General features: G+C 43.7%; 1 protein-coding gene across 1 annotated transcript; it reads right to left on the reverse strand.

Moving 5' to 3' along the window:
* Positions 1–12,732: 12,732 nt before the first annotated feature.
* On the reverse strand, positions 12,733–37,897 carry LOC139266857 (heparan sulfate glucosamine 3-O-sulfotransferase 5). Its single transcript, XM_070884464.1, has 2 exons — positions 37,791–37,897; positions 12,733–13,657 (listed from the first exon to the last, which is right to left on the reverse strand). Exons 1-2 carry the CDS (start codon positions 37,895–37,897, stop codon positions 12,733–12,735), a joined length of 1,032 nt encoding a protein of 343 aa, XP_070740565.1.
* Between the last annotated feature and the right edge of the window lie 34,192 nt (positions 37,898–72,089).

A 72,089-nucleotide genomic window follows, 5' to 3' on the forward strand; every position in this document is an offset into this window, starting at 1 on the left:
TGGGCCCTGACATTGGATTTAAGCTGCAGCTACATTATAATTGTAGTGTCAATGCGAAGCAAAAACTACTTTGCACCACCACCCGAGTTGTATTGCAAATGTATCCTAAAATTTACTCTTAAAACTCACTAACTCTGGAATAGTTTACTCAAAGAATAACTTCATCCAGAACTTAAAGAAGGGTAACTTTGAAGGTATGAGGCGTGAATTGGCTAGGATAGATTGGCGAATGTTACTTAGGGGGTTGACTGTGGATGGGCAATGGCAGACATTTAGAGACCGCATGGATGAATTACAACAATTGTACATTCCTGTCTGGCGTAAAAATAAAAAAGGGAAGGTGGCTCAACCGTGGCTATCTAGGGAAATCAGGGATAGTATTAAAGCCAAGGAAGTGGCATACAAATTGGCCAGAAATAGCAGCGAACCCGGGGACTGGGAGAAATTTAGAACTCAGCAGAGGAGGACAAAGGGTTTGATTAGGGCAGGGAAAATGGAGTACGAGAAGAAGCTTGCAGGGAACATTAAGGCGGATTGCAAAAGTTTCTATAGGTATGTAAAGAGAAAAAGGTTAGTAAAGACAAACGTAGGTCCCCTGCAGTCAGAATCAGGGGAAGTCATAACGGGGAACAAAGAAATGGCAGACCAATTGAACAAGTACTTTGGTTCGGTATTCACGAAGGAGGATACAAACAACCTTCCGGATATAAAAGGGGTCAGAGGGTCTAGTAAGGAGGGGGAACTGAGGGAAATCTTTATTAGTCGGGAAATTGTGTTGGGGAAATTGATGGGATTGAAGGCCGATAAATCCCCAGGGCCTGATGGACTGCATCCCAGAGTACTTAAGGAAGTGGTCTTGGAAATAGCGGATGCATTGACAGTCATTTTCCAAAATTCCATTGACTCTGGATCAGTTCCTATGGAGTGGAGGGTAGCCAATGTAACCCCACTTTTTAAAAAAGGAGGGAGAGAGAAAACAGGGAATTATAGACCGGTCAGCCTGACCTCAGTAGTGGGTAAAATGATGGAATCAATTATTAAGGATGTCATAGCAGTGCATCTGGAAAATGGTGACATGATAGGTCCAAGTCAGCATGGATTTGTGAAAGGGAAATCATGCTTGACAAATCTTCTGGAATTTTTTGAGGATGTTTCCAGTAAAGTGGACAAAGGAGAACCAGTTGATGTGGTATATTTGGACTTTCAGAAGGCTTTCGACAAGGTCCCACACAAGAGATTAATGTGCAAAGTTAAAGCACATGGGATTGGGGGTAGTGTGCTGACGTGGATTGAGAACTGGTTGTCAGACAGGAAGCAAAGAGTAGGAGTAAACAGGCACTTTTCAGAATGGCAGGCAGTGACTAGTGGGGTGCCGCAAGGTTCTGTGCTGGGGCCCCAGCTGTTTACATTGTACATTAATGATTTAGACGAGGGGATTAAATGCAGTATCTCCAAATTTGCAGATGACACTAAGCTGGGTAGCAGTGTGAGCTGCGAGGAGGATGCTATTAGGCTGCAGAGTGACTTGGATAGGTTAGGTGAGTGGGCAAATGCATGGCAGATGAAGTATAATGTGGATAAATGTGAGGTTATCCACTTTGGTGGTAAAAACAGAGAGACAGACTATTATCTGAATGGTGACAGATTAGGAAAAGGGAAGGTGCAACGAGACCTGGGTGTCATGGTACATCAGTCATTGAAGGTTGGCATGCAGGTACAGCAGGCGGTTAAGAAAGCAAATGGCATGTTGGCCTTCATAGCGAGGGGATTTGAATACAGGGGCAGGGAGGTGTTGCTACAGTTGTACAGGGCCTTGGTGAGGCCACACCTGGAGTATTGTGTACAGTTTTGGTCTCCTAACTTGAGGAAGGACATTCTTGCTATTGAGGGAGTGCAGCGAAGGTTCACCAGACTGATTCCCGGGATGGCGGGACTGACCTATCAAGAAAGATTGGATCAATTGGGATTGTATTCACTGGAGTTCAGAAGAATGAGAGGGGACCTCATGGAAACGTTTAAAATTCTGACGGGTTTAGACAGGTTAGATGCAGGAAGAATTTTCCCAATGTTGGGGAAGTCCAGAACCAGGGGTCACAGTCTGAGGATAAGGGGTAAGCCATTTAGGACCGAGATGAGGAGAAACTTCTTCACCCAGAGAGTGGTGAACCTGTGGAATTCTCTACCACAGAAAGTAGTTGAGGCCAATTCACTAAATATATTCAAAAGGGAGTTAGATGAAGTCCTTACTACTCGGGGGATCAAGGGTTATGGCGAGAAAGCAGGAAGGGGGTACTGAAGTTTCATGTTCAGCCATGAACTCATTGAATGGCGGTGCAGGCTAGAAGGGCTGAATGGCCTGCTCCTGCACCTATTTTCTATGTTTCTATGTTTCATAAGTCACATCATCTTTTACAATTCTAGCCTTGCTTTAGAGTTGAAACCAGTATTGACTCCTCTGCAGAATAAAACTACCATTGTTAAGATTTTGGCAAGAAACCAGCACACAAGTTCACCTTAAGACTGGTATTTGTCAAGTCTACTTCCTTCTGTAATACTCCCTTTCAATTGTGAATGAATACACAATAGATTTATACCACTTTTATAGTGGATTCTGAGTAGCATATAGATTCGCAATATGACACCAGAATTGATATCTTGTCAGTCTTTGCTGCTCCATGGGTAGCGCAGATGTTAAGAGTATCAAGATGTGCAAATTTATACTATTTCAGCAATCAGAGTCACCCTGTTTCAAGTGTGGTGTAAATGCGAGCAAATATCTGATGTTAACTCAGCATTATTCAGAGTGAAGATGACAGAATAATGCCAGGTAAGCAATATCACAGCTAATTTGTGAGAACAGATTGGCACTTCTCAGGAATTCAAAGTCAAGTATCAGTAACATTTTCCTGCTGTGCGATTCCTTTCGTTGTTCCTAATTGTACAAGAATATAACTGAACTGTGAACTATTTGGAATTTGCAGTGTTTTGATGCACCATATAAATAATAAAAATGTAATTGTGAGAGGTAGTGACTTTGGGACCAAATTTGGCCCTCCGGTTTTATCGGCACACCTCCGAGCCCTCCGCCGACATTTTAGATCAGAAGCAGCGCCAAAAGAAATACTTGCGATCATGGCTGATTCTCAGGCCGTCTGTGGAGCTGGCATGGTGAAGAACAAAGAGAGGGGAGCGGAGCTAGGTCCTGGCGCTGAAAACAGTGCCGGGACCGCTGCACATGCGCACTAGAGTCTGCGCGCATGTGCAGTAGCTCCTGGCAGGCTGTTTCTGCAAACGCGCTGTAGACTGTGTAGGAGGGGCCGAAGCAGCCATCCCTAGTCCTGGCTGAATGGGCTCCCTCATTGGCGGCCCGCTGCGTTCCCGAAGGTAGGACTTCTATATTTTATTTGTTATTTACTGATTGCTTATTACTTTGGTCTTGGTGCTTTAGGGGCAGGGTTCCTTCTATTTTATGTGTTACTTAATTGCTTATTACTTTTTGTGCTTTATTTGGTGCTTGGTGGTGCTTTAAATGTAGTTACTTGCGCCGATTCCTTAACTGTAAGTAAGGTCCTTCTGTGTGGGCAAAAGTGGACACATACGCTGCCCTAAGTTAGTTTTGTACAACTTTTATTCTGGCCAAATTGGCATAAATGGTGTAAGTGGCTGGGAATGCCCCCTTTTGAAAAAAAAATGACCGAACAAAAAATTTAACTAACTCACTTGCACTGACGCAAATTAAATGGCCATATTTGCAACTTAAAAGATACTCCAGAAAAATCAAGTTACACCAAAAAAATGGTGCAACTCTTGGGGAAATTTGGGCCCTATGTAATTTAACTCATTCAACCGGGTAAGAGCTGTAATTTGGACAAAGTATTGGGCATATACAACAAAAATAATTAATTTAACAGGGACAGCATCAAACAAGAAATTAGGGATGCATGCAATAAAGGTACAGCAGTTATCCTGGGCGACTTTAATGTATATATAGATTGGGCTAACCAAACTGGTAGCAATACGATGGAGGAGGATTTCCTGGAGTGTATCAGGGATGGTTTTCTAGACCAATATGTTGAGGAACCAACTAGAGGGTTGGCCATTCTAGACTGGGTGATGTGTAATGAGAAAGGACTAATTAGCAATCTTGTTGTGCGAGGCCCCTTGGGGAAGATTGACCATAATATGGTAGAATTCTTCATTAAGATGGAGAGTGACACAGTTAATTCAGAGACTAAGGTGTTGAACTTAAGGAAAGGTAACTTCGATGGTATGAGACGTAAATTGGCTAGAATAGACTGGCATATGATACATAAAGGGTGGACAGTGGATAGGCAATGGCAAACATTTAAAGATTAAAGGGATGAACTTCAACAATTGTACATCCCTGTCTGAAGTAAAAATAAAATGGGGAAGGTGACTCAACCGTGGCTAACAAGAGAAATTAAGGATTGTGTTAAATCCAAGGAAGAGACATATAAATTGGCCAAAAAAAGCAGCAAACCTGAGGACTTGGAGAAATTTAGAATTCAGCAGAGGAGGACAAAGGGTTTAATTAGGAGGGGGAAAATAGAGTATGAGAGGAAGTTTGCCGGGAACATAAAAACTGACTGCAAAAGCTTCTATAGATATGTGAAGAGAAAAAGGTTAGTGAAGACAAACATAGGTCCCTTGCAATCAGATTCAGGTGAATTTATAACGGGGAACAAAGAAATGGCAGATCAGTTGAACAAATACTTTGGTTCTGTCTTCACGAAGATACAAATAGCCTTCCGTAAATACTAGGAGATCGAGGGTCTAGTGATAAGGAGGAACTGAAGGAAATCCTTATTTGGCAGGACATTGTGTTAGGGAAATTGATGGAATTGATGGCCGATAAATCCCCAGGGCTGATAGTCTGCATCCCAGAGTACTTAGAGAAGTGGCCTTAGAAATAGTGGTGATCATTTTCCAACAGTCTATCGACTCTGGATCAGTTCCTATGGACTGGAGGGTAGCTAATGTAACACCACTTTTTAACAAAGGAGGGAGAGAGAAAACGGGAATTATATACCAGTTAGCCTGACATCAGTAGTGGGGAAAATGCTGGAATCAATTATTAAAGGTGAAATAGCAGCACATTTAGAAAACAGTGACAGGATCAGTCCAAGTCAGCATGGATTTATGAAAGGGAAATCATGCTTGAAAAATATTCTGCAATTTTTTGAGGATGTAACTAGTAGAGTGGACAAGGGAGAACCAGTGGATGTGGTGTATTTGGACTTTCAAAAGGCTTTTGACAAGGTCCCACACAAGAGATTAGTGTGCAAAATTAAAGCACATGGTGTTGAGGGTAATGTATTGACGTGGATAGAGAACTGGTTGGCAGACAGGAAGCAAAGAGTCGGGATAAACGAGTCCTTTTCAGAATGGCAGGCAGTGACTAGTGGGGTGCCGCAGGGCTCAGTGCTGGGACTCTAGCTATTTACAATATACATTAATGATTTAGATGAAGGAATTGAATGTAATATCTCCAAGTTTGCAGATGACACTAAGCTGGGTGGCGGTGTGAGCTGTGAAGAGGATGCTAAGAGGTTGAAGGGTGACTTGGACAGGTTAGGTGAGTGGGCAAATGCATGGCAGATGCAGTATAATGTGGATAAATGTGAGGTTATCCACTTTGGGGGAAAAAACACAAAGGCAGAATATTATCTGAATGGCGGCAGATTAGGAAAAAGGGAGGTGCAATGAGGCCTGTGTGTCATGGTACATCAGTCATTTAAAGTTGGCATGCAGGTACAGCAAGCGGTGAAGAAGGTAAATGGTATGTTGGCCTTCATAGCTTGAAGATTTGAGTATAGGAGCAGAGAGGTCTTACTGCAGTTGTACAGGGCCTTGGTGAGGCCTCACCTGGAATATTGTGTTCAGTTTTGGTCTCCTAATCTGAGGAAGGACGTTCTTGCTTTTGAGGGAGTACTGCGAAGGTTCACCAGATTGATTCCCGGGATGGCAGGACTGCCATATGAGGAGAGACTGGATCGTCTAGGCCTGTATTCACTGCAGTTTAGAAGGATGAGAGGGGATCTCATAGAAACATGTAAAATTCTGACGGGACTGGACAGGTTAGATGCAGGAAGAATGTTCCCAATGTTGGGGAAGTCCAGAACCAGGGGTCACAGTCTAAGGATAAGGGGTAAGCCATTTAGGACTGAGATGAGGAGAAACTTCTTCACTCAGAGAGTTGTTAACCTGTGGAATTCCCTACTGCAGAGAGTTGTTGATGCCAGTTCATTGGATATATTCAAGAGGGAGTTAGATATGGCCTTTATGCTAAAGGGATCAAGGGGTATGGAGAGAAAGCTGGAAAGGGATACTGAGGTGAATGATCAGCCATGATCTTATTGAATGGTGGTGCAGGCTCAAAGGGCTGAATGGCCTACTCCTGCACCTATTTTCTATGTTTCTATGTTTCTATAATAGAACCAAAAATGTTTGTATCAGGCAGAAATGATTGTTTATATTTTAGATGTGTTCTCATGACATTCCTTTGTCTATTATTTCAAATTAGATATTAACCTATTTATTATAAGCTTCATGCACTTACAATACAAACAGTAATTTCTAAGCAACATAGATCTTATAAAATAATTTAAATTTATCCTGAAAGTCAACCATCAAATATAAGACAATTTAAAAATTGCGAATGGTGAATATTACATAAGCATTTATTATTGGAATGCAATCTCAGTACATACATTACTTACATATAAACAAATAATGTGTACAGTGAAAATATACAGAAGTTATGACGCTTACAAATTCCACAGTGCGGTTTGAAACATTTGATGCTGTTCCCAGTTACAATAGTATACCTCTTATAACAGATTAGGAAAAACAGATTGTGTTTATTTTGTCATTTGCGTCTGATTTTCCATCGCCATATTGGGCCTGATTTCATATTTTTGTGATGTGGCATTAAAATATTTTAGACTTTATTTTTAAATGCAATTTTAATGACCAGACTAAGATTGTACACACAGGTGCTTCGGAGAAGACTCGGTCACAAGGCATTCTAGCCTGGCTCAACAGTTAGCTGCAGTTTGAAATGAGTGACTAAAACTGTCTAGGGATAATGTAGTCCCTGTGCTACAGAGTGGAGTTAACATTTGAAAGAAAAAGAAAACAAAGAAGAAAAAGGTTTGTGTTGCATGAACGAAAAACTTCCGAAAAGAAAACTGCCACGGATAGTTTTTCTTGTGCATCATATTTTTATATAAAATATTTAGAGAATAGTTATGGCTGCCTCACTTTGAGTGGGTGTTCTTTTCAGGTTCATAGGTGAAAATGGCAACCTTGGCATATGAGAAGCCATATTAATCAATAAGTTAAATATTTTGTGATATGGCTCAATGGCACTTGACTGTATAAACACCCTAATGGTATCACTATATTATGGCCAACTTAAATCCAGTACTTGATGCTTGAGTTCAAGCTCTTGCCATTTTGTACCTAAAATATGTTAAATTGCTTGATATGCAATACAGCCTACCACAGCATGACCCACAGCAAATCTGTGGCAAGAGGTACACCAGGAATTACACTAATATTACAATTCAACAAAAAACTCTCTCTGTGTGCTTAATGTAACATTGTATGGAAGAACATATAAACTAACAGGCAAATTTTTGATTTTAAAAGCTTTCATAGAAAGCATGACTAGTGCTCTCCAGTCACATGATGTAATGTTTAGAGTACTGTATACTCAACTTATGCAAGACATTGGATTTTTCGTGTTTTGATAACAGAGTTGATCTGGCACGTTTTTTGCCTTTTACAATGGAAGCACGATGCATGAACTGTGCTGTATGAAACTCTGTAATGAAAATGAACCATATGCTAAGTAAAAACCATTTGCTAGTGGTACCTGTGACATCCATTTTGCTTAGTCAATGAAGAAAACTGCTCCAGGGACACCTTTGCTTTGCGGCTGTCCTAGAAAATAAAAATTGCCTGAAAGATATTTTGACTTTCAATGAAGAATTGTGATTATGGGTCCTAACTATGGTTAACATTACATTATCTCAACTAATTTTCTCTGCCCAAACTCAGTTTACAGCAATTTAACCATTAGAATCATTAAGTGCACAGAGAAGAAGTACTTGCAAATGCATACAATAAAGTGTAATTATTTTTAGAGATACCTTTAGTGTATCATTGCTTTTTTTGCTAGTCCCCTATAAATATACATAAATAATTTCTGTATTATGAGTTATGATTTAGGTCTATCAATCCTTAACATTTACTATATATAGAAATATGCAGCAATAATCTATCTCATACTGGGAATAATGTACTTGTAGCCAGGCATTCACGACTAATTACTTAAGGGCCGATATTAACTTTTTCATCCAGCGTTTGCAGTGCTGGCGGGAAGATAAGATGATGGGGGAGGTTTGCACCCTTTTCCTGACATGTTCCCAAGCCCCCGGCAATTTTACTTGCCTGAATTATGGCACGAAAAGGCCGCTCACCCCAGAGGAGCAGGGCCTAATTTAAATGACAGTGTTGTGTCCTGATGACATCATTGGGCCTAACAAAGACCTGTACAGTCTCTGGCGACAGTAAAAATTCAGACAACAGGAAAACCGGGCAAGTCTTTTTTTTAAATTTTTAAAGGTTCCTTGTTGGGCAGGTGGAGCAGGAGTGCTCCTCTTGGTCCCACACGAATACCTTGGGCCTCCCCTTCTGCAGGTTTTTCCCTAATGCTCGTGGGCATGACGACCGCCCCTCTCCCCCGCCCCCCACTCCCATCCGTACTTACTTTGCCGGGGACCATTTCTGTGGGTCCCCAGTGGTGGCCTGACTGTCCATCAGTTTTGACTCTCGCCCACCGATGATGACATCATTCCAGCAGGCTTCAGGTAGGAGTCAGTGACAGGACACGTAAATGAGGCCCAAGAGTTACAATCCGCCGGGCGTCACTATCAGGACGGAGCCGGATAGTTTGCTGCCCAGTTTGGTCTCCGCACCCCTGAATCACACCCCATTAAAATCAGCTTTTCGGTTTCATATTTATCCCAAACTTCACTCAACTAGGAAGCCATAACTACAAAATCTAAATTGCCTAAATGAAAATGGCCAAAGCTTATTCATTGAATGGTTGTAAATTAATGTTTCTGTAGTTTACTGTACTTTGTTCATTTATACTCTCCGCTTTCTTTCTTCCTTGCTAACATCTATACAAATTACACAATGCCAATAAAACACTGTAGCAAAATGTATAAAAATTGTTTTTGAAACGCATGTAGGATTTTTGTATGTTTGAAGTTAAATTATTCCGCAATAATGCAGCCGATTGGAGGTGCTGTACTGAGATAATGCATTAAAGCTGATTATCTCTTGCAGTTTCACAGATAGACCATATTAAGAAGGAATAATTAGAATCTGATCACATAGGCCAAGAAAGAACAGTAATGCACAGCTGCTGCATCAAGCTTGAAAAGGTTAAAGACCCAGAATTCCAACAGTGGTTTCTGTCTTACTGTATTAGTACACATGATGTGCCATTAAAATGTCAGATATTAAGTGGGGCAAACTACAATAGTGAGATTATAATTTCAACTAAATGTCAGGCACTGTAAGTAGACCAAATTGTAACATATACAGGTTGCAATATACAAATATGGATCAGAAATTATTTTTAGTTTTTATGGTAAATTATGACATATGTCAATATAATAAGAGGGTATATAAAAGGTCCTGATAGCTAATACAAAATGAATTATTTTACAGTCTAGTAACAGAAGTTGTTTTATTGTTGAGAGATCACATAGATATTTGCAATATGCTGTGAAATAGTGTACTTCCTTTTACTGCTTGGCAGATAATGGTGTTAGCAGCAGCTTGCCAAGTTTTTAACTACTGTTCAAGAACAAGCGAGTCTCATTTGCAAGAAATTGTAGCAGGTGTTAACGTTTTTGAGATCCTCGTGTGTATGGAGAATGAATCAGGGACCAATTTAGAAAGATATGCATGAAAATAGAGAGCAAAGTGTGCAAAAGCAAGTTAGACAGAACTGAAAATCTATTCCCAGCTTAAACACCCAATTCACAATCAGTAATATACAAAATAGAACTGCTCAGTGTCAAACTAGTATTTACAAAAGTATGTTACATATGTACAATTCTGTCCTGTGGTTGTGTATTTGTTGTTGAAAAAAAAGACAAAGTAGAGTTTCCATCTAATCAACAGTAAATGTTATATTGAAAGACAATTAGTCAAGATATTTGAACAAAAATGGCCACACATATCTACGTACTCTAGAAACATCACATTTGAAAAATTAAGCTGTTGATTTCTTGGAGTTGCTGACAGATTTTAATAACACAGAAATGATGCAGTCTGAAAATAAAAGAAAATGTATGTGCAGTGTGAGAAATTCCATTTAAAGCTGCAGTACCCCAAACATTGACATTAAAATTATAATTTTTCAAAGTAATAATAACATACAGCTACAAATAAAGCACTTTCATCTAACCAGATCTATTTAACAAAAAAAAATTCAGCTGAAAATCTTTTTTGGGGAGCTTTGCCAAAGTAATCCACACTGACATCTCCATTTCTTGACGTTTCCATTTCTAAAAAAATGTCAGCATCTTTCATACACATCAATGTTGTCATTTTCATTTTTAGTAACTAAAGAATGCTAGACTGGATGGTGCATAGCTATGATTAGCCAAGTTCCTAATCTCAACTGGACTATGAGAGGGAACCTGAGCGCTGTAGGTTCCCAGTAGGGAACGTTACAGAATGAGTCAACCTGAACAGTAACTGTCTACACGTAAGCATTGTTAAAGAGTGACAGCAGGGTGCGCTCTCAGCCAAGGAATCCTAGAAGAAGAAAGAAAAAAATTCTTTAAAAAAACTTCTTCATCAACTTCCTGCCTTTCATTTGTGAAGTTGCTGATTGGTGCTATTATATGGCAGTGCTCCAGTACCTTAGCCAAATATCCATTCTTCATGTGAGAGGCAGGTTAATTAATTATTAAGCGTATCATAACTGAGTCCAATTCTGTTCCCACTTAATGACCGCACACACACACAAACATTCCAACTGGGGCTCACTAAATAATGATCGTGGAGAGGAACCCTGCCTAATATTTCCTCCCAATACATGGGGTCCTTAACTTTTTTTTGAAATGCAGATAACTTTTTTTAAAGTAATAAAATAATGAAAAGGTAATTTGCTAATTGAACATTTTTCTGTGACTGAAACATACACCTTCCTCTAAAAAAATCTTAATGTTAATATTTGAAGCACTCCACCTGACCAATGCCTAATGCCAATGGTGAGAGTCACTGGTAATGTTTGGCAGCTGAAATTGTGCTGGAGCCATTTGAGCTACAGAGTAAAACTGCTATATAGCATGTCACAATATTCATTCCCCCATATCCCTCATCCTATATATTTTTTAATGAATTTATTGACAACTGTAAGATGAATTTTCCATTTTCTAACTGGTAGCTGTGGTGATGCTAAAAAAACTGGAAGATCAAAATGTTGCTGCATTCTCTAGGGAGTCAGTAGTAATAGCCGCTTCCCTCATTTTGCTTAGTAGAGCTAATAGGGTGCGAGTAAACTAAAACGTTTTACTTGGGAAAATATTTTTTTTAAACCTAGAAAACATGATGATAGTTTGGAGCCTGGCAGGACTAATTCATCTCGTTATTTAAATATATTTACGTATTTTATGGCAACACTTTTCCCAGAATTTTTTTTCAGAGAGAAAAAGGCTGTGCATTTACTTCAGTGTTGAGTCAAATTGTGTGATAGCTGTACAGTAAGCCTGTAGCAGCTTCAAAATGACAGCAGTTCACTACAATCTGTTAAAATTGAGGAATAAATGTAATCAAAACCTTCACAACATGCACTAGTGATTGTACTATACAAACAAAAGCTACATGAAGAGCCATTTCCCCATTGAAACACACACAGGCCAAATCAAAAAAACAAGTAGCCTATCAGATTCTGCAAAGAGGTTGAGCAATTTCACCCTCTGGTATGAACAAGGTTGTCACCTTCTGCCAACCCCAAACCAGACAGGGGACAGAATAGGGGCAGGAATTTTGGTACAATCATGACCTAAAGGTTCCAATGTTTGCTTTGTTGTTGAAGATTCAGTGAAAATCTAAGCAACCTTGATGACTAATGTCTTCACACCATAAGACACGGGAAGTGTTAAAATCTGGCTTTTAGTGGTAGATTTATGTTTAATAAATATCCAGGCATCTCAGTTAAAAACTGGACTGTGCGGTCCCAAATTGGACAGAGTGACAGCCATACATGTGAGGACTGAAGGAAGTGGTAATGGTTGATCTCTGTTTAAGGTAAGCCATGTTCTATTTACTATTGCCTGCTTGATTTGGCGATAGATTTCTTTAAAAAAATCTAATAGCATATTTTGCTCCTTTTGCCAAGTTTATAAGAAACCGTAGATATGATTGTATAGCAGTAATCTCTGCTTTACACTCACATCGACCTTTTTACTAAAATGACCAAATAGAAGAAAATATAGCACCCTAAAACATATTGTTATAAGTATGTAATATTGATAATAAACTCTTATATAGTCAGCTGCACGCCATCCCATTTGCTGGAAAGTATGACTACTGTTATACGTCAACCATTGAAAGTATTGGATATCACTCTCGAGAATGTTTTCTTTACATCAACACACAGTGTTGCAAGGATCACTTCTATGGCCAGCTAAATGTCCTTCCAGTGATCTGATAAAACTTCTGATTGAAAGGATGAAAAAACTTGTGCAATTTGTTAATGACCAGGGGATCCACTTCCGGGTGTATCCGTCCCTTGCTGCCTGCCAGACACTTGTTAAATACAATGTTAAACCGCAGACAGTAGAACCCCCTTGTGGCATTAAAGTATAAATTATACTGGCTTATTCTGGGAGGCAGATTCAGAAACTTCTCCACTAGCTGGAGTTCAGGTAACGGCTCAGTTATGAGACGATCGCCATCCACAATGTGAAATTGTTCAATGGGGAAGTACTTGAGCCATCTCTCCAGGTGTTTTGTGTATATACTAGTTCTCACAGCCTTGTATTTGGTGTTTACCTCGCAGGTAGTGGGGTCAACTGCTAGCTTCTCAAATTTGTAGTAGGTTTTGTTCTTCCTTTCCTTTCCCTCCAGCACCTGAGTGTAATCTGAAATGGCTCGAGTTGTTGGCTCTCTCACAATGATCAGCAGTTTGATGGACGAGTTCATTTTGTAAATTCTTTCGGGGACTTCCTCAGTGATGAAGTATGCTGGGCTTTTCTCAATAGTGATCTGATAAGGGTAAGAAAACGGCATTTTTTTCCTGTACCATTCAATACCCTTAGCATAGTTTTCATCATTGTCAAAAAAATGGATTTCCTGTGAGGCTTTGACTACAGCTGGGTGTAAGTTCAGCATTTCGAGCAGGGCACGTGTTCCACCCTTGCGAACACCAATAATAATGGCCTGGGGAAGCTGTTGCACCATGTTGTGTAGTCTGATTTGTTCCTTTGTTGCATTGCCTCTGCGTAAGTCATGTGAGAAGCCTCGCTTGTACTGTAAAGCACGAAGCATGATTTGCTCTTGGTCCCCAAATTGACCTTCTATGGGACATGTGGGCTGGAGTCTGTAATAAAACAAGCATAGTCAGTGAAGCTCTATTGGTTATCAATACATTCACAATGGATTCTACAATGGCCGTGCAATCCACTCCTACACATTACTGCCCAGCGGCAAAAGTGAAAATGACCCCAATGGTACTTCAGGCAGGCCGGTGGGCCAATTGGGTCAAACTGCCTTCAAGAAAAAGATGGCCTTCATGTCTCATAATAAGCATGTTATTTTTAATAAGGGAACACTAGTAACATCATAATCATAATAGGGCTATAGCCCATTCACCGGCCTTCCTGCCTGAATGAAAGATGTGCAGAATTAAACAGCAATGATGGGAGAGATAAAGCAGAGAAAATAGAGAGAAAATCTAATATGTAATACAGTAGTATTAAATAATTTATGCTCAATTTTCCAAAAGCTGTTTAGCATGCATACCTCATAATCTCTTGAGTATTAATTTGAATTTATCACAAGTAGGTTTGCTGTGAATTTTCTGAAAGTGGATTAAATTGGTACATAAAGGGAGCAGAATTTTATTATTGTCAAGTGCCAACATATTTTTGCTGCAGCACAATTAGAATTCAGCCCACATTTGTTTCTCTTCCATTGCTCCTAATGAGAATTATTTATACATCGATTGAACTCCAAGGGGCAAACAGGATTATTTCAACTTTAAGATCATGTCAGCACTATCATTCCTTAGTTGCTATCTCCCAATACCTGTAAACAAGGAATATAAGTTTACAGAAGAGTGGAGACTGAACTCAGTGTGATAAAGAATTGGTACAGAATATTGACTTATTGACTGAGGCAGGTAAATATGTTTTGCAGGGTTACTATTTTATCTGTGTATATATCCATAAAACACCATATGGTTGATTTTAACTCACTGCGTTTGGCGTAAACGGGACAAAAATAGAATTGGATCACTTACTACCCCATTTACACTGGTCCATTGGTTCCACCATCTTGGCTAGGGTCCTGAGATGGAACACCAGCCTGTTTCAAGCTGGAGGCCACTTCTAATATGCAAATCAGAATCCTCTAATGTACAAAGGAGTCAAATTGCAATTTTGACATACAAATGGGTGGAACATGCACTGCAGACAGTCCGTTTCTTTCTACCAGGCACAAACTGCCTAACCAGCAGTTGTTAAAGGGATCACTGGAGGCCACTCAAATAAATGGCCCAGGCAATGTTTATTTATTTTTTTGGTGGGCCAGGAGGGACAGAAGTGCTCCATATGGGTCTATAAATGTTTTTTTGGCTTATTTACACCTGTCGGAGTCTCCTCCCATGATCACCTTTTCTCTCCTGGGTTCTGTCTCTCGGTTGGCTCAGTATGTGATCTGGTCAATTTCGCGCCCTCCCACAACCAGTGAACTGCAGCAGACCACCCACTTGAATCCCACAGCTTGCAAATGAGGCCCAGGCCTCAGAATGGCATGGACTTCACGCTGTCAACAGCTGACACATCTCTCCCACCACCTGTCCCTTATCTACCTGAAGTTAAAATCAGCCCTCGTATATTCCATAACAATAGCTGATACATTGTAGTATGGATATTAATAGCTGGCTTTAGGTAGAGCGAATGGCTCTGAAATTCCAGTCAGAAGCTTCTTTTGGACGAACGCCTCCGACCTGAGAATTTTTTACGAAAGTACCTGGTGGTCCCGGTGACGCCTTAGATTCCGGTCAGAGGCCTTCTCTTCCCGCGTGTCCACGTCTTCCAGGTACATATGGAGAAGCTGGAGTCATGTGGGTCTGGACAACCAATCACGGTACAGTATTCTCATTGATAGTAATGGGAACTCCATAACTCCAAGTTCTCATTGCTATCAATGAGAACAAAAACACCCAAACACAACACAACAAACAAAAAAACACCTCACAATTCCAAAACCAATTGAAATTAAAGTTAATCAAATGTTTTATAAAAAAAAAATATTTGGGGGATTTCTTCTTTATGTCTTTTAATAGGGTCCAAAATAAACTTACCGCAATGGACAGGGCCCCCACTCTAAAAATGTGTGATTACATTTTATTTTTATGTGTTTTAAAACTCTTACGTTGGTAGAAATAGGCTATACGCTTGCTTTTATCAGGCATAAAAGTTTTAAGGACCAAATTTCCCAATTTCGCCCGTGTGACTGTCCTTGCTGCGGGGATGCGGAGGATCTGTCAAGAGAAATCTTGACAGATCGGAAAAGCTTTTTTTCGGCGCGTGTGCATTGCGCCCCGAAAACCGGCTTTTGTGAGGCCTCGCCAGGTCCTTACACACTCCGTACGGACCCGGCGAGGCCAGAATTTTAGCCCCAATGTAATCAGTCTGGTGAGAAAAGAAAGTTGTGAGCAAGGGCACGTGCCTTAAGGTGGGACATTAACTGTCAGTTAAAGGAGTGGGACATGCTGGAACCAGAGCCAGCAGGTACTGAAGGATTGAAAGGACATGAAGGAAAATTCTTCAGTTTAGTTCTGCTGATGATCAATTCTGTTACTGTAGTTTGTTTTCAACTACAAAAATGACACTATATTGGTTTGTAGACACAAATTTAAATTAATTAATTAAACAAATCAATGTTAAAGTAAGTACTCAGGATGAACTTGTATGGAAGTTATCAAATCATGTTCAATTACTTACCATAATTCACTACTGGTCACTGGCACATCCGCCATTTATTTCCACCACTGGTTTGGCGACACATGTTATATATGCAGACTATAGATATACTCTCTGTGTAGTCACTGTTTGGTTGCATAAGATGGAGACTTGTTAATTGATGTAGTATCAATAAGGTTTACACTGTGTGTATACTATGCTGGCACCATTAGAGGGTGCAATTGATATAGACCAGGAGTTCCTGCCCCTGTGGCAGAGGCTGTCCACCAGAGGGCACTGCAGTGGGAGACCTGAGGGTTACCTGCATAGGTGTGCAAGGCCCAGTATAAAAGGCTGCCCACCATTCTTGTGCCTCACTCTGGAGTTACGAATAAAGGACCAAGGTCATTACAGTTTGAGTACAACATATTGCCTCGTGGAGTCAGTCATAAGTGCATTACAGACGTAACAACTGGCGACGAGAATACGGACTTTCACGCGATTATGGCTATCTTTGGTACACTAAAAGACCGCAGAGGGTGATGATTGGGATGCATTCATGGAAAGGCTCGAGCAATATTTTGTGGCAAACGATCTGGCAGGGGAGACAAACACATTGGTGGAGAAGCGCAGGGCTATACTGCTGACCAGTTATGGGCCCGAGGTTTATCGCCTCATCAGGGAATTGCTGCCACCCACGAAGGCCAAGGATAAGACATACGGTGAGCTGACTGAACTAATTCGCGACCAACTAAAACCAAAAGAGAGCATCCTCACGGCCAGGCTCAGATTCTACACTCACCGCAGACCTGAGGGCCAGGAGATTGCAAAACATACTGCCGACCTCAGGAGACTTGCGGCATCATGTGATTTCGGCACGCACCTCAACGAAGCATTGCGAGACTTCTTCTTTATGGGAATTGGTCACGAGGGCCTCCTTCACAAGTTATTATCTGCCGACACCACTGTCAACCTGCAGAAGGCCATCACCATCAGTCAGGCGTTCATGACCTTGACCTGCAGCACCAAGCAAATTATTCATCCTGTGGACTCAAACCCGGCAAGTACTGTACACAGAATGGTGCCTTTCACAGGCAAGGCTGTAGAACGTGGCTTTGCCCAGGGCAGAGAGCACAGACCTCAGGTTTCCAGAACTCAGAGTCCGCCGAGGGGTGCTAATAGAGTAGCACCATGCTGGTGTTGCGGAGGAAACCATAGTGCTCACCAGTGTCAGTTTGCTGAGTATATATGCAAAGCCTGTAATACGAAGGGCCACCTCCAGCATATGTGTAAAAGAAATATGACTCACTGTCTAGCAGAGGAGTTGGTAGATGACTTTAAATCCAGCAAGAAGTATGATGATTTGGCCAGAGAGACAGCTCAGCCCCAAGAAAATGTGTATGGAGTGTATACCTGCACCACCGATTGTCCTCCAATGAAGATGGAAGTCGAGATAAACGGTGTTCTAGTCTTCATGGAAGTGGACACGGGAGCGAGCCAGTCGATGATGAGCCAGGATGCCTTTGAGAGGCTATGGAACGAAAAATGACCTAAGCTGGTTCCAGTACAGGAAAAGTTGTGCACCTACACCAAGGAGCTGATCCCAGTGTAATCCATAATGGCGTGGTGCACAAGTTACCTCTGTGGATTGTTGCAGGTGATGGTCCAACGCTACTCGGAAGAAGGTGGATGGGGAAGATCCAGTGGAAATGGGAAGACCTCTTCACTCCAGCAATTGATGTCCCCTGTGCTCAGAGGCAGAGCAAAATCTCACTTTCGCTTTGGCCAGGCACCAGAGAACAGACCAGCACAGCACCTGAGGCACGGACCATCCATCACGACTGCGTGGCAATGATCCGACCGGAACAACCTAAAAGTACCTTCCTGGCTCCAGTGGCAGAACTCCTGGGGAGGAAGATCGAATTATGTCGCCGGTATGCCAGCGGTCTGCATTGGACAGTATGTTACCGAGTAGTCGATTTAGATCAACTTTCGCTTCGATGGACTGAACTGCGCATGATGTTTTTTCCTGTGTTTTTCACAGAACTGTTTTACCCGCAATTTCGGGAGTCAGGGGTCACCAGTGCATAGAAACATAGAAACATAGAAAATAGGTGCAGGAGTAGGCCATTCGGCCATTCTAGCCTGCACCGCCATTCAATGAGTTCATGGCTGAACATGCAACTTCAGTACCCCATTCCTGCTTTCTCGCCATACCCCTTGATTCCCCCTAGTAGTAAGGACTACATCTAACTCCTTTTTGAATATATTTAGTGAATTGGCCTCAACAACTTTCTGTGGTAGAGAATTCCACAGATTCACCACTCTCTGGGTGAAGAAGTTTCTCCTCATCTCGGTCCTAAATGGCTTACCCCTTCTCCTTAGACTGTGACCCCTGGTTCTGGACTTCCCCGACATTGGGAACATTCTTCCTGCATCTAACCTGTCTGAACCCATCAGAATTTTAAACGTTTCTATGAGATTCCCTCTCATTCTTCTGAACTCCAGTGAATACAAGCCCAGTTGATCCAATCTTTCTTGATATGTCAGTCCCGCCATCCCGGGAATCAGTCTGGTGAACCTTCACTGCTCTCCCTCAATAGCAAGAATGTCTTTCCTCAAGTTAGGAGACCAAAACTGTACACAATACTCCAGATGTGGCCTCACCAAGGCCCTGTACAACTGTAGCAACACCTCTCTGCCCCTGTACTCAAATCCCCTCGCTATGAAGGCCAACATGCCATTTGCTTTCTTAACCGCCTGCTGTACCTGAATGCCAACCTTCAATGACTGATGTACCATGACACCCAGGTCTCATTCCCCTTTTCCTAATCTGTCACCATTCAGATAATAGTCTGTCTCTCTGTTTTTAACCACCAAAGTGGATAACCTCACATTTTCCAACATTCCATTGACTCTGGATCAGTTCCTATGGAGTGGAAGGTAGCCAATGTAACCCCACTTTTTAAAAAAGGAGGGAGAGAGAAAACAGGGAATTATAGACCGGTCAGCCTGACCTCAGTAGTGGGTAAAATGATGGAATCAATTATTAAGGATGTCATAGCAGTGCATCTGGAAAATGGTGACATGATAGGTCCGAGTCAGCATGGATTTGTGAAAGGGAAATCATGCTTGACAAATCTTCTGGAATTTTTTGAGGATGTTTCCAGTAAAGTGGACAAAGGAGAACCAGTTGATGTGGTATATTTGGACTTTCAGAAGGCTTTCGACAAGGTCGCACACCAGAGATTAATGTGCAAAGTTAAAGCACATGGGATTGGGGGTAGTGTGCTGACGTGGATTGAGAACTGGTTGTCAGACAGGAAGCAAAAAGTAGGAGTAAACGGGTACTTTTCAGAATGGCAGGCAGTGACTAGTGGGGTGCCGCAAGGTTCTGTGCTGGGGCCCCAGCTGTTTACATTGTACATTAATGATTTAGACGAGGGGATTAAATGTAGTATCTCCAAATTTGCGGATGACACTAAGTTGGGTGGCAGTGTGAGCTGCGAGGAGGATGCTATGAGGCTGCAGAGTGACTTGGATAGGTTAGGTGAGTGGGCAAATGCATGGCAGATGAAGTATAATGTGGATAAATGTGAGGTTATCCACTTTGGTGGTAAAAACAGAGAGACAGACTATTATCTGAATGGTGACAGATTAGGAAAAGGGAAGGTGCAACGAGACCTGGGTGTCATGGTACATCAGTCATTGAAGGTTAGCATGCAGGTACAGCAGACGGTTAAGAAAGCAAATGGCATGTTGGCCTTCATAGCAAGGGGATTTGAATACAGGGGCAGGGAGGTGTTGCTACAGTTGTACAGGGCCTTGGTGAGGCCACACCTGGAGTATTGTGTACAGTTTTGGTCTCCTAACTTGAGGAAGGACATTCTTGCTATTGAGGGAGTGCAGTGAAGATTCACCAGACTGATTCCCGGGATGGCGGGACTGACATATCAAGAAAGACTGGATCAACTGGGCTTGTATTCACTGGAGTTCAGAAGAATGAGAGGGGACCTCATGGAAACGTTTAAAATTCTGATGGGTTTCGACAGGTTAGATGCAGGAAGAATGTTCCCAATGTTGGGGAAGTCCAGAACCAGGGGTCACAGTCTGAGGATAAGGGGTAAGCCATTTAGGACCGAGATGAGGAGAAACTTCTTCACCCAGAGAGTGGTGAACCTGTGGAATTCTCTACCACAGAAAGTAGTTGAGGCCAATTCACTAAATATATTCAAAAGGGAGTTAGATGAAGTCCTTACTACTCGGGGGATCAAGGGTTATGGCGAGAAAGCAGGAAGGGGGTACTGAAGTTTCATGTTCAGCCATGAACTCATTGAATGGCGGTGCAGGCTAGAAGGGCTGAATGGCCTGCTCCTGCACCTATTTTCTATGTTTCTATGTTTCTATGTTTATCCACATTATACTTCATCTGCCATGCATTTGCCCACTCACCTAACCTATCCAAGTCACTCTGCAGCCTCATAGCATCCTACTCGCAGCTCACACTGCCACCCAACTTAGTGTCATCCGCAAATTTGGAGATACTACATTTAATCCCCTTGTCTAAATCATTAATGTACAATGTAAAAAGCTGGGGCCCCAGCACAGAACCTTGCGGTACCCCACTAGTCACTGGCTGCCATTTTGAAAAGTACCCATTTACTCCTACTCTTTGCTTCCTGTCTGCCAACCAGTTCTCAATTCACGTCAGCACATTACCCCCAATCCCATGTGCTTTAACTTTGCACATTAATCTCTCATGTTTAACTTTGCGCATTAATCGCATGCGCAGTGACTTGAAGAGGAAGGAGAAGCAAGCTAATCGAAGGGCAGTTACGTTAAAAACACATTGCATCGTTATAAAATATTCATAACAACAAATAATTCTACAATTTGAAGAATAAGACATTTTTAAAAATCATAACAACAGAAATATTATGGAAATGTTAAAAAAAAAATCAAAGCGCAGGAACATCGAGGAGGATGGGAGGTTGAGGAGCCTGCCTTCGACGAGACGGAGTTACCTGCCTTTCTTGAGCATATAACAGAGAGGTACACCGAGCCAATGAAAGGTGGTTGTGGAAAGCCCCCCGGCAAAGGAGTACAACAGGATATGGGACGAGATCGGGGAGGCTGTGTCCTTCAAAAGTACCATGATACGCACCGGGGAAAGGTGCCGTAAGAGGTGAATGACCTGGTGAGGGTAGCAAGAGTAAGTAAAAATATTATTTATGCATCCCACAAGTGCCATGTGCCATGTAAATGTAGGTTCAGTGTCACACGGATTATGTTATTTATCTTAAGGTTATAGCGATGTATTTGTGCTTTTAGACAATGACAAGAGGATCAACGCAGTGTTTTTTAATGTGTTTGTGTGTGTGACCCCTGTGTGTTTGCGATGTTAAATGGATTGAACATTTTTACTTTGATTTACTTTATATTCTGCAGAAGAAGGCATCTGCAATAGCAGCTGATCAGTGGCGTACGACGGGGGAGGACCCACAACCCACGAGCCTCTGACTGACATCGATATCTGTGCCCTGTCCATGATTGGGGATAGCAACCTTGCCACCACCGGCATTGGAGCTGACTCACTCACACAAGATGGTCAGTTGAATAAAATACTGTGTGTGTTGCGGTCCTCTCATGTCATGTAATCTAACTGTAACTGTAATGTTGGCCTGATGTAATGTAATGTAAGTTTATTGCATTGTAATGTTGGCCTCATGTGATGTACTGCAATGTTGGGGGCATGTAATGCAATGCATATATGTATTGTCTGTCTGTGATATGTAATGCAGTACTGCAGCAGTGCTGGACATTTAAGTAAGCCTGCGCTATGTCACTGTACTATGTACTTATGTAACCCTGACCCCCTCCCCTGGTGCCAAACTTTAAAAAAATGTTGTTTTGTACTTCCAGACTTGGACGATTCAGACCACACCAACACAGAGGGACCCACTGCCTCCACCTCTGGCACCACCCAGCCCTCTCCCAACTTTAACACTGGCAGAGATGAGGAAGACGAAGAGGAAGAGGAAGAGCCGCTGATCCTGGAGCCAATGGAGGTGGAAGTGGTGGTGGAGACGGAGGAGGATACACCAGCTCCATGTTGGCCAGCTGGAACATCCTCCACCACTGAGTCTGTATTCAGGGCATTCCCCCATGACTCCTCTGATTTTGCGGGACCAAGCCGTGCGCAGCAAAGCACCCCCAGTGTTGCAGCGTCTTTGCCGCAGTGACAGAGGTTGGTGCAGGAAAGGTTGGTTGCTGTTGGCGTGTACCAGGACATGGTGTGTCTGTCCGCCAATGTTGACATAGGTTGAGAGCTGCTCAAGGCCATGACTATGATAGACGCAAACGTCGCGGCTCTATCAGAGCGGCAGTCGAGGTATATGTCGCGTATGATCACCGCGATGGAGTGAACCGCCGATGCCATCGAAGCCATGCGGCAATCGACGGGATTGGGACATGGCGCAGAACCCCCCCCCCATGCCATAGTAGTCAGGTCGACAACACCTGAGGGTGATGAGCTGACATCATCTTCCAGCCCTGAAGCCGTGTCTTCTTTTGAGGCCCCATTTATTGCACCTGCAACATCTGACCTCCAACGACAGCAACAGCCCTCGGTGTATGGTGCTGCACGCCAGCTTGGTACCATCACGGGGAGGTCCGAGCTCAGGGGCAGTGGAAAAGGGAAGGGCGGGAGTAAGAAAGGGGGGCATAGTTCCCAGGGTGGTGGAGCACGCGGTCGAGGTCGAGGGCAGTAAAGGGTCTTTTGTTGTACTTGTTCATTGAATAATTGAAGTTTGATTTGTAAAGGTATATTAAAGTTGTAAAAGCTTTGTTAAAATTGTTATTAAAGTTGTAAAAGCTTTGTTAAAGTTGTTATTATAGTTGTTAAAATTGTTACAGTTGTTTTATAGTTATAAGTTTTACCAAGTTTTAAAATTGTTGTATATTTTTGAGATTTTTACATAAACATTTAAATTGAATTTAAGCACTCTTATATAGTGTCAAACGTTTGGGGTAACAATCATCAGGGTCCTAAACGCAGCTCTTCACATTCAAGCAAAGCATTCATTTATGAGCTGCTGACGTAACAATTTTGCAGTGACATATGCTCCGTGTGCCCTCCGCTGTGGTGTTGGGATGGGTGGTGCCATGGGTTCATCTGGAAGCTCCTCGTCATCCTCCTGCCCCTCATTTTCCTCTTCTTCCTCCTCTGTCTCCTGCACTCTCTCCTCAGGTGGTCCTGGAATTCCTGACCCCGCATGATCGCTAAATTATGCAACACGCAGCACACCAGTGTGAACTGAGCAACCTGCTCAGGGTGGTATTACAGCCTGTCTCCCGAGTGGTCCAAACATCAAAAGCGCTGCTTCAGCACTCCAATTGACTTTTCGATAATATTACGTGTGGCTATATGGCTCTTATTATATCATTGTTCGGCTTCTGTGTGAGGGTTCCGCAGGGGAGTCAAGAGCCAGGTGGCGAGGCCATACCCTTTGTCCCCCAGCATCCAGCATTCAGCTTGTGGCTCAGGTCAGACACAGTGCTCTTACGCAAGATGTGCGCATCATGGATGCTCCCTAGAAAATTGGCATTCACTGCCATTATGTGCTGTGTATGGTCGCATACAAGCTGCAAGTTCAGGGATTGAAATCCCTTATGGTTTCATAGAAACATAGAAACATAGAAAATAGGTGCAGGAGTAGGCCATTCGGCCCTTCTAGCCTGCACCGCCATTCAATGAGTTCATGGCTGAACATTCAACTTCAGTACCCCATTCCTGCTTTCTCGCCATACCCCTTGATCCCCCTAGTAGTAAGGACCTCATCTAACACCTTTTTGAATATATTTAGTGAATTGGCCTCAACAACTTTCTGTGGTAGAGAATTCCACAGGTTCACCACTCTCTGGGTGAAGAAGTTCCTCCGCATCTCGGTCCTAAATGGCTTACCCCTTATCCTTAGACTGTGACCTCTGGTTCTGGACTTCCCCAACATTGGGAACATTCTTCCTGCATCTAACCTGTCTAACCCCGTCAGAATTTTAAATGTTTCTATGAGGTCCCCTCTCATTCTTCTGAACTCCAGTGAATACAAGCCCAGTTGATCCAGTCTTTCTTGATAGGTCAGTCCCGCCATCCCGGGAATCAGTCTGGTGAACCTTCGCTGCACTCCCTCAATAGCAAGAATGTCCTTCCTCAGGTTAGGAGACCAAAACTGTACACAATACTCCAGGTGTGGCCTCACCAATGCCCTGTACAACTGTAGCAACACCTCCCTGCCCCTGTACTCAAATCCCCTTGCTATGAAGGCCAACATGCCATTTGCCTTCTTAACCGCCTGCTGCACCTGCATGCCAACCTTCAATGACTGATGTACCATGACACCCAGGTCTCTTTGCACCTCCCCTTTTCCTAATCTGTCACCATTCAGATAATAGTCTGTCTCTCTGTTTTTACCACCAAAGTGGATAACCTCACATTTATCCACATTATACTTCATCTGCCATGCATTTGCCCACTCACCTAACCTATCCAAGTCGCTCTGCAGCCTCACAGCATCCTCCTCGCAGCTCACACTGCCACCCAACTTAGTGTCATCTGCAAATTTGGAGATACTACATTTAATCTCCTCATCTAAATCATTAATGTACAGTGTAAACAGCTGGGGCCCCAGCACAGAACCTTGCGGTACCCCACTAGTCACTGCCTGCCATTCTGAAAAGTACCTGTTTACTCCTACTCTTTGCTTCCTGTCTGACAACCAGTTCTCAATCCATGTCAGTACACTACCCCCAATCCCATGTGCTCTAACTTTGCACATCAATCTCTTGTGTGGGACCTTGTCGAACGCTTTCTGAAAGTCCAAATATACCACATCAACTGGTTCTCCCTTATCCACTCTACTGGAAACATCCTCAAAAAATTCCAGAAGATTTGTCAAGCATGATTTCCCTTTCACAAATCCATGCTGACTTGGACCTATCATGTCACCTCTTTCCAAATGCACTGCTATGACATCCTTAATAATTGATTCCATCATTTTACCCACTACCGATGTCAGGCTGACCGATCTATAATTCCCTGTTTTCTCTCTCCCTCCTTTTTTAAAAAGTGGGGTTACATTGGCTACCCTCTGCCTCCTGTAATGGTGCTGGCAGGGCAATATGGGTACAGTCAACAGCACCCTGCACCTTGGGGAAGCCAGCAATATGTGCAAATCCCAAAACTCTCTCTGTGCCTCCCTGGTCATTGGGAAGTTTATAAATTCCATCTGGCATGCATTCAGTGCTTCGGTTACCTGCCGAATGCACCGATGAGTAACGTACCGAAAAATAGATCATATGTCCCCAGCTGATGTCTGAAAAGAGCTACATATGTAAAAGGAAAGTGCCACAGTCACCTTCATCTCGACAGAGAGTGCAGTAATGTTGGTGGTACTGGGTTGCAGGTCTGCCTTTAGGAGCTGGAAAGTCTCATTAATCACCTCTTTTCAGAAGCGCATTCTTCAAATGCACTGTCGATCGGTCAGGTCCAAGTATGAACGCTTCTCCCTGAAAATCCTTTGTGGGTAAGGCCTCCTCCTCATCATCATTCTGTGACCATCTCCATTACCCTGATAACTCTGCTCAATAAACCTTCTCCCATCTGGTTCCTGCATTCGACAAGCAGTCAGCAATATAGGCTGAGATAGTACAGGCCCCATTCTTTTCAAATCTCCACAATATTTTTCGATGAAAAAAATATAACTAAAATGCCTTCTATCTTAATAAGTTACTCAGTAACAATAAAAATACCTTTTCCACTCTAAATTGCACTGTAAAATCACTGGTTACCTCAGAAATACTGAGGTGCTGCTTTTGCTGACTGTTCCTGATTTTAAAATGGCGGCTCTGAGCACTACCGCCCATTTCTGCCCACTTAACATCGCGTAAAACCATCTTTTCCAGGACAGTATGCAGCTCCGGTGGTATGTCGGTGGTATGCCATGAAAATCGGACTTTTTGGACAGTATGCAGGCGGTTCTGCACGGCAGCTGGTGTGCATACCGCTCGGCGGTATGTCAATGATGAATATTCCGCCGAGCAGTATGTCGGTGGTATGAAGATGTTTTTTGACCAAAATCGCATTTTGGGGCGGTACGCGGGCAGTAGGTGGGCATTGGGGGCGGTATGTCGACCAATTTTGTCTACTATGCATTGTAACTAACTTTATGCTCGTGATATTCTTTTAAAGTTTGAACAGCCAAATAAAGGGCACATATAAATGTTTGACAATTGCAACTGAGACTGAAATGGCCAGCACTAATGTAATTCTCTTCTAACTTATAATCATTAGTGGTAGATAATTAACTACAATAGAATGATCTAATCTAATTCATGGAAAAGTCTCAACTTCTTAGAATTCAATTTAAATATCAGTGGAAACACTGTGCTTTCTTAGAAGTAAGGCATATGTACTATGGACATCTGAACTACACGGTGGGTATAGATTGGTAACTGAATTACTATGGCTCTGTTAACAGAGCAAATGGACCCAGCCTGTCCTTTTAGGGAATTAATGTGCAACGTCCTACACATATCTCTTTGAGCCAGTATATTTGATGCATAAAATGCAGAATCCTCTTTGCCTATCCTCTGACAATTAATTGAAGTCCATTTTTCATTTTCTTTTCTACTCTGCACTTGGTATTAGCTCGGTACATAAGGAAAGGCCCTGGGTCCTAAAATTACTAGTTTGAACCAGTGTCTTCTAGTTCTACTCCCACAGTTTAATTTAAAGTAATAAAGGGTTAACTATTTCTATACACTGAACAATCTTATACCTCAAGAAGATCACCTGCTCAAGTGTTTCTGGACTTTCTTTAAACTCTTCATCTCTTCTCTGTACTGCCTGAAGTGTCTAAATGCCTCTTTTGTTTCTTGTGGGGGAAATTTTACCTTGAAAAAACAGGTGGGTTTGGAGCATGGGGTAGTTAAATTGTTAAAAATTGCAACCTCGACCTGAACCTGTCTCCAATTCGCCATTTCCGGTTTGAACGGAGGCATGACAGGGGGTGGACAGCCAACCCACAGACAGGAAGCAGGACGTCAATTTAATGATTACAATGAGGCTGGACGTCTCTTTTTTAATCTCCACTTTGTGTTTAGCTGTAGCTGGTTAGGTTTTACACACATCGTAGTAGTAGCAACTCTGTTGGTCAGAGTATAAACCAGGAAATAGTACGGGCTTGTAAAAAGGGAACAGCAATAATCATGGGTGATTTTAACTTCCATATTGATTGGACAAATCAAATTGGTCAGGGTAGCCTTGAGGAAGAGTTCATAGAGTGCATAAGCGATGGGTTCCTTGAGCAGTATGTAACGGAACTAACCGGGGGCAGGCTATCTTAGATCTGGTCCTGTATAATGAAACAGGATTAATAAACAATCTCCTAGTAAAGGATTCCCTAGGAATGAGTGATCATAGCATGGTTTAATTTCAAATTCAGATGGAGGGTGAGAAAGTTGGATCTCAAACCAGTATACTAAGCTTAAATAAAGAAGATTACAAAGGTGTGAGGGCAGAGTTGGCTAAAGTGGACTGGGAAAATAGATTAAAGTGTAGGACGGTTGATGAACAATGGTGTACATTTAAGGAGATATTTCATAACTCTCAAGAAAAACATATTCCAGTGAGGAGGAAAGGGTGTAAAAGAAAAGATAGCCATCTGTGGCTAACTAAAGAAATAAAGGATGGTATCCAATTAAAAACAAGGGTATACAAAGTGGCCAAAACTAGTGGGAGGACAGAAGATTGGGAAGCTTTTAAAAGCCAGCAAAAAATGACTAAAAAATGATTAAGGGAAGATAGACTATGAAAGTAAACTTGTACGAAATATAAAAACAGACAGCAAGAGTTTCTATAGGTATATAAAAAGGAAAAGAGTGGCTAAAGTAAATGTTGGTCCCTTAGAGGATGAGAGCACGGAATTAGTGATGGGGAACAGGGAGATGGCAGAAATTCTGAACAAATATTTTGTATCAGTCTTTACGGTAGAGGATACTAAAAATATCCCAACAGTGGGTAGTCAAGGGGCTATAGGGGGCGAGGAACTTACCACAATCACAATCACTAAAGAGGTGGTACTCAGTAAGATAATGGGACTAAAGGCGGATAAATCCCCTGGACCTGATGGCTTGCATCCTAGGGTCTTCAGAGAAGTAGCGGCAGGGATAGTGGATTGTAATTTGCCAAAATTCCCTGGATTCTGGGGCGGTCCCAGCAGATTGGAAAACTGCAAATATAACGCCCCTATTTAAAAAAGGAGGCAGACAAAAATCAGGAAACTATAGATCAGTTAGCCTAACATCTGTGGTTGGGAAAATGTTGGAGTCCATTATTAAAGAAACAGTAGCAGGACATTTGAAAAGCATAATTCAGTCAGGCAGAGTCAGCATGGATTTATGAAGGGGAAGTCATGTTTGACAAATTTGCTGGAATTCTTTGAGGATGTAACGAACAGGGTGGATAAAGGGAAACCTGTGGATGTGGTGTATTTGGACTTCCATAAAGCATTTGACAAGGTGCCACATAAAAGGTTAATGCACAAGATAAAAGTTCACGGGGTTGGGGGTAATATATTAGCATGGATAGAGGATTGGCTAACTAACAGGAAACAGAGAGTTGGGATAAATGGTTCATTCTCGGGTTGGCAATTAGTAACTAGTGGGGTGCCGCAGGGATCAGTGCTGGGCCCCCAACTATTTACAATCTATATTAACAAGTTGGATGAAAGGACTGAGTATAACGTAGCCAAGTTTGCTGATGATATAAAGATGGGATGAAAAGCAATGTGTGAGGAGGACACAAAAAACCTGCAAAAAGACATAGACAAGCTAAGTGAGTGGGCAAAAATTTGGCAGATGGAGTATGATGTTGGAAAATGTGAGGTTATGCACTTTGGCAGAAAAAAAATCAAAGAGCAAGTTATTATTTAAATGAAGAAAAATTGCAAAGTGCTGCAATAGAGTGGGACCTGGGGGTCCTGGTGCATGAAACACAATAGGTTAGTATGCAGGTACAGCCAGTGATCAGGAAGGCCAATGGAATCTTGGCCTTTATTGCAAAGTGTAAAAGCAGGGAAGTCTTGCTACAGCTATACAAGGTATTGGTGAGGCCACACCTGGAATACTGCCTGCAGCTTTGATTTCCATATTTACGAAAGGATATACTTGCTTTGGAGGCAGTTCAGAGAAGGTTCACAAGGTTGATTCTGGGGATGAGGGGGTTGACTTATAAGGAAAGGTTGAGTAGGTTGGGCCTCTACTCATTGGAGTTCAGAAGAATGAGAGGTGATCTTATCGAAACGTATAAGATTATGAGGGGGCTTGACAAGGTGGATGCAGAGAGGATGTTTCCACTGATGGGGGAGACTAGAACTAGAGGGCATGATCTTAGAATAAGTGGCTGCCCATTTAAAACAGAGATGAGGAGGAATTTCTTCTCTCAGAGTGTTGTAAATCAATGGAATTTGCTGCCTCGGAGAGCTGTGGAAGCTGGGACATTGAATGAATTTAAGACAGAAATATACAGTTTCTTGAGTGATAAGGGGATAAGGGGTTATGGGGAGTGGGTGGGGAACTGGAGCTGAGACCATGATCAGATCAGCCATGATTTTATTGAATGGCGGAGCAGGCTCGAGGGGCCGTATGGCCTACTCCTGCTCCTATTTCTTATGCTTGTAAAGCCCGGCAGTTACAGCAAAAGAAGGACTGCTGCATCCAGTAGCTAAGTGCCTTTATACCTACCTCCTGGATCCAGGGACCCTGCCGAGCCCACACCCCGTGATCGGAGACCCCCTCATGAGGCCTCCGATCGCCTTCCCAGAACTCCCCCACCCACTGATGATCTTGATACCGGCCCCGATCCTCCGGTGGCCGGCCTCTATCAGCCCTTCCCGCCCACGATCCTCTGGAGGGCCCGATCTGCATTATCTCCTGCCCCGCTCCTCCGGAGTCTATGATCTTCATTGTTCCCCCACCCCCATGATCCTCCGAAGGCTGGCACTGGCTCCCACCCAATCCCTCCCTCCCTCTCTCCTTTGTGCAGCTTAGTGTCACAGGCCTACCCGCCTGGAGCCAGCCAGCCTCGCAATTCGGCCCTGGTACCAGAACTGAGTCCTGAAGTGCCCCACTTAGTACTGACCTCCCACCGACATAACTCTTCTAACAAGTACACATTGGGTTAGAAAATGCATAGCGTCCCGTTTGGGGTGAAACTTTTGCGGGAGCGCAGTCCATTTCCAGTGGACATGAACTTCCAGTTTAGTGCTTCAGGAGGGAAATGGAGTGCTAAATCAAGTGCTGCCACTGCCCTTGGAGCACTAAGTGGAGCAAGAGGGGCAGAATTGACAGAGCGCTGCACAGTGTCCCATGCAGCGCTGCAGAAAATAACAGGCTCCTTCTCTCCCTTAAAGGGAAGGGCCATTGCTGACGTGCTATGAAGGTAAGCCTGGGAATGATGGGCGACGGGTCCTACGACCCACGAAGAGCAGCCTCAAGCACGCCATGGGAAACATTCAAAAAGCAGTACAGAGGGCTCAAAATAAAATTTTGGCCTACCTGGCCACCAGTGCCTTTAGGTTGCACTCCCCAAGCGGCCGGCTGAGCTCATAATGCCTCCTGCACCCAGTGGTGCTGCAGGTGGTGGAAGGGAATTTAGCATCCAGGGCCTTAATGAGGCGCTGCGCACTGGATGACGTGACGATTTCTGGGGCGCAGTAGATTGTGGCAATAATGTTTTCCGCCAGCGCTAATCTGCATGGGAAGTTCACGGGCGTCGGTACTTTCATCGCACCTGGTCGTAAAGCCGTTAGTGCCCCGTTATCAACTCTTCCCCGGAGGCGCTAATTGGAGGCCAATTTCTCCCTTATTGTTTTCTACCTTTCAGCTAGTTTCTTAGTTATTCCTAGGTTATACCCTGAATTCCTACAGCTTTGTGTTGTGTGGAATTTATCAAAAGCCCTCTGGAAGTCAAGGTACAGCATGTCATCGGGATTAGCACAATCCACTTGGATTGTCACTTCCTCAAAGAGGTTGAGGAGGTTAGTCAGGCAGGATCATTTCCCTCTGAACCCATGCTGACTGCTATGTGCAATTTGGCTGTGACTATACTTCAAAAGTTCTTCATTTGGGACAAAGTGCCTTTTGGTTGCGCTCCCCAAGCGGCCAGCCGAGCTCACAACGCCTCCTGCAGCTGCTGTTATTGACACCCAGTGGTGCTGCAGGTGGTGGAAGGGAATTTAGGATCCAGGGCCGTAATCGGGTGCTGCGCACTGGATGACATCAAGATCTCTGGGGCACAAAAGGTGCTATATAAAGGCAAGTTATTTCTTACTTCTTTCTCAAATTTACTCCTGATAATAAATTTCATTATTTTACATGGATTGGAAATAAGCCAAAACACCACTTGCACTTAAATAGCACCTTTAGTGTGGAAAGATTCATGGGTTTGTCACTGCCTGGTTTGTCAACCTTTTTGTATAGGGGCGCCACATAGGCCTGTTGTCAATCTACCAGACTCTCTCATAATGATCGTCAGTACCTCGCAAATTCCATCCCTAGTCTCTGTCAACACTGGGATAAATACCAGCTATCCCTTGGGATTTATTTGTTTTCAGCCTGTTTAGCCTATCGAGAACTTCCATCTCATTCATAACAAAGTCATTGATTTTACTTGGGATATTTTTGTTTGGCAAGGACATGTTACTCAAATCTTCCCTTGTGAATACTTGGAGGGGAAAGTCATTCAGAATATTTACTATGTTGTGCTCATCCTCTGTCTCGAGCCCGTTTGCATCGTTTGTGCTTTTCACCAGTCCTCTGACTGCCCTCTTGCTGTTGTGCTACTGAAAGAATAGTTTTTACTGTTATGCTTAGCCTCAGCTGCTATGCTATTCTCCCCCGAGGTCTCTGTTTGCCCACCCTTTTAATATGTTTCTGCAGTTTCACCTTCAATTAGCGCTATCTCTTATTCTCACAGAGAATCTGCCAATTCCTATACAATGGGCTAGATTTTCAGATTTTGGCAAAAACGGTAGATTTTCACCAAAATTACTATTTTCGCTGCATTACCGTTTTTAGGCCGAACTTTTGGCCATTACATCTGCGCCATTGGTAAAGTTGGCATTGTATGAGGATTCGCGGCGCAAACCGCGGGTTTCGGCCACTTTAGTCCGCGGCCGGTAGCATTGCGAGAGAGGCCTTGGGTGGGAAGGAAAAAACAAAACAAAATTGCAAAAAACATTCACAAAACCTTTACCTACTAAATCGCTGAAAAAGAATTAAAAAATAAAAACTTTAACTTACCTTTTTCGCAGATTTTCATACTTACCGCTGCTGGCAGGGTTGCACCGACAGGTTTGACCTGGTCGGTATTCTGGGCGCAGAGTATGGGTCCGGAGAGAGCCGAAAGTACGACGGTAATGCAATCCGTGGCGTTGCATGTCATTTCACGTTGAAGCTCCTCTCCCCGACAGTACGTGGAAACGCCGCCGCAAAAAGGTGCCCGAAGTTCCCGCCAACTGGGTTTTTCGCCACAGAGGGTCAAATCATGGCGAAAACTCGGTCGCAAAGTCAGCGAAAATCTAGTCCCTTGGGTCTTAATTGAAACAAGTCACACATACCCCTCAATTTTCTCTCCTCCTCCCTGAAGGCAATGGTTAATGCTGGGCTATGGCTCCACTGTGTGCCGACATCCCTCTGATACATCAGACAAATAACCATTCTTTGTGTATGAACTTGGAGACCAAAAGGTCACAAGCTATTAACTGTGTAGGGACCACAGCCGAGAGCAACTATGCCCTCAATTCACATCCACACACACATTTACTATCTAATAGTGGTCGCTAGATTAGGATCAGGAGCTAGGAACCTGACAATTTTTTCCCTTCCCTGAGGCTAATAGTAATATCCCTCCACCTCTTTGGCTGAGATCAGCTAAGTCAGTAAAATCCATGGATCAAATCTGGGATTTTATTCGTTTGTGTGTAAGTATCGCACTAGGTAGTTTGTTTGCCTAATGTGGCATGAGTGGAGCCGAAAGTAATTTTTCTCATTCTTTCTGGAGCTGAACTAAAACCTTCATCTTCTTTTATGAACATAGAAATATAGAAACATAGAAAATAGGTGCAGGAGTAGGCCATTCGGCCCTTCAAGCCTGCACCACCATTCAATATGGTCATGGCTGATCATGCAAGTTCAGTACCCCATTCCTGCTTTCTCTCCATACCCCTTGATCCCTTTAGCCGTAGGGGGCACATCCAACTCTCTTTTGAATATATCTAACGAACTGGCCTCTCAACTTCCTGTGGTAAAGAATTCCACAGGTTCACAATTCTCTGGGTGAAGAAGTTTCTCCTCATCTCGGTCCTAAATGGCTTACCCCTTATTCTTAGACTGTGACCCCTGGTTCCGCAAAACACTAATCCTCGAGTCCAGAAAGTCTTGAAATGAATGTTCAGCCATGAATAAAGCCTTGTGATCTGGACATGTAAGATCTATATCATTTCATAAACAGTATCTACAGTATCTCACCAGTGCAAAGCTGATTCAATCTGTGATATCAGGAGAAAGAGCCAAAGCCAGGCTTCACACACTCCATAGGAGGAACAGGAAATAACAGGTTTTCTATGTCTTATAAATAATAATGAAAGAAATGAGCTTTAAATCATATTAACATGATGTCAGTATATGACACACAGCTGACATAACTACATTAAATTTCTGTTTAAATTATTGAGCATGTCTGCCTTACAGAACAATTACAGAAATGGATTTCATCAAAGATTTATTGATTCTAATCATAAATTACAGCATTCTATTTATTGCTAGTAACAGTGGGAGCAGTCAGTGAAATATATCAATTTCCTTTTCAATATCTAACAGTTCTCTTCTTCTACTATTGATTAACAATTCTTGCAATTTTCTTCTCCTTGCTGCTGTGACTTGTCATTTACATATACTATTCTGGGGATCAGTATCTTGACCATTCCCTCAGACAGAACATCTGTACACCATCAGTAATGTAAAATGTGTTCATTCTGATCCCATTGACATCACGCCATTTAGTGTGAATGTGCAAAGTAACCCAATTTGAATTTGTAAGTCCCTTGCAAATAGTGTCAGGTCAATCTTACTATGGATTGCGTTGGGTTAAGTTGCTTTTTAAAAAAAGAAAAAAAACTAGAAAAATACTATTTTTGTAAAAATACTCACAAAAATGATTACATTTTTACTGATGTGGTTATTGTAATAGGTGGTTGCCCAGAAAGCACTTTTAAAGTTCTAAAATATAATGAATTAGAAATGCAGATTTCTGCTGATCACATTGGAAATAATTGGAAGTCAGATGGGATGATAATCTGAATTTATCTGGTGTCAAGTTGTGTGAAATGCTATAGTTTGACATACACCTCATGTCAATGCGGCAGTAGGTCAGTCCATTTATGTGTCAGACACAGTGTTGTTGATCAATCAAGCCAAAACTGATGACCGATTCCCCCTTTCAGATGCACGACAGAATTGGCAAAACCATTCCTCTTTTTTTGTTTTTTCGTATTTTTAAATGAATACATTCATAGGCTAACAAGCTCTATTGGAGATTTTGGATGTGAAGAGTCGGGGGGAGGGGCAAGTAAGAGACAAGACTTTTACATCATTTACAACATCTGTAAATGTCAGGCTTCAGGCTGGAATGATATGTGCAGGATAAGAGAGAAAACAATTTATTTTAAATATGAGTAGCTTGATGGTGAAGTGCAGAATTAAAAAGTAATACGGATTTTCTTTTTTACCTCTTTTAATTTTAATTCTGTTATTTTTATTTAAACTTATTTGAAATATTTCCAACTCTGTCTTATCCCTTTCTTGTTCCTTATTTTGGTTCTTTATATCTTTTCACCTGGAGTTCTCCTCCTCTCCTTGTTGACTTCACTGTAATTACAATTAATTTCAGGACGTTTATAGTAATGTCTAATGTTGACCAGAGAATGATAACAAACAAGGATACTTCTAAACACTTCGGCCAAGAAATCTCCTTGCAGTCCGTTTGGGGCTGGTAATATCAGCAAGGCGGGACTTTTTATGCCAGGCACGGAAGTCCCACCCCACTCTCAAAATTGGTTTACTGCCCCCAAGAGGAAGTGGAGTTAAAAAAAAACGTGCTCCACTTCCCCTCTGGGGTGTTAAGGGGGCGGACGGGCCGGGAGCGGGGCGCAGTGATATGCACTGGGCCGCGCAGCGTTGCTGTGTAGGAGGGGCTCTCCTTTTCATTAAAGGGGAGTGTCCAAGCTGCTAACTCTGCGGGGCCCTACCTGGACCACTGGAGACCGGGGTACTGTGTAATCAGCCCAGCCCTCAAGCAGTGTGCTGGGCTGCTAGATCGTGGCACGGACCCTAAATTCAAAGCAGCAACGGGCTGCAACAAGTAAGCCGGCACATTTTTATTGACCCGCCCGCCACCTCCCTTTAACTTGCCTCCCATGAGCCTCCTGCCGCCCGGTTCACATCCCCTGAAGCTATTGCTGTCATCGCCCAGTGCAGCTTCAGGGGGCACGGGTCAATTTTTGCTCCGGGGCAAAACGGGGCGCTGCGCACGGTGATGACGTCGTCATCGCTGGTGCAGCAGAACGGGGCACTATCGGTTAACACTGCCGCTAAACCCCCACGGAATGAATTTGGAGCGGTTTTATTATAAATGCTTTTTTTTATGTGCTAGCAGTGGAATTGTTTGATTAATTTCTGCTGAATTTCTGCTAACATTTAGATAATGTAATTGTCAACTTAGCCTAAATCGATACATTTAAATTCTGAATTTTATAATGAAATTAGAGAGGGCACAGAGCATTGCTTTAGTCAGATCTCGTGCATATCGGGAGCAAGGATACTTGCAGGGCAAGATTTGTGATATTTACACATATCTTGCCTAGCAAATGTCCTCAAAAATCTTGCGCCTGAAAAAGCAAATGTATAGCCTACTTTTAAAGGTGCAAGTGTTTAAAAATACACAAAAAAATTTTAAATAAAGTTATAAAAACACATTTTATTGTTAAAAACTCTCCCCACAAAAGTAAGTTCATTTTCAGGCATAATTAAAAAAAACTTTTTTAAAAGTCGGGAAAATATATTTTTTTATAAGAACTTTAATTTATGAATCTTAAATATGTAGTGTATTTTTCTATTTTTTATTAGTGTTTTGTGTGTTTGGATGGGAGTTCTCATTCACAATAATGAGAACTCCAACTTACGGAGTTCCCATGATTATGAATGAGAAAATACTGTACCTTGATTGGCTGCCTAGAGCCATGTGACTCCAGCTCCAGGCCTGCGCACATCCCGACGTGCATACGCTCCGATGCATAGGAGTGACGGTCTCAGGATCGGAAATTCGTGCGGGCGCAGCAGGAACAAGTAGGTGTGCATCTTTTTTAACTTTTTCAGTCGTTTGCCCACGGGAAGACCTCGATCGGAATTTCAGGCCCATTTAAGTAACTTGGATGTGGGTGTACAGGGCACAATATCAAAATTTGCAGATGACAAAACTTGGAAGTATAGTGAATAGTGAGGAGGATAGTGATAGACTTCAAGAAGACAAAGGCAGGCTGGTGAAATGGGCGGACACATGGCAGATGATATTTAATGCAGAAAAGTGTGAAGTGGTACATTTTGGTAGAAAGAACGAGGAGAGGAAATATAAACTAAAAGTACAATCCTAAAGAGGGTGCATGAACAGAGAGACCTAGGGGTCAGGGCAGGTTGAGAAAGCAGTTTAAAAAGTTTATGGGATCCTGGGCTTAGTACAGAGTACAAAAGCATGGAAATTATGATGAACCTGTATTCGCCCTCAACTGGAGCAGTGTGTCCAATTCTGGGCACTGCACTTTAGGGAGGGTGTGAAAGCCTTAGAGAGGGTGCAAAAAAGATTTAAGAGAATGATTCCAGGGATGAGGGACTTCAGTTACGTGGATAGACTGGAGAAACTAAGGTTGTTCTCCTTGGAGTAGAGAAGGTTGAGAGGAGATTTGATAGAGGTGTTCAAAATCATGAGGGGTCCGGACATAGTAAATAGAGAGAGAAACTGTTCCCATTGGCAGAAGGGTCGAGAACCAGAGGACACAGACCTAAGGTGATTGACAAAACAACCAAAGGTGTCATAAGAAAAAATGTTTTTACACAGTGAGTGGTTGGGATCTGGAATTCACTGCCCTCAAGGGTGGTGGAGGCAGACTCAATCACTGCTTTCAAAAGGGAGTTGGATAAGCACCAGAAAGAAAATAATTTGCAGAGCTACGGGGAAAGAGTGAGGGAGTGGGAATAGCTGAAGTGCTCTTGCACAGAGCGGCATGGGCTCGACAGACCGAATGGCCTTTTTCTGTGCTATAACCATTCTATGATTCTATATGATTCTAACTGAAACTTATGATATGCAGAAAAAAATACAGGTAATACAACACAAATGTTACCCTTTCATTGTGAAAAGAGAATAAGCATACTAACCTATCCAAGCTCCCAACTCTGGCAACTATGTATAAGAGACTTCCAACAGCAAGGCTGCCCAGCACAAAGAGCTTCTGTCTCAGCAACGCCTGCTGTTTGAATAGCATGGCCCTCCATCAATCTTCAGGACTGCTTCTTCAGCCTACAGTGACCAGAGAGTAAAAGCACCAATCAGAAATGTGGAAATCCATAGGCTACCATTAATTAGAATTCAGTTGATCAATCATTTGGTTTTTAAAGGTTAAGTAAGCATATACTTTAAAAATATGGAACCGGTAGATAACCGTTAGATCAATAGTTTTCTCCCATAATGAAGAATGATGATCCAGAGTAAAGGTTCCAGGCGAGTCCATTCATTATTTAGCTGTTTACACTTTAACAATAATGTACAGTGCCAATTTGTAAGACATGGCTGTATTCCTTTGTAGTTAACTCTTATCAATCATGACATTTGTTGTGCCAACTCTATGTAGACCAGAAGGACTAATCTGTGTCTTGGACATGAGAAAGTTTTGATTTTTTCAGTAATGATACTGTAGATTTAAAAGGGGCACTGCTGCTATAACTATCAGATGAGTGAAGCACCTGGAACATCATTCAAACTCCCATCAAATTCATCATATTGTCTGTTGGATTCAGTTCACATTGTAGCAGATGTTGAAACAATCTAAATTTTCTAAGAAACTTTTATTTTATTTCGCAGTATGACATTTGCTAATCTAGAGGCCAATTTTCCACATTGTTGCTTTTTGGCACAGTTGTACAGGTACATCCGATTTTTTAGTGGCCAACTGCGCCAAAAAAGTTGCAAGTCTCGCCGGAATAAACTTTCATTTTGAAGTGGCGCAGATTGTCCTTAAGCTCTGTGGGTGGAGCTTAAGGTCTGCGCAGAAAAACTGAGGTTGCCAGGGTAACGAGAGACACACTGAAGGGCTGAGGCTGCAAAGTGAAACATACAAGATGCAGCAAGACATAAGCAATTGTAGAGCCCTGGTGCCTCTGCTATCCTGGGCCGAATGGCCTTTTGCCCCCGGTGTATCTCCTATCCCGGGCCAAATGGCCCCCTGGTGCCACTCCTATCTCGGGGCAAATGGCCCCCTGCCCCTGGTGCCAGTGCTGCTCATATCTTGGGCCAAATGGCCAATGGCCTCCCACCCCCCAGTGCCGCTCCTATCCTGGGCCAATAGGACCCCTGTCCCTGGTGCCAGTGCTGCTCATATCTTGGGCCAAATGGCCTTCCACCCCCCCCTAGTGCCGCTGCTATCCTGGGCCAAATGGCCTTCCACCCCCCCCCCCCCCCAGTGCCGCTCCTATCTTGGGCCAAATGGCCTTCCACCCCCCCCCGCAGTGCCGCTCCTATCTTGGGCCAAATGGCCTTCCGCCCCCAGTGCCGCTCCTATCCTGGGCCAATAGGACCCCTGCCCCCGGTGCCAGTGCCGCTCCTATCCCGGGTCCAAAGTCCCCCTCCCCCCTCCCGACGCTGCTATCCTGGGCCGTGGAACTCGATCTTCTGCACTGATTTTCTTAAGTTAGGTAAGGTTTTCTATAACGGTGCACTGCATTGTTTGTGAAAAATCCTAGTTGGCCAAACTTGCTTAAATGGCCAGAAATGGCGCTGCCAGCAACTGGCAGTCGGCACCCTCAGTGACATCAAAAAATCGGGAACTAAAAGAATCGGCTGCAAGTAGTTTACGATGGCGCAGAAACTTTGGTGAAACTTGCAGGTTTTAGTTTGCTCAAAAAAAAAGCACAGAATGGTGGCAAAAATTGCACCCCTCATATTTCAAATTTAACTTTACTCGAAATTCTTGATTTATAGTGGAAGGTATTCTAAGTGAGGCAGGAGTACCAATGTCACTGTGCACTCCTCTCTTTGTAAAATAAGTGAAGGCCTTTGGAATGAACTCAGCCGACAACAATGTACCTTTAAGCATGTAAAAAATTACTTCCACTGAAAAAAGAGTTATATTCTCCTCCTACTCTTTTGGTCTGTGTTCAACAAGCCCCACCTGTTTGAGCAGAGCATAATCATTTTCTTCAAGAGTTACATAAGATTCCCATAAGATATTTATTATCCCTCCATTTCCTTCCTTCTTTAAGTCTCTTTGGAACACCAGGCTGCCTACAGGAAGATAGTCAGGCAATATGCTTCCAGGCTTCTGAAACAATGTTCTATAACCCACTATTAGAAAGTGAATGAAAACAGCTCCAGGATCAATCTCCCTCCAACTTCGATTTTTCTCTCCTTGTGAGCAAGGATATGGCTCATGCTTCCCCACAGTGGAGCAGCAGAAACTGGATGTCCACTGTGTGGGCAACCAGCACCCACCTACCCATGTTCTGCTGTGGCACAACCCGTTGGGATTCCAAGGTCACTGAGCCACCCACAGCATACTTTTCAAGTAATTTTCTTTACATATGTTATGCTGTATATTATGAAAAGAGAATCACCGGAGGAACATGCAAACTATTTCTTATTCCCTATGGTTCTGAGAGCAAAAAAAATGCTAAACTTATTACAGTGTTCACAATGTAAGCTTCTTTATTTTTCCATCAATTACGCAAAACTAAACTCTTCCTAGCTTCAAATGATCAGCTGTAACCTTTACAAAGGCAGTAGCAGCAGTGGTGACAGCTGCCCACCACTTTGATGGAGCATCTATGAAGATGTATTATGTACAAGAGTCTGCTGCTGTGCTGGCTTACAAAAATCAAATACACTGAACATAATCCCCATCCCAATATAACAAATGAAAGTCAATTGAATTACAATTTTAACCTCCTCTAGCACAAATCTTTATTTAAGCTTGAACGAAATGCACTTGAGTGAATTTACATATATTTCTACGCAGCCTAGTGGCGTAGGGTGTTAACAAGGAGCGAGCTTCCAGCCTTCGATAGTTTGGCAGTGGCAAGTTTTTCCAATTGTGCCATCCTGAAAAATACACAAAAGCTGACTTAATTGCTTCAAAAAAGCTGAGAGCATCAAACAAAAGCTGGCAGCTGAAAAGCAGCCCTGAATATGGATCTATGGCATGTGGGCACACTGGTAGTGCAGTCATAACTCGTACTGCAGATTTACCTAACTTTCCGCACTTGTTCAGGGGGTGATTGTAGCAAAAATTGTGGGTATTTTCCCTCACTTCTTGCAGAAACATTGGGGTAGGGCGGACTCTGGGCAATGGTTCTCATCAGGAGTCCCAGACAATTTTCAGGGCCAGCTGCAGCCAGAAACCGAGCAACCAGGGGCAGCCCCTCGGCTCCAGGTGACCGCAATATCAGCTGCCTCAGTTCCTGTGGTGGGGCGGGGTGTGCAGGGAAGGAGCTAGAGTGGCAGCAGCCGAGGCTGGGTGTGTCGAGCCTGGTGGAACATTCCTGCTCCTCCTGGCCCCACAAAAATGAAGAAGAACTTACCTGTCAGGTCCTTTACGCTAAGCTGCCTGCCAATACTGGTTGGAGCATGCACGCCACATGCTCTACCCAATTCAGGCCGTAAATAGCATTGAGCTTCTATTGACATCATAGGCCATGATTTCCCCAACCTTAGTGGGTCCATGGCAGCTGAAGTCGGTGGCGGGTCCCAACATCGCTGCTGGCTCCAGCCCGCTATGTGAAATGATTTTACCATGATTTTGCTTGTTGAGCCCGCCAAGTGCATTTGCCGGCCAATTGAAGGAAATGGGTCACAAATAACCTCCCGACAATACTAGGGGACCGAGGATCTAGCGAGAAGGAGGAACTGAGGGAACTGAGGGAAATCCTTATTAGTCAGGAAATGGTGTTAGGGAAATTGATGGGGTTGAAGGCCGATAAATCCCCAGGGCCTGATAGTCTGCATCCCAGAGTACTTAAGGAAGTGGGCCTAGAAATAGTAGATGCATTGGTGATCATTTTCCAACATTCCACGGACTCTGGATCAGTTCCTATGGATTGGCGGGTGGCTAATGTAACCCTACTTTTGAAAAAAGGAGGGAGAGAGAAAACAGGGAATTATAGATTGGTTAGGCTGGCGAAAATGCTGGAATCAATTATTAAAGATGTAATAGCAGCGCATTTGGAAAACAGTGATAGCATGGCTTTATGAAAGGGAAATCATGCTTGACAAATCTTCTAGAATTTTTTGAGGATGTAACTAGTAGAGTGGACAAGGGAGAACCAGTGGTTGTGGTGTATTTGGACTTTTAAAAGGCTTTTGGCAACGTCCCACACAAGAGATTGGTGTGCAAAATTAAGGCACATGGGATTGTGGGTAATGTATTGACGTGGATAGAGAACTGGTTGGCAGACAGGAAGTAGAGAGTGGGAATAAACAGGTCCTTTTCAGAATGGCGGGCAGTGACGAGTGGGGTACCGCAAGGTTCAGTGCTGGGACCCCAGCTATTTACAATATATATTAATGATTTAGATGAAGGAATTGAATGTAATATCTCCAAGTTTGCAGATGACACTAAGCTGGGTGGCAGTGTGAGCTGTGAGGAGGATGCTAAGAGGCTGCAGGGTGACTTGGACAGGTTAGGTGAGTGGGCAAATGCATGGCAGATGCATTATAATGTGGATAAGTGTGAGGTTATCCACTTTGGTGGCAAAAACAGGAAAGCAGAATATTATCTGAATGGTGAGAGATTAGGAAAAGGGGAGGTGCAGCAAGACCCGGTTGTCATGGTACATCAGTCATTGAAAGTTAACATGCAGGTACAGCAGGCAGTTAAGAAATGGCATGTTGGCCTTCATAGCGAGAGGATTTGAGTATAGGAGCAGGGCAATCTTGCTGAAGTTGTACAGGGCCTTGGTGAGACAACACCTTGAGTATTGTGTGCAGTTTTGGTCTCCTAATCTGAAGAAAGACATTCTTGCTGTTGAGGGAGTGCAGTGGAGGTTCACCAGACTGATTCCCGGGATGGCAGGACTGACATATGAAGGAAGACTGGATCGACTAGGCTTATATTCACTAGAATTTAGAAGAATGAGAGGGGATCTCATAGCAGCATATAAAATTCTAATGGGATTGACCAGGTTAGATGCAGGAAGAATGTTCCCGATGTTCGGGAAGTCCAGAACCAGGAGTCACAGTCTAAGGATAAGGGGTAAGCCATCTAGGACCGAGATGAGGAGAAACTTTTTCACCCAGAGAAATGTGGAATTCTCTACCACAGAAAGTTGTTGAGTCCAGTTCATTGGATATATTCAAAATGGAGTTAGATGTGGCCCTTATGGCTAAAGGGATCAGTAGGTATAGAGAGAAGGCAGGATCAGCCATGATCATATTGAATGGTGGTGCAGCTCGAAGGGCTGAATTGCCTGCTCCTACACCTATTTTCTATGTTTCTATGTTTCTATGATGTCATTCGATGATGTGTCATCAGCTTTTTTTCTTAAAGGGACCATGCGCAAATTTAGTTGATATTTGTGCTCTCAGTGTTCTACAGCACTGAGCTGCTGAAAACACTTGCAGAGGTGCACAGCTGCACCCAGGCTTTTCAATGACTTCCTCCTTATGCTTCACAGCACACAGGGAGGTTCTCTTCCCTTCCCCTGGGAGGAAGAGATCTCCCCAGGAGATCACTGAGTGGTGGGTAAGTTTTTAGAAACAATAATCAGGGAAAAAATTAACAGGTGCTTGGAGAGGTTTAAGTTAGTTAAGGAAAGCCAGCATGGATTTAGTTAAGTCCAAAACTAGGAACTTAAACCTAAATAAAGCAAACTACGAAGGTATGAGGGGCGAGTTGGCTAAGGTAGATTAGGAACCTACATTAAAAGGTATGACGGTAGACAAGCAATAAAGAATTAATACATAATTTACAAAAAATATACATTCCTTTAAGGCACAAAAATCCCACGAGAAAAGTGGTCCAACCGTGGCTAACAAGAGAAGTTAAAAATATTATTAGATCAAAGGAACAGGCTTATAATGTTGCCAAAAAGAGTAGTGAGCCTAAGGATTGGGAAAATTTTAGAATTCAGCAAAGGAGGGTCAAGAACTTGATAAGGAAAGAGAAAAACTATAATAGTATATTAGCAAGAGACATAAAAACAGATGTAAATATTTCTATAGGTATTTAAATAGGAAGAGATTAGTGAAAGTAAACGTGGGCCTATTAGAGGCAGAAACAGGAGAAATTGTAATGGCCAATAAGGAAATGGCAGAGACATTAAACAAATACTTTGCATCTGTCTTCATGGTAGAAGACACAAAAATCATTCCGTAAATAATGGGGAACGACGGGTCTATAGAGAATGAGGAACCTAAAGAAACAGCATAAGTTAAGACATAGTACTTGCAAAATTAATGGGACTAAGAGGCGACAAATCCCCTGAACCTGGCGACCTGCATCATACGGCTTTAAAAGAGGTAGCTGCAGAAATAATGGATGCACTGGTATTTATCTTCCATAATTCCCTGGATTCTTAAACAGTCCCCAAAGATTAGAAGGTAGCAAACATATCCCTGCTATTTAAGAATGGAGGAAGAGAAAAAACAGGGAACTATAAGCCAGTTAGCTTGATATCAATAGTAGGCAAAATGCTAGAATCTATTATTAGGGACATGATAGCAGAGCACTTAGAAAATTGTAATATGATTTTGCAGAGTCAACAATGTTTTATGAAAGGGAAATCGTGTTTGACAAATCTGTTAGAGTTTTTTGAAGATGTAACTAATAGGATGGATAAGGGGCAACCAGTGGATGTAGTGCATTTGGACTTTCAAAAAGTATTTGGTAAGGTGCCACACAAGAGGTTATTACACAAAAGGATGGGATCGGGGGTAATATATTGGCATTGGTTAATGGACAGAGAGTATGAATAAACAGGACTTTTTCAGGTTGGCAGGCTGTAACTAGTGGGATACTGCAAGGATTAATGCTTGGGCCTCAGCTATTTACAATCTATATCAATGATTTAGATGAAGGGACTGAGTGTAACATATCCATGTTTGCTGATGATTCCAGGTTAGGTGGGAAAGTAAACAGTGAGGAGGATGCAAAGAGGCTCCAGAGAGATATAGACAAGTTGACTGACTGGACAAGAACATGGCAAATGGAATACAATGTCAGGAAGTGTGAAGTTATCCACTTTGGTAGGAAAAACAAAAAAGGAGAATATTTTTGGAATGCCAGGAGACTGGGAAATGTTTGCATTCAGAGGGACCTGGGTGTCCTTGTACATAAATCACAGAAAGTTAACATGCAGGTACAGCAAGCAATTAGGAAAGCAAATAGTATGTTAGATTTTGTTACAAAGGGATTAGAGTGTAAGAGTAAGAAGTCTTACTGCAATTATGCAGGGCATTGGTGAGGCCACACCTGGAGTACTGTGTACAGTTGTTGTCCTGAAATTCAGTACCGCTGGAAAGCTGATGGTTCCCCTACCTTTTTGTGGCCATCAGTGACAATAAATTTCCATATTCAGCTCCAAAAGTGAAAAAATGGGTTCCAGCGGTATTGAATTCTTCCAAAGTGGGTTTTTCAGTGGTGTGGCTATCTTAATTTGAGCATTATGACCACTGAGAAATTCAACAGGCAGATGAAGGTTTCTAATGAGCCAGCTGCTCCCTGGCCTTTTTAAAGACCTGGGTTTGCAGCAAGGCCCTGAGGGGGAGGGAGTTTGGAAGGAGTTTGGAAAGAGATTGGAAGGAGGTTGGAAGGCATTTGGAAGGAGTTTGGAAGGATGGTTAGTGTAAGAGGTGCAAGGAGAGCCTACAGATTCACTGATATGGAGCTGGAGACACTGATGGATGGTGTGGAGGACAGAAGAAGAATACTGTTTCCTGATGTGGGGAGACCTGGCAGACCACCAGTACATAATGAATGGAGGGAGATTGCAGGCTAGGTGTCAGGCACCTCCATATATGTGAGGACGCACCCACCCAGGAGGGTGTTGGCCAGTCTGCACCCGGCTCTTCGAGGCCCAGAGGTGTTCAAGGGCATCCTAGAAGGACAGCTGTAGGTCCCAGACAATAACCACAGCAGCCTTCCCGGACCCATGATGCAGGCACAGGGATGATATTTAGGCATAATGTTAGGGTAGTCATACATAACAGGTATTATAGTGAGATGCACAGGGGTAAAAAATTATTATAGTATTATATATTGTTCTTTATGTTCTGTTTTTGCAGTGATTTAGAAAATTGGATAAATCTTTATTTTTGGCACATTTATCTGGCCAGGTGTTTCATTTAGGAGTGAGCAATTCTGTGTTAAAGCACTCATTGTGATGGCCATTGAAAGTGGGACATGAAGTGTCATGTGTGGATGGGATTATCTGAAGCGAACAGCTATGAGACGCAGTTGCACCTCCCTTCCAGGGTTGAGATGGAGACGACGCCTCCTAGCTCTGGGGCGATGGGGATCCTCTTCTCTTCCTCCTCCTCCTCCTCCTCCTCAGGTGGTTCTGCTGGGTCGACTTCCAGCGGCTGTCCCCTCATGATGGCCAGGTTGTGCAGCATGCAGCAAACCACGACGACTATGGAGACCTGTTGAGGAGAATACTGCAAGGTGCCACCAGAGCGGTCCAAGCACTGGAACCTCTGCTTAAGGATGCCTATGCACTGCTCATTGATGCACTTGGTGTTCCACAGTGGAATGAGCTGCCAAGATGACAGGGGATATCCCTTGTCCCCAAGCAGCCAACCGCAATCCTGATTCAGGCCGGTGAAGACGGCGGGCACACTGGTCTGGCGCAGAATGAACAAATCATGGCTGCTGTCTGGGTACCTCGCATCAACTGCCAGGATCCGACGCTGGTGGTCACACAAGAGCTGCACGTTCAGCGAGTTGAGCTTCTTGTGGTTCACAAAGATCTCGGGGTGATGATGTGGCGCCCTTAGACCAACGTGTGTGCAGTCAATGGCACCCTGCACCCTCGGGAAGCCTGCCATTCGGGAAAATCCGGCCTGCCGCTCCACCTGTATGTCCCTTGTCATCGGTAAGGAGATGTACTGGATCCTTCTCTTGTACAGTGCATCTGTGACCTGCCGGATGTGCCGAGAATTGTGAGATGTTGCCAATGTCTGCAGTGGCAGACTGGAAAAACCTCATGGCATAAAAATTCAAGGTGCTGGTGACCTTGGTCTCCATGGTGAGGGTGGTCCTGAACCTTGTTTGAGGCTGCAGATCTTCTTGCAGGACAGTGCAGAGCTCCCTGAGTACTTTCGTCTGGAATCGTAGCCTTCGCAGGCATTGCTGAACACTGAACTGGAGGAAGGAGAACTGAGGTCTGTAGACCCTTTGAGGGTATAGCCTCCTTCCTTCACATCTGCATTGGCCACCTGCCCTGGAATCTGCCTGCTGGCCATCTCCCTGGTCCTCCTCATTCTCAGGCTCCCGTGGAGGCTCTTGCTGTAAAGGCTCCTCTCCCAGTATTTGGAGGAGGGGGTCAGCATCCCTCACCCTCCCCCTGATGCCGTCTCCCCTGGCTACCTTCTCTGGCTGCAGGTCTGCACATATCTGCACGCCCTTCTCTCTGTTGTGCAGCCCATGCTGAACAGATGTTTTCCCTGGCTGGGGAATCCAGAACACGTGGTCACAGTCTCAAAATAAGGCCATTTAGAACTGAAATGAGGAGAAATTTATTCACTCAAAGGGTTGTGAATCTTTGGAATTCTCTACCCCAGAGAGCTGTGGATGCTCAGTCATTGTGTACATTCAAGACAAGGGTTGATACATTTTTGGGAACTAAGGGAATTAAGGAATATGGGGATAATGCAGGAAGGTGGAGTTGAGGCAGAAGACCAGCCATGATCTTGGTGAATGGTGGAGCTGGCTCAAAGGGCCAAATAGCATACTTCAGTTATTATTTCTTATGTTCTTTTGATCTTATGAGTGCTCAATCTCACGTCTCTCTTCATTGCTCAATCTCCCCCAGGCCCCACAATACCGGCTTAAATGCTCCATTTGGCTGGAGTTCACAACATACTCAGCGTATTCTTTGAGCAATTCCCTTGCTCCAAACTGCTGTTTTTCTTCATTACTTATTAGCACTTCCCACTGCCTCATTGCTTGCCTCCACTCTGCCCCATTTCGTGCATCTGCCCTCACTGTTGCCTTTTGTCCTTCCCCTTCCCACATTACCCATTTCCCAGTCACCATTGTCCCTAAATTAATTCTCTCACATCATGCTTTGTAGCCCTATATAAGAAATAGGAGCAGAAGTTGGCCATTTGGCCCATCAAGCCTGCTCCACCATTTAATAAGATCATGGCTGATCTGATCTTGGGCTCAGCTCCATTTCTCTGCCCGCTCCCCATAACTCTTCACTCCCTTATCGTTTAAAAATCTGTCTATCTCCACCTTAAATATATTCAATGACCCAGCCTCAACAGCTCTCTGGAGCAGAGAATTATACAGATTTACCCCCGTCTGAGAGAAGAACTTCCTCCTCATCTCAGTTCTAAATGGGTGACACTTTATTCTGAAACTATGCCCCCTAGTTTTAGATTCCCCCATGAGTGAAAACATCCACCTTGTCGAGTCCTTTCAGTATCTTATAATGTTTCAATAAGATCACCTCTCATTCTTCTAAACTCCAATGAGTATAGGCCCAACTTGCTCAACCTTTCTTCATAAGTCAACCCCTTCATCTCAGGAATCAACCTTGTGAACCTTCTTAAACCTAGTTAAACTAATATGGCAGGGGGATGGGAACCTATGCAGGGAGACAGGGGGAAATAGAAGGGGGCAGAAGCAAAAGATAGAAAGGAAAATAGTAAAAGTGGAGGGCAGAGAAACCTAAGGCAAAAAGCAAAAAGGGCCACATTACATCAAGATTCAAAAGGGGCAATGTGTGTTAAAAAGACAAGTCTGAAGGTTCTGTGCCTCAATGCGAGGAGTATTCGGAATAAGGTAGATGAATTAACTGCGCAGATAGCAGTTAACGCATACGATGTGATTGGCATCACGGAGACATGGCTCCAGGGTGACCAAGGCTGGGAACTCAACAGCCAAGAGTATTCAGCATTTAGAAAGGATCGACAGAAAGGAAAAGGAGGCGGGGTGGCGTTGCTGGTTAAAGAGGAAATTAATGCAATTGTAAGGAAGGACATTAGCCTGGATGATGTAGAATCGGTATGGGTGGAGCTGCGGAATTCCAAAGGGCAGAAAATGCTAGTGGGAGTTGTGTATAGATCACCAAATAGTAGTAGTGAGGTTGGGGACAGCATCATACAAGAAATAAGGGATGAGTGCAATAAACGTACAGCAGTAATCATGGGCGACTTTAATCTACATATAGATTGAGCTAACCTAACTGGTAGCAATGCGGTGGAGGAGGATTTCCTGGAATGTATTAGGGATGGTTTTCTAGACCAATATGTCGAGGAACCAACCAGAGAGCTGGCCATCCTGGACTGGGTGATGTGTAATGAGAAGGGACTAATTAGCAATCTTGTTGTGCGAAGCCCTTTGGGGAAAAATGACCATAATATGGTAAAATTCCTTTTTAAGATGGAGAGTGACAAAGTTAATTCAGAAACTAGGGTCCGGAACTTAAGGAAAGGTAACTTCGACGGTATGAGGTGTGAATTGGCTAGAATAGACTGGCAAATGATACTTAAAGAGTTGACGGTGGATAAGCAATGGCAAACATTTAAAGATCACATGGGTCAACTTCAGCAATTGAATATCCCTGTCTGGAGTAAAAATAAAACTGGGAAGGTGGCTCAACCATGGCTAACAAGGGAAATTAAGGATAGTGTTAAAACCAAGGAAGAGGCATATAAATTGGCTAGAAAAAGCAACAGACCTGAGGACTGGGAGAAATTTAGAATTCAACAGAGGAGGACTAAGGGTTTAATTAGGAGGGGGAAAATAGAGTACGAGAGGGAGCTTGCAGGGAACATAACAACTGACTGCAAAAGCTTCTATAAATATGTGAAGAGAAAAAGATTAGTAAAGCCAAACGTAGGTCCCTTGCAGTCGGATTCAGGTGAATTTATAATGGGGATCAAAGAATGGCAGACCAATTGAACCAATACTTCGGTTCTGTCTTCACAAAGGAAGCTACAAATAACCTTCTGAATGTACTAGGGGACAGTCGGTTTAGTGAGAATGAGGAACTGAAAGATATCCTTATGAGGCGGGAAATTGTGTTAGGGAAATTGATGGGATTAAAGGCCGATAAATCCCCGGGTCCTGATAGTCTGCATCTCAGAGTACTTAAGGAAGTGGCCCTAGAAATAGGGGATGCATTGGTGATCATTTTCCAACAGTCTATCGACTCTGGATCAGTTCCTATGGACTGGAGGGTAGCTAATGTAACGCCACTTTTTTAAAAAGGAGGGAGGGAGAGAAAAAGCGGGTAATTATAGACCGGTTAGCCTGACATCAGTAGTGGGGAAAATGTTGGAATCAATCATTAAGGATGAAATAGCAGCCCATTTGGAAAGTAGTGACAGGATCGGACCGAGTCAGCATGGATTTATGAAAGGGAAATCATGCTTGACCAATCTTCTGGAATTTTTTGAGGATGTAACTAGTAGAGTGGACAAGGGAGAACCAGTGGATGTGGTGTATTTGGACTTTCAAAAGGCTTTTGACAAGGTCCCGCACAAGAGATTGGTGTACAAATCAAAGCACATGGTATTGGGGGTAATGTACTGACATGGATAGAGAACTGGTTGGCAGACAGGAAGCAGAGTGTCGGGATAAACGAGTCCTTTTCAGGATGGCAGGCAGTTACTAGTGGGGTGCCGCAGGGCTCAGTGCTGGGACCCCAGCTCTTTACAATATACATTAACAATTTGGATGAAGGAATAGAGTGTAATATCTCCAAGTTTGCAGATGACACTAAACTGGGTGGCGGTGTGAGCTGTGAGGAGTACGCTAAGAGGCTGCAGGGTGACTTGGACAGATTAGGTGAGTGGGCAAATACATGACAGATACAGTATAATGTGGATAAATGTGAGGTAATCCCTTTTGGGGGCAAAAACACGAAGGCAGAATGTTATCTGAATGGCGGCAGACTAGAAAAAGGGGAGGTGCAACGAGACCTGGGTGTCATGGTTCATCAGTCACTGAAAGTGGGCATGCAGGTACAGCAGGCGGTAAAGAAGGCAAATGGTATGTTGGCCTTCATAGCTAGGGGATTTGAATATAGGAGCAGGGAGGTCTTATTGCAGTTGTACAGGGCCTTAGTGAGGCCTCAACTGGAATATTGTGTTCAGTTTTGTTCTCCTAGTCTGAGGAAGGACATTCTTGCTATTGAGGGAGTGCAGGAAAGGTTCACCAGACTGATTCCAGGGATGGCTGGGTTGTCATATGAGGAGAGACTGGATCAACTGGGTCTTTATTCACTGGCGTTCGGAAGGATGAGAGGGGATCTCATAGAAACATATAAGATTCTGACGGGACTGGACAGGTTAGATGCGGGAAGAATGTTCTCGATGTTGGGGAAGTCCAGAACCAGGGGACATAGTCTTAGGATAAGGGGTAGGCCATTTAGGACTGAGATGAGGAGAAACTTCTTCACTCAGAGAGTTGTTGACCTGTGGAATTCACTGCCACAGAGAGTTGTTGATGCCAGTTCATTGGATATATTCAAGAGAGAGTTAGATATGGCCCTTACGGTTAAGGGGATCAAGGGGTATGGAGAGAAAGCAGGAAAGGGGTACTGAAAGAATGAACTGCCATGATCTTATTGAATGGTGGTGCAGGCTCGAAGGGCCAAATGGCCTACTCCTGCACCTATTTTCTATGTTTCTATATTTCTATGTTTCTCTGAACTGCCTCAAATGCAAGTATATCCCTCCTTAAAAAAGGAGACCAAAACGGTATGCAGTACTCCAGGTGTGGCCTCACCAATACCCTGTACAGTTGTAGCAGGACTTTGCTGCTTTTATACCCCATCCTCCTTGCAATAAAGGCCAACATTCTATTTGCTTCCTGATTACTTGCTGTACCTGCAAACTAACTTTTTGTGTTTCATGCACAAGGACCACCAGGTTCCTCTGTGCTGCAGCATTTTATAATTGCTCACCATTTAAATAATAATGTGCTTTTTTATTTTTCCTGCTAAAGTGGATAACCTCACATTTTCTCAATTTATACTCCAGCTGTCAAATCTTTGCCCACTCACTTAACCTGTTTTTATCCCTTTAATGATTCTTTGTATCCTCCTCACAACTTGCTTTCCCATTCCTCTTTGTATCATCAGCAAACGTGGCTACATTACACTCAGTCCCTTCATCCAAGTCATTAATATAGATTGTAAATAGTTGAGGTCCCAGTACCGGTCCCTGCGTCACCCCACTAGTTACTCTTTGCCAACCAGAAAAAGAACCATTTATCCCGACTCTCTGTTTTCTGTTAATTAGCCAATCTTCTATTCATGTTAATATATTACCCTCAACCCCATGAGCTCTTATCTTGTGCAGTAACTTTTTATGTAACACCTTATCGAATGCCTTCTTGAAATCCATATACACTACATTCACTGGTTCCCCCTTATCCATCCTGCTCATTACTTCCTCAAAGAACTCCAGCAAATTTGTCAAACATGATTTCCCTTTAATAAAACCATGCTGTCTCTGCTTGACTGTATTATGCTTTTCCAAATAGCCTGCTACTGCTTCCTTAATAATGGACTCCAGCATTTTGCCAACGACAGATGTTAGGCTAACTGGTCTATAGTTTCCTGTTTTCTGTCTCCCTCCTTTTTTAAATAGGGACATTACATTTGCGGATTTCCAATCTACTGTGACCTCTCCAGAATCCAAGGAGTTTTGGTAGATTCATCATCACAGGCAGTTCCTCGAAATCGAGGAAGACTTGCTTCCACTCTAAAAGTGAGTTCTCAGATGACTGTATAGTCCAATATGGGAATTACCGTCTCTGTCACAGGTGGAACAGACAGTCATTGAAGGAAAGGGTGGGTGGGGAGTCTGCTTTGCCACACGCTCCTTCCACTGCCTGCGCTTGTTTTATGCATGCTCTTGGCGATGAGATTTGAGGTGCTCTGCGCCCTCCCGGGTGCTCTTCCTCCACTTAGGGCGGTCTTTGGCCAGGGATTCCCAGGTGTCAGAAGGGATGTTGCACTTTATCAAGGAGGCTTTGAGGGTGTCCCTGAAGTGTTTCCTCTGCCCACCTGGGACTCACTTGCCGTGTAGGAGTTCCGAGTAGAGCGCTTGCTTTGGGAGTTTTGTGTCGGGCATGCGGACAATGTGGCCCACCCAACGGAGCTAGTCGAGTGCTGGGGATGTTGGCCTGATCGTTGGTGCATCTACCCTCCCAGGAGATTTGCAGGATCTTGTGGAGACATTATTGATGGTATTTCTCCAGCGATTTGAGTTGTCTGCTGTACATGGTCCATGTCTCTGAGCCATACAGGAGGGCCGGTCCCACTACAGCCCTGTAGCCCATAAGCGTGGTGCCAGATTTGAGGGCCTGATCCACGAACAGTCTCTTCCTCAGGCAACCGAAGGCTGCACTGGCGCACTGCAGGTGGTGTTGGATCTCATCATCGATGTTTGCCCTTGCTGATAGTAGGCTCCTGAGGTATGGAAAGTGATCCACGTTGTCCAAGGCCATGCCATGGATTTGATGATGGAGGGGGTGCAGTGCTGTGTGGTGGGGTCAGGTTGGTGGAGGACCTTTGTCTTACAGATGTTTAATGTAAGGCCCATGCTTTCGTACACTTCGGTGGCGATGTTGATGATGGCTTGGAGTTCAGCCTCTGAATGCGCACAGACGCAAGCGTCGTCCGCGTACTGTAGTTCAACGACAGAGGATGGGACGGTCGGATCTGGCCTTGGATTACAGCCAGTGCAGCCACTATCTCTGCAGCCGCTTCTTTTAAGACCTGAGGTTGCAGGCCATCAGGTCCAGGGGAATTATCCACCTTTAGTCCCATTGTTTTACTGAGTACTTTTTCTTTCATGATACTCAACAAAGCCCTCCTCCGCAGCTCGCCAGTGGCATTTAAATGGTGCTAAAAGCCAAAGTTGGCTTGGGCTTCAGGATATCACAGATTGGCATGTGGAGCTGTCGCTCTGACAACTTTGCACCTATTTTTGAACACAAGTTGAATTTCTCGGCTGTTGTTTCAAATTTATATATACATTATTTTATACAGACTATTATAATTATATATACATTACATACAGACTGAAATTTTGTATATGCTGTTCAAAATTAAGAATGCTGATTTAAACAAGATAGATATACAAAGCTAGCTCTACTCCTATCCACCTTTATACAGTGACATGACCATCAAACCTACAATTTAAAAAATATAACAATTTGTGATTTTTGAAACAAAATTATATAAAGTGGATCTTGCATAAGCTCGTTAAGTGAGATCTACATCACAAAAGCAAAATATTGCAGGTGCTGGAAATCTGAAATAAAAGCAGAAAATGCTGGAAATACTCAGCACATCAGGCAGCATCTCTGGAGAGAGAAACAGCAGTCTCCACAGATGCTGCCTGAGTATTTCATGCTTTTTCTGTTATTATTCTACATTACAAAAGCTCTTTAATCACAGAATTTTGAATTGCATTAAGGTGCAATTCTATTAATATTTTTCCTTGATGTACAAAAGTACCTGAGAACATCTTATACTACAGATACAGTAGTTACTTCCTTTGAAGTATCACAAATTCTGATATAACATCTATTCATGAATTCCTAATAATATAGCAACCACCTAAAACATTCTCTCGAACAGTCCCAAACTTATAGTGCAGAAAGGCTATTGCTGTAGTTTGTAACACCTGTCATATTTGTCAGTTTTTCAGGCAGTTTTAAACTTAGACTTCAAACAACTTTATAATACATAAGGAGTTCATAATGTTAAATTGTTGTAGTGAAGTATGTAACATGTAACTTTATCTGACTTTCAATAAAAGACTGAACTGTTGAAATCCCCAGAGGATGTCTCATGGACTCCTCTGTGTGTTATCTATCAGAAACACTTTCAGGCTCCTAGAGCGCTTTCAAAGTTACAATTATTATAATAGTTTCTAATAGTACAGGTGTAGCGTCGAGAATCCGGAGTTCCGGAATCCAAAATGTTCTGGAATCCGGACTCTGAGACGATGGATGGCAGGGTCATCTGGAATCCGTAAAATGCTCTGGAATCCAGACCCGAAGACCCTGCTGACCTCGGGGCCCCACCACTGCCCGACCTCGAGCCTCGCCCTGCTCGCTTCACTGCGGCTGCCCTTACCTCGTGGCCTCCTCGCCGGACCGCCCGATGACCTCCTTGGCGGGGTTGGCCCGAATACCTCCTCAGTGGGGCTGACCCGAAGACGACCTCCTGAGTGGGGCCGGCCCGACGACGACCTCCTCGGTGGGCCCCGGATGACCCGAACAGCTCCTCGGCAGGAACCACCCCCCTCCCCCCCCTTTCTGACGTTCCGAAATCCAGAAATACCCAAACCTGGGCTCGGGTGTTTCCAGATTTGTGGCGTCAGAAAGACGATCGAAAGTCTGGGAAAGCCCGGAATCCGGAATGGCCTCAGTCCCGAGGGTTCCGAATTTTAGGCGCTGCACCTGTATGTGTGTTAAGCTAACTGTCTATAAGTCCTCTGACCATGTTTCTGGCTCGTCCTCAGCAGTGAAGTTCCATTAGATGTCATTTACTTGTTAATTCCTCTGTCTTAATGAACTATGATAGTGCCCCTGTACTTTTTCACTCAAGTCCATCAATATTTCTTATGGACCTGAAATTGCGATCGGAGGCTTTCCGCGGGCAAGAAAAGTACACACCTACCTGGTGCCTCCGTATCTTAAGACTCTTGCAGTCCTGTGCCTGCACGCGTATACTTGTTTAAAGACCCATATATCTCAGGGGCGCATGCGGTTTGCAAGTGTCCCTGGAATCACATGGGCCAGCCAACCAATCAAAAAGGGGGATTCGGTACAGAATCTCCATAAGCATAATAGGAATGACATAAAAAACACACTTTCACACAACCTAAATAAAAATAAATCACCACATGTTTAAAATTAAGAAAAATACAATTTAGTTAAACATTTAAGACAAAAATTTTATTTTTTGAAAAATAAATGTAAACATTTTTAAAGGGGCCAAAAATAACCTAAATTAATTTTAAAGGTTTTTGAATGTTTAAATGATTTTTAAAATGTTATTTTAATATTTATTTAAACTCTTATGCCCGGTAAAAGAAGGTCCTCCGCCTGCTTTTACCAGACGTAAGAGTTTCGTGGGCATTCGGTGGGCAGCAGTTGGGCAAAAAGCCCAACTCTCTGCCAGTGATTGTCCATTCCCTGCACATTTGTATGATCTGCCAAGCTGAAACTTGACAGATTGCAAGTTCTGGGTTTTCGTGCACGCACATCCCATCCGGAAACCTGGAACTTGCGGGACGCTTACGACGGTGAACGCTGTGTGTCCGCAGTCATAGGCCCCGTACAATCTGGGCCAATATGCCTCATGAGCCTGATGTCTCACCCAGATTCATTCTTAAGGAGTGAATATCCTCGAGGCTTCTCCTGCACCGTCACCATGGCTCCAGCAGAAACCACATGTACACGAGTAGACGGGGTTTTGGCTGAACTGCCACTGAAGTTTGGGAGGCGGAGTGGGTGAAGCCCTGAGACAGTCACCGCCATCCCCGACCACCCCCCATCCACCTTGTTTCATAATGGTGAGAATTTATTTTCTGTTCCTGGTGATTCTTTGGGCTCATCAATACAAGAGCTGTCAGCAGAAGGAAATGGAACAGTTTCATATCGCAGACTCTCCGGACCTAAATTTAGTTGGTATCATTTTGGCAGAGAGGGATGGGATTTGGGGTGTAAATCAGATATGCCAGAGTGTCACCCATTCTAAAATATATCCCACTTGCGCTGGGTCCTGGATGTGAATGCACAATGATTAATGGGAGAGCAGACCTAATAGTATCAGTTAGATCCTGTGGACCTTGAAAGTTGAAACCCTGAAGCTCTGTAAGCTGACTGCGATCATTCTCTCCAGACACTCCCCAAGGCCTGAAGACCAGTGGTTAAAGCATTTAGCTTGGATGTACCGACTGATCTGGAGGCGTCTCTGTCAAGGAGATGGATGCATAAGTTCTTGGAACAACTAACTATTCATTCCATGCAGCACTGCATTATATCAAATTCTTCTCAGATATTGGTACTGAGGATGATATTGGACTTCCCTTGTCCCCAGCCGTCTGTTTCCAGCGACTGAGAGGTGTCTCCATGTGAATGTGATGCTCATCCATCTTCCTTCTTTTCAGAGCAGGCCCCCAGAATTCTGAGTCCATAGGCTTCAGAGCCAGGGATTGAATTCTGCAGACCCTCCACTCATTACTGTGCGACTGCACTTTTACCTCTGACTCCTTTGGCACCCTTGTCTATTGTGTCTCAGCCAATGAAAAACCCTCATTGGAACTATATACACCCTCTGTGCTGGGGAGTGAGAGCGAAAAAGGATGAATGATGTGGTTGTGGTTGTGGTTGGTGGAGCAAATGTAGAAGTCTGTTGTTTTTTTTCTTACTCCTCCACCTAAGTGGCTCTTGCTTTGAGTTATCGAGAGGAAAAGAAAATGAAGAACTACTATAATGTTATGCAGTTATGGTGACAGCTTCTCTGTAGAATTTGTTGCTTCTGAGGGTCCAATCAAGTTTCCTAATTGTGTGTTTGCACTCAAAATCTATAGATAGGAAAGCTGCTGCTGATTCAGACAAACCTACAACTTCCACTGGCTCGTCGACCCCTCCACCCCGATAGGTTTGACTGTCCAGCTCTTCAGGATTTTGAAGGAAAAGTGTCCCACAAATTGCCTGACAGGTACCTTCAAGATTTATAGAACATCCTGAAATGTACTATCAAAATGGAGTTCAACTTAAAGTGGTTGCACTAAATGGAGCCAGTAGCTTAACTGAATGCCAGGAAATGGCTGAAAGGCAAAGCTGATGAAAACAAAATACAAGGTTTCGGCAGCTAGTCAAACCATAAAAGCTTCTAGGCCATTTAAGATATAAAGGCTTGTGAAGATAAAGAAGACATTTCTTACTGGTGTTAGAAAGCCATTTGGAAAACTCAATCCCAGAAAATAACTCCGAGGGGTGGCATAAATATGTCATGGCTTATCTGGTCCTGTGGAAACCAGTGTTAAAGAAGAGGCATAGACACACAAATGGCACTTAACAAGACATAAAGATTTCACATTCCCTCATATTTGTGTGGGACACTTTGAAGGGACAAAGATTGATAAGTAAGAGGGTGTTGTAAAATAAAGATACAGTCTTGCCTCCTCAAGAAATCCATGCTTTAGCGGCTGAAAGGTACCCTTCATGTTTATTAGAAGTAATTGATAGCAAATCGGGTGAACACATGTGCCACTCAGATCGGTTAAATGAATGTAAGAAGCATCTCTTTGAGGCCAAGGGGTAAAGAAGAGTGCTTTGTGTCCCTTCAAGCAGGTGAGTTCAGCTAGAGCTGAGGATTCAAGTGGAACACCACCACCGAAGAAGGCCATCAATGTGATGCTCCAGAGGTTATCCAAACTGTTAGATGATCCTGACTACTTCTATTTATATCTGTTTAACTGTTCATATACTCAATATTTAATTTTAAGTTGTGATATTGTAGCCAATAAATATTTGTTAATGCATGACATATTGTTTGACATCTTCCTTGATGATTCAGCAGGAAAGGGTTAATTCATTCACTCAGTAACTTGTAAACAGCCCAATTGAGGGTTGGTAAAGAACTCAAATTTAACCCAAGCTGAGTGATTTAAGGCAGCTTGGTGAGCCAACTTCACCATCATCTACCCCATGACCTACAACTGGGCAGAAAACCTCAGATGATTCCTTAGGCCTACGGTTACGTCTGTTATTTTGGCAAATATTTCAGCTGAAATCAGGCAAGGTCCTCACAGAAATTGTGGGAAAAATGTAGCAGTGAGACCAACGGTCATCTCACCATCCCAACAGAGATTTCCCGCCCTCGCCCCCACTGAGATTTCTGATGTCCACGTCTTCACTGCATGCAAAACTAGTATGAGGGATGCAGAAGCTCAACACAAGCTCGAGGAACAGCGCCTCATCTTTTGTTTAGGCATTTTACAACCTTCTGGACTCAACATCGAGTTCAACAATTTCAGAGCGTAACCCCTGTGTGCATTTTTTTCTTTTGTTCTGTTTTTTTCTCTTTCCCATGGCAGCTGTTGGTGATTCTGCCATCTCCATTTGCACCCAATCTAGACACATATTTTGTTTTTTAACTTGTCCCATTAACATCTGATTTTGCCTTGTACAATCATCCCTTTTGTCTCTTAATCTCATCTGCCTTCCATCCTATCACAGACCTTCCCTTTTGTTCTTTCCTCCCCTCCCTCCTTTCCCTGCCCCTACACTTACTTAAAAACCTGTTACCTCTCTAACTTTTTCCAGTTCTGACGAAGGGTCATCAAGCTGAAACGTTAACTCTGTTTCTCTCTCCACAAATGCTGCCTAACCTGCTGAGAATTTCCAGCATTTTCTGTTTTTATTTCAGATTTCAGCATCCGCAGTATTTTGCTTTTGTATTAGTGTTTAATTCACTGCTGCCTCGTCTTCTAGTTCAGAGAAGGTTCACTAGGTTGAATATTGCGATGAAGGGGTTAACTTATGAAGAAAGGTTGAGCAGGTTGGGCGTATACTCATTGGAGTTTAGAAAAATGAGAGATGATCTTATTGAAACATATAAGATACTGAGGGGCTCAACAAGATAGATGCAGAGAAGATGTTTCCACTCATGGGGGGATCTAGAACTAGGGGGCATAGTTTACGAATAAGGGATCGCCCATTTAGAACTGAACTGAAATGAGGAGGAATTTCTTCTCTCAGAGTGTCATAAATCTGTGTAATTCTCTGCCCCAGAGAGCTGTGGAAGCTGGGTCATTGAATGTATTTACGGTGGAGATAGACAAAATTTTGAACGATAAGGGAGTGAAGGGTTATGGGGAGTGGGCAGACAAGTGGAGTTGAGCCCAAGATCAGATCAGCCATGATCTGATTAAATGACGGAGCAGGCGCGAGGGGCCAAATGGCCTACTACTGCTCCTATTTCTTACGTTGTTATGTTCTAGGAATGAACACCTTGAAGAAGTTCTTCTCTTCCCTCTGACGGGATTTCCATTTGTCTCTTTTACCTTGTTCACCTTCATTGCTTTCTGTTTCCCTTCTCATGTTTGATCAAGTTTTTGCCAAGACTCGCTTTCACCGCCACATCTCGTTCCTCAGTAACTGTCTCCGACTCCGACTTCATCCAAGTGGATTCCAACTGAAATTCCACCCTTCATATTTTGGATCCACCTAGGATTACAGATATCACCGAGATATTCAGCATTCCTTGAAGCCTCTGGCCTCTGGCAGCATCCTGAGATCCACGCTGAACGCCATGCACCGCCACATGTATGCTCTCGAGCTCTCTCTTCAGCAGCACCGACTCACTCTATCTCTCAGCTGTCCTGGTCCGCAGTTCCATTTCATTCTTCACCTGATCTGGCACTTTAACAAAAAACATTTTTCCTTCCTTTCAGGTGTCAAGGATCATAAGCTTCAACAACTCTTGGGCAACAACGACCCTCCAGAACCATCTTCCCATTCACTTTCCTCTAATCCCATCCAATCTCACCCCCTGCCATGTATTCACTATCTCCTCTGACCTTTCCCTCTCTGACCCCAAACTATCAGTCCTCATCAAAGGCCTGAGCTTTATCCCCTTATGCCCCCACATCAATTAATTTTGAGCTCGGCACGATGCTGAGCTCTTTTTCCGCCGCCTTCACCTCCGTGCCCACTTCTTTGGCCAGGAGTCTTCCCCCCTCACTGCTGATCCGTTTTCAGAATTCTCGCTCTACCTGACCCCGCCCTCAGGCCTCTTAACCTCTCTAGGTCTTTTCATTGTAAACTGCCGGTGTGACATCAGCCATCTCAATTTCTCTGCTCTCCTCACTCACTCCAACCTACCTCCCTCTGAACTTGTAGCACTCTGCTCGCTCAGATCTAACCCCAACCTTGTCATTAAACCTGCTGACAAGGGTGGCGCTGTTGTTGTTTGGCGAACCGTCCTCTACCTTGCAGAGGTTGATCGGCAACTCTCTGACACCTCCTCCTACCTCCCCATGGACCATGACCCCACCACTGAACATCATGCCATAATTTCCCAGACCGACACTGACCTCATCTCCTCTGGAGATCTTCCCTCCACAGTCACCAACCTCATAGTTCCCCAACCCCACACAGCCTGCTTCTATCTCCTTCCCAAGATCCACAAACAGGACTGCCCCGGTAGACCCATAGTTTCAGCCTGTTCTTGCCCTACAGAACTGGTTTCTTCCTATCTCGAATCTATTTTTCCCCCCCTTGTCCACTCTCTTCCCATCTACATCCGCGACTCTTCCGCTGCCCTCCGCCACTTTAACAGTTTCCAGTTTCCTGGCCCCAACCATCTCCTTTTCACTATGGACGTCCAATCCCTCTACTCTTCCACCCCCCACCAGGATGGCCTGAGGGAGCTCCGCTTCCTCCTCAACCACTCCCCATCCACCACCACCCTCCTTCGCCTGACTGAACTTATTCTCACATTGAACAACTTCTCCTTTAACTCCACTTACTTTCTCCAAATTAAAGGTGTTGCTATGGAGACCCGCATGGGTCTTAGCTATGCCTGCCTTTTTATGGGGCATATGGAACATTCTTTGTTCTAGTCCTACTCAGGTCCCCTCCCTCACTTCTTTTTCCGGTACATTGATGACTGTATCGATGTCGTTTCCTGCTCTTGCCCTGAAATTGAAAATTTCATTCACTTTGCTTCCAATTTCCACCCGTCCCTCACCTTCACATGGTCCATCTCCAACACTTCCCTTCCATTCCTCGACTTCTCTGTCTCCATTTCTGGGGATAGGCTATTGACAAACATTCACTATAAGCCTATTGACTCCCACAGCTACCCAGCTACATTTCTTCATGCTCCACTTCCTGTAAGGACTCCATTCCGTTCTCCCAGTTTTTCTATCTCCGTCGCATCTGTTCTGACAAAGCTACCTTCTACACTAGTGCTTCTGACATGTCTTCATTATTCCCCAACTGAGGATTCCCATCTACCATGGTTAACATGGCCCTCGACTGTGCCTGTTCTATTTCCCACACCTCTGCTCTCACCTCTTCTCCTCCCTCCCAGAACCACGACAGGGTTCCCCTTGTCCTCACCTTTCACACCACCAGCCTCCACATTTGACGGATCATCCTCCGCCATTTTCCCACCTCTAGCGTGATCCCATCACCAAACACATCTTCTTCTCCCCTCCTCTTTCAACATTCTGAAGGAACCACTCCCTCCGCGGCACCCTAGTCCACTCCGCAATCAACCCCAGCACTCTCTCCCCTTCCCACGGCACCTTTCCATGCAAGTGCAGGAGATGCAACACCTGCCCTTTTACCTCCTCCCTTTCAACTGTCCAGGGCCCCAAATACTCCTCCAGGTGAAACAGCGATTTATTGTAATTCTTCCAATTTAGTATACTGTTTTCGCTGCTCACATAAGAACATAAGAACATAAGAATTAGGAACAGGAGTAGGCCATCTAGCCCCTCGAGCCTGCTCCGCCATTCAACAAGATCATGGCTGATCTGGCCGTGGACTCAGCTCCACTTACCCGCCCGCTCCCCATAACCCTTAATTCCCTTATTGGTTAAAAATCTATCTATCTGTGATTTGAATACATTCAATGAGCTAGCCTCAACTGCTTCCTTGGGCAAAGAATTCCACAGATTCACAACCCTCTGGGAGAAGAAATTCCTTCTCAACTCGGTTTTAAATTGGCTCCCCCATATTTTGAGGCTGTGCCCCCTAGTTCCAGTCTCCACGACCAGTGGAAACAACCTCTCTGCCTCTATCTTGTCTATCCCTTTCATTATTTTAAATGTTTCTATAAGATCACCCTCATCCTTCTGAACTCCAACGAGTAAAGACCCAGTCTACTCAATCTATCATTATAAGGTAACACTCTCATCTCCGGAATCAGCCTAGTGAATCGTCTCTGTACCCCCATGTGGTCTCCTCTACATCGGGGAGACCAAGCGTAGATTGGGTGACCGATTTGCGGAGTACCTCCGTTTAGTCTGTAAGCATGACCCTGAACTTCCGGTCGCCCGTCATTTAATTCTCCGCTCCATTCCCACTCTGATATCTCCGTCTTTGGCCTCTTACACTGTTCCAATGAAGATCAACGTAAGCTCGAGGTACAGCACCTCATCTTTTTTTTAGGCGCTTCACAGCGTTTTGGACTCAACATCGAGTTCAACAATTTCAGAGCGTAACCCCTGCCCCTATTTTTTTCTTTTTTTCTATTTTTTGTCTCTCTTTCCCATGGCAGCTGTTGGAGATTCTGCCATCTCCAGTTACACCCTATCTAGACTCATCTTTTGTTTCTTAACTTGTCCAATTACCATTTCCTTTTGCCTTGCCCCATCATCCCTTTTGTCTCTTAATATCTTCTGACTTCCACCCTGTCACAGACCGTCCCTTTTGTTCTTTCCTCCCCTCCCCCCTTTCCCTGCCCCTACACTTGCTTAAAATCTGTTACATCTCTTTTTCTAGTTCTGACGAAGGGTCATCGACCTGAAACTTTAACTCTGTTTCTCTCTCCACAGATGCTGCCTGACCTGCTGAGTATTTCTACCGTTTTCTGTTTTTATTTCATATTCCAGCAACCGCAGTATTTTGTATTTATATGAGGGATGCGTGTCATGGTTCCCAGCAGATTTTCTCTCTTTCTTCCCACATTACCACCACCTCCCAGTGCCACAATGAGGAGGATGGCAGTAAATCATTCGTAACTTCCCTGAGGTACCGCCATGGAGGAAAGGGGCATTGTAGTGGCCTTCTCTCCATCTATTCTGCCTCCAATGACTTACCTGTTAAATGTCCCAGTATCCACAATGTCTTCAGTGGTCATTTGCCCCATTAAAGTTCTATGCTAGATTTATGATACTACAGCAGTGTTGCCACTGGACCTTCCTTCTTTGCACTGGTGGCCCCCTCTTGATGTTGCCAATCCTGCCAAGAGCCCACTGTGATTACTTAGTGAATCCTGACCCAAGAAAATAGGTTGAGACTGAGGTGGATGCAGAGATGCAGACGGAACTCCTATACCAGCAGAACACTGCTCTGAAGAGAAGAATTTCTGCACCCATAACATTATTAGAGGGGCAGAAAGCAAGAAAGGACATTTGTAGGCAGCAGATGAAACAGGATGGGAGAACGAATCAGAAGTTCAAAGCACTGTCCTAGAATACCATGAGCGTCATGAATGAAAGAGTGCCACAGATATAGAAAGACTGCAAATAAAGGGTCATAAAGAGCAGGTTGTTTACCTTGGCTGCTCTGGTGAGGTCATTACATTTATTTCTGTATTGCAAAGGAGTCTTAGGATACAGGAGTAGGCACTGTCACAGCCACCTCCCTCCACAAACTGTGTACCACATGCCTAGTGGTTCTTCAGTCCCTGACCCCTAACATCCCTGCTGTGTACCTCTATTAGCAGTGCATCCAGGTCAAACCCTCAGTTTTCTGCTCTTCTCTTTGACCTGGCTGGCATCTCTCTCTTGCAGGTTGCCTCTTTCCTCTCATTTATATCTGGTTGCTACACCAGGTATCTGCTTTTCCTCCAGTTATTTTCTAACCCCCTCTTCCTATTTAGCAATCATTCAAGGTTCAAAACAAAATGATCAGGGGCAAATATCTGCATTTTATTCTTTTCTCCTTTCCTTACTCATATCTTCCTGTCCACGAGGAGCACTGCAGAAATGCATTGTTTCAAACTGTTTCAACGTTATTTATATTTTTTAATTAAAATTGAATCTAGTTTTAATCCAGCCAAATTACTGTGAGGTAAAATGATAATACGATCAAAATTCAAATAATAAAAAACTAGCTCTCCATGTATGGATAAATCTTCTAAATAATCTTTCCAAAAATAACTTCAACATGCTTAACATGCTCAAGCTGAATTATAATGATATAGAGCTATTAATATTGAAATATTAGCATTTCATGTAGATATCCTTTTTAATGGCTTTAGCATTTTTTTTTGCATGCTTCTCTTGTTATCAAAAACCATTTATTTTGAGTGTACAGAAAAACTCTATGAATTATTCAGCTACACACAGTTTATTATTATTGATCAATCCACTTTTCACATGGGAACAATCATGGTCTTTGCTCCAAGCCAATACCAAATTCTCAAATAAGTGCCCTACTTTGGTTTCCTCTTTGTGAAATTATACATGCATTATTTATCAAAGCTGCTCTTATTTGGCTGTCTTGAGCTTAACATTGCCCTTTGGACTGGCACCAATGTGTCTCTGGAGTGCGGGGCTTTAAATATTTTGTGCATTTGCTTGAAAAAAATCTGTTAAAATCAAATTTGTCTTCCATTAAATTGAAACATTTATCTGAATAAAGTTTAATAACTGTATTGACATTCAGTTTGGCCTTGAGTCAAGCTTTTATCATGGGTAGCTCAAGTCTGAATTTGAAAAGAAGTGTATGGGTTTGAATTAAAGAATGAAAGGTAATTCTTGAAAAAGCAGAAGATCTATAGATTAGTGGTGCTGCCAGAAATTGTAAGTGCTTACCCTTAGATAAGTGGCAGCTAATTATTTTTATTGAGTTTGTTGCCAAAATAATCCCAATCATAGGCTCATCAATGCAATTCTGGATTCATCCATTTCAGAGAATTAGAAGTTGTTGGAGTGACATGGGGCTACAGGATCATCTTGCAGTGCCTCATCTCTATAGTATTGGTCTCAGTGGGATTGGTTTGTTTATGAACTGTTTTTTCCACCAATATCAGTTTTTAGGAACATAGGAACAAGAGTAGCCATTCAGCCCCTCAAGCCTTTTCCGCCATTCAATTAGCTCATGGCTGGATCTGAATCTGAACTCCATAACCCTTAAAACTCTTGCCTAACAAAAATCTATCAATCTCAGTTTTGAAAATGTCATTTGGCCTAGCCTCAACAGCTTTTTGGGGGAGAGAGTTCCCGATATTGGAGATTTGGGTTTTCGCTAACGCACTGCTTTGCTGCTGAAACTGAGGGATGCACTAGGGAATCCTATAAATTGAATCATTACAAATGAAATAACTTGAGCTCCACCAGTGGCTCAGTGGGTAAATGCAATACCCTGTGTGTCACAAAGGTCCACAACACCCAAGTTTCAATTCCAGTCTGTTCTGAGTTAGGATTTGAACACACCTGCACTTGAGTAGCGAAAACTTAGCCATGGTTCTGATGAGCACTAATGAAAACGTGCACATGTGGACGTTGGGCAAGTGCAAGATCAGGCTTGGTTGTAATGTTCCACACAGCTCAATAGCATATGAAGTAGTTGGGGGCAATCCCTGGTGTCCTGGCCAATATTTATCTCTCAATCAACATATCAAAAGCAGATTATCTGGTCATTATCACAGTGCTGTTTGTGGGAGCTTGCTTGTGCGCAAATTGGCTGTCACGTTTCCTACATTGTAACAGTCACTACACTCCAAAAGTACTTCACTGGCTGTAAAGTGCTTTGAGACGTTCGATGGTCGTGAAAGGCGCTATATAAATGCAAGTCTTTCTTTCTTTCACTTTCAAACTAGTGCTTGTGTACTGAGTTAGTTCATCCAGCAGAGGAAGGGAGAAAACTGTCAGAAAAAACTGAGAAAAGAACAAGTAATTTAAAAAACTCTTTTAAACAAATGCCCTGGAGCCGGTCTGGAGCTAAACAATAATTAATGGTTTTATTGTTAATGGAATAGATATATTTCAGCAAGGATCCACCAATCCCTACAATATTTCAGCATGTCTGCTGTTTTGAGATGAATAAACACTGACCTCCAAAAAGGAGAGCATAACGACAACAAATTAATTTACAGAATGCATGAATTGACCAGCACTTATCTTAGGTTAAGTACTTCCAATTTTACAACTCTTAGTACATTACCCTTAAACTATACGTCTCCTTTAAGAATTAAATCAGTGTCATTGCATTGCATTGTAACTGAGATTTCAATGTTAAACATGAAATTGCTTTGTGCAGTAGTAGCATGCAAACACATTATTGCACTTGTATGAAATGTTTCTGTCCAGTGTTATGTCAAAGGTGTTCATTTGCTTTAAACAAATGAGCTTCATAAAATACTGGATGCTAGAATTTCATACAAACACTTGAATGCATTCGTATGTGACTGTTGCACAGAGGATATTCACTCCATTCATTTTGACACAGGCATTTGTAAACATTTTTAAACACATGAATCTATCATTTAAGCAGCATTACTTCATAAAATGATTCCCACAGTCTACAATTTCTATTATAGTGATTTAGAATTTTTTTTTACATAGTTTGATTTTTACCGTTGCTACTTATTACAGATAAAGCTGTAGCAAAAACCACAGAGTTCCTCACCTTATACTGCCAGGCCTGTCATCTCAAACTGAAGCTTTTATCTGAATAGGGCTTAACAATCCTACCCTGTCAATTGCTCCATGACTACATGACTATAGAAGCTTTGCTTCTTTGTATTTGCATTGCTCACAGTCTGGCCTTGACTCAAATCTTTTTACTATGGGCCTTACACTTGAATTTTAAAAGAAAATTTTACAGTCATAAATTGACGAATGAAAACAAAACTGAATCTTGTAAATGTAGATGCTTCAGATTATTATTATAATGTAAGTTAATTGTATAATATTGTGACTGAATTTGTATCATCATTTGCTTAGAGCGTCTCTCTGGCAGAATCTATAATTTAAAGAAACACTCCTCCATAAATATGCTCACGGAAGATAAAACAAGACCTTTTCTGTAAAGTCCTGTCCCCTCAGTACAGATTCACACAAGGTATGTAGTGAAATCAAGGTCACTCTGGACCTGCACCTTTATTTCACAGCTCTGGAATGCTGCACTTGCCTGAGACCTATCCTTATATACCTGTCTCTTGCAAGTGCACTCCTGGTGGCAAGGTATGCTGGTGGTTACAGGTCATATCTTATTACAGTCATGTATAGTATGTTAGGATACAGTTAGATATAATAATGTAAGATACATGACATCACCCTCCCCCAAGGTCTTATTATCTTTATAGGTTCAGTCTCTCAGGTGGTCTACGCTCTCGCGTGGAGCGTCTGAGTTGTGGTTCAGTTGTTTGCCTTGGTGTCTGTTTTGCTTTGGGTGTGGTTGCTGGTATCTCGCGTGGGCTGTCTGTTTCGATTGGTGTGATTGTTGTTGACTCGCCTGGGCTGTCTGTTGGGATTGCCCTTTCCTCAGGTTGTTCCCTCTGTCTGTCCACCAGGTGTGGTGCGAGTTCCACATTGTAGTCTGCCTCTGGTTCTGTAGTGTTGTTGGTAAATCTGCTTTTGACTTGGTCTACATGCCTCCGGCAGGTTTTGCCATTGTCCATTTATACTACCAGTAGCCTGTTTCCTTCCTTGCCCGTTACTGTCCCTGCAAGCCATTTGGGACCCCTGCCATAGTTTAGTACAAACACTTTGTCCCCTATCTCATTCCATCTCCCCCTCGAATTTCTGTCATGGTACTCAGTCAGCGAACGGCACTTTGCCTCAACGATTTCATGCATGTCTGGGAGGATTAATGAGAGCCTTGTTTTTAAAGTCCTTTTCATCAACAGTTGCGCGGGGGGGGATCCCAGTCAGTGAGTGCGGACGAGATCTGTATGTCAGCAGCAGTCGCGACAGGTGACCCTGCAGCGTGGAACCTTGGATTTTAAGCATGCCTTGTTTAATGATTTTCACTGCTCTCTCCGCCTGGCCGTTGGAGGCCGGCTTGAACGGTGCCGTCTTGACGTGATTTATGCCGTGGTCAATTATAAAGTCTTGGAATTCTGCGCTGGTGAAGCACGGACCATTGTCACTGACCAATATGTCAGGGATTCCGTGCATTGCAAACATGGTTGCGAGGCTCTCCACAGTGGTGGAGGTTGTGCTCGAGTTTAAAATGGTGCAGTCGACCCACTTTGAAAATGCATCTACAACTACGAGGAACATTTTGCCCATGAATGGGCCCACATAGTCTACGTGCACCCCGGCCACGGTTTGGTAGGCCAGGGCCAGGGGCTCAGTGGAGCCTCCCTGGGGGCATTGCTGAGTTGGGCACAAATGGTGCACCTTTGGACGCAGAGCTCCAAGTCCGCGTCAATACCAGGCCACCAGACTTGGGATCTGGCTATGGCCTTCATGAGAACGATCCCCGGGTGCTCGCAGTGGAGCTCCCGGACAAATGCCTCTCTGCCTCACAGAGGCATGACTACTCGGCTGCCCCACATCAGGCAGTCTGCTTGTAGTGATAGCTCATGCATGCGCCTGTGAAAGGGTTTTAATTCCTCGGGGCAGGCATCGCATGCCTCTGCCCAGTCACCGGTTAGGACACATCTTTTTACTAAGGATAACGTGGGGTCGCTGGCCATCCAGGCTCTGATTTGGCGAGCCATCATGGGCGAACCTGTGGACTCAAAGGCATTGATTGCCATGACTATCTCACAGTCCTGTTCGTCAGACCCTTCTGTGATCACCAGGGGTAGCCTGCTGAGCGCGTCGGCACAGTTGTCTGCACCTGGTCTGTGCCTTATGGTATAGTCGTAGGACGCCAGCATGAGTGCCCACCGTTGAATTCGTGCCGAGGCGTTGGCGGTTATTGCCTTGCTCTCGGATAGGAGGGACGTGAGGGGCTTGTGGTCGGTTTCTAACGCGAACTTGGCCCCAAAAAGGTATTGGTGCATCTTTTTGACACCGTACACGCACGCGAGCGCCTCCTTCTCTACCATACCGTACCCGCGCTCCGCCCGCGAAAGTGACCTGGAGGCATAAGCTATGGGTTGTAATTTGCCTGCACTATTGACATGTTGCAAAATGCACCCGACCCCATACACTGATGCATCGCATGTGAGAACTAGCTTTTTACCTGGGTCAAAGAAAGTCAAAACACTGTTGGAAGACAAAAGGTTGCGTGCCTTATTGAAGGTGCGTTCCTGGGCGTCCCCCCAAAACCAATTGCACCCCTTCCTGAGCAGCACGTGGAGAGGCTCCAGCAGCGTGCTTAAGTTCTGCATAAAGTTCCCAAAGTAATTGAGTAGCCCGAGAATGGCGCGCAGTTCTGAGACATTCCGGGGCCTGGGTGCCAGGCGAATTGCTTCTGTTTTGGACTCTGTTGGGCGGATTCCATCAGCGGCAATTCTTCTGCCCAAAAATTCAACCTTGGGTGCGAGAAACAAGCATTTGGATTTCTTGACTCGTAGGCTGACCCGATCCAACCGCTTTAGTACTTCCTCCAAATTACGGAGATGGGAGTCGGTGTCCCTGCCTGTGATAAGTATGTCGTCTTGAAATACAACCATCCCCAGGATGGAGTTGAGCAGACTCTCCATGTTGCGCTGGAATATGGCAGCTGCCGACCTGATGCCGAATGGGCATTGATTGTACATGAAAAGGCCTCGATGTGTGTTGATGGGGGTGAGTAGCTTGGATTCCTCGGTCAATTCTTGCGTCATATACGCAGATGTGAGATCTAGTTTTGAGAAAAATTTACCTCCAGCCAATGTGGCAAATAAGTCCTCCGCTCTGGGCAGCGGGTACTGGTCCTGTAGGGATACTCTGTTTATGGTAGATTTGTAGTCCCCACAGATTCGTATGGATCCATCAGGCTTCATGACTGGGACGATGGGACTTGCCCAGTTGCTAAATTCCACAGATGATATAATGCCTTCCCGCAGAAGCCTGTCTAGTTCGTGTTCAATCTTTTCCCTCATCACATAGGGTACAGCTCTGGCCTTGTGATGGACCAGTCTAGCATCCTGTGTGATGTAGATTTTGACTTTGGCCCCTTTGAAAGCGCCCAGACCTGGCTGAAAGAGATGTTCAAATCGCTTTATAACTGTTGAGCAGGAGGTCCATTCCTCTAATGACATGGCATGGACATCATCCTATTTCCAGTTTAGTTTTGCCAGCCAGCTTCTCCCCAGCAGTGCTGGGGGGTCTCTGGGGACAATCCACAGTGGAAGTCGGTTCACTGTCCCTTTGTGTGTGACAGAGAGCATGGCGCTGCTGAGGACTGGTACGATTTCTTTGGTATAGGTCCTTAGTTTGGTGTTGACCCTTGTGAGTTTTGGTCTGTCTCTGTTATGCGGCCACAGTTCAAGTTGTTGAGCACCCATGAGAGATTGACTCGCTCCCGTATCCACCTCGATGTTGACAGATATCCCGTTGAGTCGGACCCTCGTCATTATAGGAGGCATCCTGTTGTAGGAGCAGCGGCCATTGATCGTGTTGACCTGCTGTACATCGATGTCCCGGGTGCTGTCCCCACCATCTTCTGGTCCGCTTTCCGACCCATCCGATTCGTATACCAGCCGAGCTGCCGTTTTTTTGCACATGCGGGCCAAATACCCTGTATATTCACAATTTCTGCAAACAGCCTGCTGAAATTGACATCCCCTTGACGAGTGCCCACCCCCACACCTCCAGCACAGACCTGTTCCATTGTTCAAAGTGTTCCCAAGGAATGAGCTGCGTCTGGCTGATCTCTCTTGAGCTTCTCTCAGTTTGTAGTAGATTGCTCGCATTGTGGGTTGATGAGGTGTGAACGGCCGTTCCTGTGGCCGTTGATGGCTTCTGCCTGCTGTCGAAAGCCTGTTCTCCCGGTTTTGTCTGTGTGTGGGGGTAGCAGCTTGTTTAGTGCTGTGAACTTCTTGTTCTGATATTTCGTTAGTTGTCGTACCTGCATTGTAAATCAACCTCATTTCTTCTTCCCCTACCAAGAATGTCTGTGCAACCAGTGCTGCTGCCTCTAAGGTCAGGTTCTTGGTCTCTATGAGCTATTGGAATATGCCTGCATGGCCTATTCCTTCAATGAAAAAGTCTCTCAACATTTCTCTCCTCAGTTCATCGGGGAACTCACTAGCCAACCTCCGAAGTTCCGCCACGAAGTCGGGTATGCTCTGGCCCACACGGCGTCTGTAGTTGTAGAACCTGTGTCTGTCCATGTGTAAGCTGCTCGCTGGCTTCAGGTGGTCTCTTACCAGTGTGTTCAATTCTTCAAACGACTTGCTTGCTGGTTTCTCGGGTGCCAACAGATCCTTCATTAAAGCGTATGTTTTCGAGCCACAGCTGGTCAAGAGATGGGCTCTTCTCTTGTCTGCCTTATTGTCGCCGAACCAGTCTTTGGTTACAAAGCTTTGCTGGAGCCTTTCTGTAAAGTCCTCCCAGTTGTCTCCCGCATTGTACTTTTCATCTGATCCGTTGTTCGCCATTCTGTGGATTCTGTAATCCCGTAACTCGTCGCCACT

The sequence above is a fragment of the Pristiophorus japonicus genome, chromosome 7 (genome assembly GCF_044704955.1).
Source record: "Pristiophorus japonicus isolate sPriJap1 chromosome 7, sPriJap1.hap1, whole genome shotgun sequence".
Classification (NCBI taxonomy): Eukaryota; Metazoa; Chordata; class Chondrichthyes; family Pristiophoridae; genus Pristiophorus; species Pristiophorus japonicus.

Bases quoted from the DNA above. Each gene is read 5' to 3' on its own strand.
- LOC139266857 (XM_070884464.1), bottom strand. From the start codon at position 37,897: ATGCTATTCAAACAGCAGGCGTTGCTGAGACAGAAGCTCTTTGTGCTG. The intron at 13,658-37,790 runs GTTAGTATGCTT...GTTTTATTACAG, and splicing joins AGAGTTGGGAGCTTGGATAG to ACTCCAGCCCACATGTCCCA.